Source organism: Arctopsyche grandis, chromosome 6, assembly GCF_051622035.1.
Source record: "Arctopsyche grandis isolate Sample6627 chromosome 6, ASM5162203v2, whole genome shotgun sequence".
In the NCBI taxonomy this organism is placed as follows: domain Eukaryota; kingdom Metazoa; phylum Arthropoda; class Insecta; order Trichoptera; family Hydropsychidae; genus Arctopsyche; species Arctopsyche grandis.
Window position 1 is genome coordinate 8,527,315 of NC_135360.1, and position 53,430 is coordinate 8,580,744.

The 53,430-nt window shown below is 35.2% G+C and overlaps 5 protein-coding genes and 1 long non-coding RNA gene across 16 annotated transcripts; 3 read left to right on the plus strand and 3 right to left on the minus strand.

Annotated features, from left to right (window-relative positions):
* Window positions 1-5,047: 5,047 nt before the first annotated feature.
* Window positions 5,048-22,834, minus strand: LOC143913087 (protein lingerer-like). 8 transcript variants are annotated; one of them, XM_077432674.1, is made up of 22 exons: window positions 22,128-22,834; window positions 19,609-19,749; window positions 19,335-19,520; window positions 17,194-17,410; window positions 16,876-17,106; window positions 16,573-16,784; window positions 16,205-16,472; window positions 15,940-16,031; window positions 15,681-15,854; window positions 15,349-15,507; window positions 15,041-15,176; window positions 14,779-14,948; window positions 13,741-13,857; window positions 12,983-13,093; window positions 11,857-11,941; window positions 11,610-11,782; window positions 11,255-11,530; window positions 10,963-11,170; window positions 10,750-10,880; window positions 9,797-9,952; window positions 8,837-8,869; window positions 5,048-8,303 (listed from the first exon to the last, which is right to left on the minus strand). In XM_077432674.1, the coding sequence occupies exons 2-22, from the start codon at window positions 19,711-19,713 to the stop codon at window positions 8,202-8,204; spliced, it is 3,342 nt and encodes a 1,113-aa protein (XP_077288800.1). In that variant the 5' UTR covers window positions 19,714-19,749; window positions 22,128-22,834; the 3' UTR covers window positions 5,048-8,201. The 8 variants fall into 8 exon arrangements, with proteins under 8 accessions (XP_077288800.1, XP_077288805.1, XP_077288802.1 ...); XM_077432676.1 differs by having other exon boundaries at window positions 6,662-8,303; window positions 10,756-10,880; XM_077432679.1 differs by lacking the exon at window positions 12,983-13,093.
* Window positions 21,373-22,358, minus strand: LOC143913111 (uncharacterized). Its single transcript, XM_077432716.1, has 2 exons — window positions 21,656-22,358; window positions 21,373-21,562 (listed from the first exon to the last, which is right to left on the minus strand). Exons 1-2 carry the CDS (start codon window positions 21,944-21,946, stop codon window positions 21,542-21,544), a joined length of 312 nt encoding a protein of 103 aa, XP_077288842.1. The 5' UTR covers window positions 21,947-22,358; the 3' UTR covers window positions 21,373-21,541.
* A 741-nt stretch (window positions 22,835-23,575) lies between the features above and the next one.
* Window positions 23,576-24,718, plus strand: LOC143913113 (uncharacterized). Of its 2 annotated transcripts, none has more exons than XR_013260688.1 (2): window positions 23,576-24,432; window positions 24,511-24,718. It is a non-coding gene; the product is annotated as an uncharacterized LOC143913113 (long non-coding RNA). The 2 variants fall into 2 exon arrangements; XR_013260689.1 differs by having other exon boundaries at window positions 23,584-24,477; window positions 24,557-24,674.
* A 693-nt stretch (window positions 24,719-25,411) lies between these two features.
* On the plus strand, window positions 25,412-33,151 carry glu (structural maintenance of chromosomes 4-like protein gluon). Of its 2 annotated transcripts, none has more exons than XM_077432629.1 (23): window positions 25,412-25,822; window positions 26,202-26,555; window positions 26,625-26,816; window positions 26,883-27,062; window positions 27,145-27,249; window positions 27,325-27,512; window positions 27,585-27,725; window positions 27,798-27,966; window positions 28,044-28,156; window positions 28,237-28,449; window positions 28,532-28,772; window positions 28,851-29,053; window positions 29,122-29,306; window positions 29,383-29,509; window positions 29,586-29,727; window positions 30,417-30,545; window positions 30,622-30,779; window positions 30,851-30,989; window positions 31,076-31,255; window positions 31,334-31,507; window positions 32,270-32,517; window positions 32,596-32,779; window positions 32,865-33,151. In XM_077432629.1, the coding sequence occupies exons 2-23, from the start codon at window positions 26,205-26,207 to the stop codon at window positions 33,033-33,035; spliced, it is 3,933 nt and encodes a 1,310-aa protein (XP_077288755.1). In that variant the 5' UTR covers window positions 25,412-25,822; window positions 26,202-26,204; the 3' UTR covers window positions 33,036-33,151. The 2 variants fall into 2 exon arrangements, 1 of the variants encoding a protein (XP_077288755.1); XR_013260686.1 differs by having other exon boundaries at window positions 25,659-25,822; window positions 31,334-31,577; window positions 31,904-32,517; window positions 32,865-32,998.
* Window positions 32,801-39,466, minus strand: Gint3 (GDI interacting protein 3). The gene is made up of 9 exons (XM_077432701.1): window positions 39,328-39,466; window positions 37,533-37,870; window positions 37,321-37,454; window positions 36,917-37,064; window positions 36,755-36,849; window positions 36,522-36,678; window positions 36,277-36,434; window positions 33,921-34,050; window positions 32,801-33,848 (listed from the first exon to the last, which is right to left on the minus strand). Exons 2-9 carry the CDS (start codon window positions 37,782-37,784, stop codon window positions 33,573-33,575), a joined length of 1,350 nt encoding a protein of 449 aa, XP_077288827.1. The 5' UTR covers window positions 37,785-37,870; window positions 39,328-39,466; the 3' UTR covers window positions 32,801-33,572.
* Window positions 39,467-42,136: 2,670 nt separating this feature from the next.
* Window positions 42,137-45,783, plus strand: Prosalpha5 (proteasome alpha5 subunit). Of its 2 annotated transcripts, XR_013260657.1 has the most exons (6): window positions 42,137-42,286; window positions 42,507-42,763; window positions 43,481-43,659; window positions 43,736-43,848; window positions 43,921-44,442; window positions 44,554-44,966. XR_013260657.1 is itself a non-coding variant. In XM_077432181.1 (5 exons), the coding sequence occupies exons 2-5, from the start codon at window positions 42,507-42,509 to the stop codon at window positions 44,101-44,103; spliced, it is 732 nt and encodes a 243-aa protein (XP_077288307.1). In that variant the 5' UTR covers window positions 42,137-42,286; the 3' UTR covers window positions 44,104-45,783. The 2 variants fall into 2 exon arrangements, 1 of the variants encoding a protein (XP_077288307.1); XM_077432181.1 differs by having other exon boundaries at window positions 43,921-45,783.
* The last annotated feature ends 7,647 nt before the right edge of the window (window positions 45,784-53,430 follow it).

Genomic DNA, 53,430 nt, shown 5'->3' on the forward strand with positions numbered 1-53,430 from the left:
AATTAGTTTATTAGATACGCCCAGCTGGAGTCGAGTAATTGTTATATTTATATACTTTGCTGACAAGATCTGGGTGGTTATTAGATCCATACCGACTCTCTTCTGTTAGACTTTGCCTTTTATCTAATTTAATTGTTGTGACGGATTCAATAATATGGGCACGCACCCCCCCCCCCCCCCCTTCTATTTCTCACAAATCCGAATTTGTTGATTTTTTTTAAATATACCTACATTGTACATATGTATGTATAATGTGATGAAATATTTATATACAAATTTGGCCATAGGTGTCCCTTTGGGGCAACCGGTAACTATGTGTGATAAAAATGAAATATATATAAAACATAAATAAATAATATTTTCTTATTCGTGTAATAACTATTTTATTTAAATATATACATGTATGTTTTCCTCGTCGATTCTATAATATGTAAAAATATTTATATGATTTTTCAACAAAAGAAAATGTACACGTATACAAAATTGAATTGTGTATGTGGTGGAACCAGGTTAGGTTAAAATTTACGCCGTTGACATGGAGGAGAATTTGTGTAAGCCATTTAAGCCGTTTTTCCCGATTTTCATTACCCTGGGAAATGCCTGACAAAAGTAAGCCTCCGTCCCAAGGGGAAAACTCGAACGAAAGCCTTTTGATTTTCCATCACAACGAGATTAGTTCGGCTCGACATAATTTCCTTTTCGTTCGCAATTTTTTTACACCCACCATTATACAGAGTGATTTTCCAAAATGTGAACCACTTCCAAATTTAAATCAATGAAAATTGTATCCCACATAAAAATGGATTGCTGATGGATATCTTATCACGGTCGTCGTTTTTATTGTTTTATACGGTAATGTTTGGTACATATGTACATATATTTATTTGTACGTGTGTTGTATTATTTATCATTTTATCCAGGTATTCCATTATTAAACTCCATTTTTAAAATACATTTTCACGTGAATAATGGTCTCGCACTGTATGGAGAGGGGTGAAAATTTTTCATCAGTCGTTCTGCGAACGAATATGGACGTTTTTTATTCATTCAAATGGATACAGAAGCTCTGAAAGGGTCAGATCGTGCTCGTTGCGATAATGGAATATAATCGAATTGAATTCCCCATAAAAGCTTCATGGAACTCCGCATCACTTCACACTCTTGCGGTATATTTTCCATCTCTTTCGCACGAATATTGAATAAAAATCTGCTATAAAGCCTTCAGCAGTGCTTAATGGAATATAATGAAAGTTATTTTTATATTTTACTCGAGGTAAATCTTTCAAAATTTAATAAAATTTCCCTTTTATAATATGATACATTAAATAATAATTTATGTATATGTTACAATTGAAGTGTATCTTCCAGTTGTAGTATATTTTGACTAGTTGGAATATATTCCGTCTAACCCACGTGAGTTGATTCATATGGCGAATTACATTCCAACTGATCAAAATATATTACAACTGAAAATACAGTTCAACTATAAGACCGGGTACCAGTAAAGGTGAAGAGGTTAGGTTTTCGTGAAAACATCACACGACTAGTAAATTGAGTTGGAATGTCACATTTTTGTTACATTTGTATTACTCATTACCTTTATTCGTAATACCTAGCAAATATGAACAAACTATTGAATTCTAAAACATTCGTAAAAACATCAGAGTTGTCAAAACTCGACTGTTATATTACAACTGATGCACATTGTTGAAAGTGTATTTGCGCTTGTAGAGATATAATTTACTAATTGCATTGTATATTTTTGATGAATTTTATAAACAGTTTACTAAATCTTAATACCAACTAATCTATAAATTATTTATTAAATGAACCGAATGCCAACGTATAGATATATACATACATATGTTTAAGCAATGATTGGTCATTTTTAAGTCATAGTGCCATTATGGGCAAGTAGGGTTCAGATTTATGTTATTTATATATATGTAACATTTACTGTAATCTCTTCTTATACCATTTTACATGCTTATTATAGTTAAATCGCCTGAGAAAATAAACATTTACATATTTAACTAATGAGATATTGTAGGAGAAACATCACAGTTGTTGACCATTCGTATTAAAATTATTTAGTCATACCAACTGATGTTTCTATCGGTCAGTAATGAACAGGAGCACCACCGAGAGCACAAAAAGTAATGCCACAGGGTTCTTATTTTTACACGCTTATTAGTAAAGAGCGGACCCAGAGCGCGCTGTTCATTGTTCACATATTGTAAATGCATTGTCAAAGGTTTGCCGAACCTTTTTTACAAAGCATTTACAATAATGGAACAATAGATGGGGCGCTTCCGGTCCTACCTCTACTTATTAGTTTCACTTTGACCGTATCCTTGTTTCCGATATATAATTTTCGCGAAAAGTTCATTTTTCCTCATAATAATCTAAAGAATATGATTTTTTATCCGAAATGATGTTATTAAAATGTTAAGCCATACGAATATACAATTGGGTGGGTTGGTATGTCTGTTGGCCAAAATTATAATTAATTAAAATTTAAATTAAAACACGTGATCTGTTATCGAAATGGCGGCCGCACAATTTTCATCGTATCTGTCAAACCGCAGCGTTTTGTTTTGGTGCAAATCCGCCGTCTGCGGTGCGGCCGCCCCCTGGGGACCCGCCCTGATCCGGGGGCGCAGCCCCACCCTCTCATTTTATACGTTTTTATCCGGCTGTGGCGGACACCAGCCCGACAAAAACCAATAACAATACTCGCTCATTTTTGCCAGGCGCCTCCATTGTGCGACAGATTTTCAATTTAGCCGCCACAATGGAGGCGTTTATCGATCTAAGGCGCATGCGATTTTCAACCCTATCGCCAGGCGACCGAACGCTTGATATTGTGTACAGCGATGATTGTGCGAGGGTTGTGGCAATAATATACCGAATGGACACTGTGCTGAAGTGCGCATTTTGCTTGCGCTGGTTTCTGAAGCGTTTCGCTATGAATTTAATATCTGAAATGGATCGAATGGTGCTTTATATCTGTAGGTACACATGTATGCATGTAAAATGAACAACAAAGCTATTCATGCTTTGCAAATAGAATAGGTAAATTCTTAAAGTTTCAACATTAACATATGAAATCTTATCTATGTACATGTTCATATAGGTGACACGACAACTCGTTCACAGATTTCCGTAAACTGAGGATGCGCTCCAGGCATTACGTATACGGCCATCTCTTTCTCACCCCGTCTGTTCACCAAGATCTCGTTTACTATGCCATTATGTATGCAGCCATCTCTTTCACAGACCGTCTGTGAAAGAGATGGCTGCATACGTAATGGCATAGTAAACGAGATCTCGGTGAACAGACGGGGTGAGAAAGAGATGGCCGTATACGTAATGCCTGGAGCGCATCCTCGGTTTACGGAAAATCTGTGAACGAGTTGTCAGGTAACCGTTCATATATCAGTGGCGTTGCTAGGGTGGTGTGACCTAAAAATATTTTTTATTAATTATTAATATTTGTTAATTGTTATGACTTAAGAGATAGAAGCGCCAACAGAGAAGGTTGTTTCTGGATTGCGTCTCCGTCTTACTGAATCAGTTTAACCCTCTTACCTTTAGGTACATACACTGATTTCTCAGGAATTCGAACAAAAGCCAATTATGGCTCATATTTGATGCTCCATCATATAACTGCACCAAACGGTTTTCGCGGTAGCTGTATAAATACAGAAAGCTGTATCTATACAGCCCTCGAGGACCACCATACAAGTAATATGTCGAATTAACGTTTTTCACTTTGTACAATTTGGTGACCGTACTCCCCTCACGGGCCTGGCGAAGCTACTGTATATATTACTAAGCTAAAATGTGAACCAGGCTTTAGTTTCCGCTTGGAGAAATGTTTCAGTTCAGTTTAATGGTGCTTCTTGAAGGGTGTATTAGATGAAATTGCGCACTAATATGTAGTATTTTAATATCTGAATCAGAGAAATATAATAATAGAAGTGGCTTTAGGCGTTATATTGTTGCCAAGTGACGATTGTCCACAGACATTCCTAAATAATTTTAGCATCAGTCGTATTTGATACATGGTGGTCGACGTATGTCCAATAAAAACTTCTCTGGGCAAGTGCATCGTTAAAAATTGCACGATGCATTCAAAAACACAATAAACATGGGATACATTTTTATAAGTAAATTGATCATAAATATGAAAGCGTCATGGCGACAGCTAGCATTCGGTAATAGCATGCGCATACGCTTACAATATTGCGTAGATATTATGGAAACGGTATGCGTGTTATTGAAACAAGAAATGTATTCGAAAGGGCGCTTCTATTATTGTAGCATTTTTCTAATCTGAATAGTTTCATGAATTACAAGCGGCACAATTCAAACTACATATGTACGTCATTTTTTTCATCAATAATTGGATCTGTTAGAACAGAAAGAATATAACGAAGATATGTAGATGTTAATATTTGTGATTTTTCATAATTTGATATACTAATTATTTACAATGTGTTGATAGAATGAAGTCCACAAATATATTTACACAATAGCTGTTGCTTCCCAGACTTTAAAAAAGCCTTTTGATAAATTTTCAGTTGACACTGTTTTAGTAAATAAGCAGTTAGCAAAATCCCAGACCTCTTCTCTCCATAATTGGCATACGTAGTAAAAATTTAACTTTAATGTCGTATTGATTACTTTTTAAAAAAACAATTTTGATTATTCTGCTTATTGTTGAAATTCAAACTCCAAATGATCTTTGATAACTTTATTATTGTGTGAATTAAATTAATAAAAACAAATACGGATTTGTTTTGTATATTATTCACACTGAAAACAAAACAAAAAAATTAATACCAGGACGTCAAATTTCTTTTGTTTTTACAAACCTCTTTTATTGTTTGTTATTCTTGTTTTAAATTGAAGATATAAAAATATCATACATTAATCGCTTTAATTAATTCAATCAAAGATAGATGATTTGTTAAAGGCAGCTTAGCTGAAAATATCCAATATTCATATAGGATTGAAACGATAATGAAATGAAAGATAAGATCCATTGCGAAATTATATATCAGAAGTTTATTAGTTTAATTTATACTATATAAATTGTTATAATTGTAGTTACAAAACCAAAACTAAATACAAAATACATATTGGTACAGTAACCACACTAATAAACGGTTCAGAGGTTTCTCCTTAATTTTTTTTATTAATTTTAATTATAGCACTACAATAAATTTAACTTGACAATCTCTGACATGCCTCCTTACATATATAAAACAAAGGAGTACCAATTATTTTTATTTTATACATTTATGAAAGGTACAGAAAATTACTCTTAGGTTAAATTCTAGCAGTAAATTAAGTATTTTTTTAATAATTAAATAATGGGATTTATTTAATTAATCGTTATTTTTTGTTTTGCAACACCTCTAGATACTGTTCACACGCACCACACTTTTGCTACACTCATCGGAAACGTAAATAACATCCCTTACTTACGAATCAGTCAATGTGTCCAAGATTTATGTATTGTAGTCAGTTAGTTCCCTTTTCCAATGTTATCAATGGATGAAACCTACTTTTTTTTCATTTATTGAGTACACATTTACATTAAAAAAAACACATACATAAAGATTAGATATTTTTTCAAATTTTACATACTATTGCATCTGCCCAAAATAATTTTCAATAATAGAGGCAATGAGCAAATTTTCATAAGTACAAAGTGAAAGAGCGATTAATAAAATATATTAATATTTATAAGCAACTTGCATTTTACTTAAAAAGACTTTTCAAGAAAATATTATTTAATACAACCATATTTTTAGTATTGTCTGAAGATTTTTCGCCAAAATATATTAAATTTAACCGAAAACATTCCATCGAATACTTTATCGCTTAAGGCAAATACAACTATGAATATTAATTGACACTACCGAAACGCACAATAGAGCTCACAAAACATGATCTATAAAAAAAAAGAAACTATAATTTGACGATGCATATTAAAATTTGCCAATAAATTCATTTAAATTTAATTGACGACCGACAGTCGGTATAATAAAGCGTTTGAAAACATTCACGGAAGGATTAAGTATATTTAAATTGATTATTTTTAAAATTTCATTCCAAAATACATGTAAAAAATACATTAAAAAATGAACTAAAAACAACTTTTTTATGTGTATTATAAATGTTTACTTTTCGCATGTACATAGTTAAATTTCATTAAAAAATATAACTGCGTATGTAACGAAAGTAGGAATGTGATTATGATGTGCAAAACCAACTGTACTATTTATTTGTACAACACTAGAACATTTATGATTTTCATTCTGATAGTGACTAAACTTTAAAGCCAAGATCTTCAAAATAAATCTAAGCAAACATCTAAGCGTATCATAAGAATGGTAATTTGAGCTATAATTTGAGATACCTTCTGTTGAAAATGTTCACTTAGCATTAATTTATTACAAACTCTTGACCCATCGTACATTACTTTAAGTAAAATATAGTTAGATTTTCCAAATTGATACACAATTCATTAATAAAATATATAGAATGAGTACAGTACGATTCGACAAACGATTGCAAAAAAAAAAAAAAAAACATATTTTTCGAAACACAAAAAAGTATATAAGGTGATTGATGGAAAGAAAAAGATAATTCAATTATACGTTTTATTTCAATTTGAACCATTTACTTAAAGATCATCATCAGATCATACATACTAAAAATATTAAATTGAGAGAATACAAATGATACACTCACTGGCACAACCTAAATTTTACATAATTAATTTTAAGTCTGGTAGAACAACAGTCCGTGAATGAAAACTAGCGATACAATTCTTTCTTTATATAATCGGTCGAGATGACGGCTTTCAACCTCAAACGGTACACAAAAGTTATATCAAGTGATCATTAAATTATTGTATATAACTGAAAATACATAGATCCTAAAAAGACTGAACAGTATTGAAAGTAAAAAGGAATAAATTTTACAAGCAGGACGAAGGGCGGGGAAAGATCTGAAAACGAAAACTTTTGTTCTGGTACATTTGTACAAAAATCTATATATTTACTAAATATATGCACGAAATGTATTTATAGATATAACTACAGAAAATATAACAAAAATGTACAAGTAACTATTTTATAGGAATTTCAAAGTAAAAAAAAATAAACAAATCAGTATAAAAAGAAAAAAAAACAGAAAATCTAAAAAATATCGAATCGATTTATAACTATACAGACTAATACTGATTTATATTATATAATCATTTATTGTTACAATTTTATTAACAAATTAATGTAAAAAAAAAAACCACCCTCTCATTTGTACGCAGTTTGAAAATGTCATACAAAAGTTTATCCAAAACACATTTTTAAAAGCAAAACAATAAGGAGATTTGACAAAATGAAAAAAAAAAACATTTAAGTATTTCACAATAAGCGTTAACTTTTATTTCAACTAATCTGATATAGAAAAATATATGTGATGAATGTTAAATGCAAATCATTTATAAATAGTCTAGTAGATCTATAATACGTACAATATATATAGTAACACATATATTTTGCAAGGGAGATCAACACATGACATTTTAGATATACATAGATATATATCATTTAAATACATATATATATTCATCGTATATAAAATTATATTTCACTTTCATTCTAAATAAACTTTATATAAACATTAAGGCAAAAAAAAAGTAAAAAGTTGGCAATTAGGACGACCACAAATGTGACTCAATATCGAAAAAGTGGAAACGTTTGGTCCATGCGATGAAAAAACGTTTTTACATAATGCAATGATTGACGCCAAGTGGATTAAAAAAAAATATATAATAATTAATCACAGATTCCAAAACTCCACCGCTGACCGCTTAACTTTTAATCACAAAATTGTCATTTACTTTTTTTTCATATATGCATAAAAATAACTCATCATCACTAAATAGATAAGGGGATAAATGGGGGGGGGGAAGGTGGGTACATTTTTTGTTTTTTAAACCATTTTCTTTCCATAGTGAAGCACCATCAAATCTTGAAACAGCCGACGCAGACGACATTAGATATGGACGTGTGTATGTATGTTTGTCGTGTGTGGTGGTACGGTGTGTGTGAATAGTAATATTTTGGTGCAGCTGTGTGTATGTTTGTTGTCTTGAAATGCTCTTAGTGGGGGGGTCTCTCCTAGTTGGGGGCCCAGTAGGATGCCGAGTAGCCCTGCTTTGCGCCTCCGCCCTGCTTGCTCTGGCTAGACGCGCCGCCCCTGGCATTGTTTGTGCCGTTATCCTGAAATCAATACGATCGCACATGAGCCGACAACATTCGCACAAATCTCAACGGAAACAAACAGTCCAGAATAGAAAAATGAAAACAAATAGAATAGCCCATATAGAAAAACAAAAATAATGAACGCTCAAATGCGAAGAAAGAAGTTGGAGTATACTCGTTACGAAACAACACATGCTATTATGTTACATTGAAATTTATATAGAATTTGAATTGTATTAAAAAAAAAATCTGATAAATTCATGCACTTCATTCTAACTATCATATGTATGTATTACTGAAAGTCAGATATAAAATAAATTCACATTATACACAATATATAATATCAATTATTATAAAATAATCCCAAATTTTGCCTCACATTTTATAATATACATATGTACTACCTGTTAAAACTGTTTCCATAGTAATAATATTATATACGAACACCAAAACGAAAACTTTACTAATGGACAGTGTATGTAGGTGGGGTGAATTATAATTATAATAATAATAAAATAAAAATGAAAAACACAAGTGAAGTTCACACTTACCCTTCTATGGTTATTGTTCACTCGTCCATCCATCTACAAAATACAATACAATACGGTTTAAGATAAAATCATGCAATGTGTAGAAAAATTTGATTTTAAAGAAAAATTAATAAAAGAAACATAATAAATTCCTAAAAGCATGCACACACGCAGCTACGCACTTGAACAGCCGACTGTCTACATAAGTGATTCTGTGCGTGAGTGTGCATTGAAATTAAAAAAAAAAATCGTTTTAGTTTAATAATACACGAGAAATTAATTGACATTCAATCATATGTATTTAAATATAAATGTAACCAGTTATATTTGTATCACTCTAAAAACGTTTCCATATATGTAGTCAACACGTATATGATTTACGGGGCACAAAAATGTCAATTGTCACACATGTGTGTGCATTGTCTGGATTCAATGCATAAAAAAAAAAAAAAGAAAAAACACTACAAAGCTTCAAAATAATGTGAAAGCAAATGATGGGATAATTAAATGTGATTCGTGCTATTTATAAAAACTTTAGTCAATTTAAATTACATACATACATGCTTGCTTTACTATAAATTCAAAATTTAAATCTGGAAAATGATTCAAGCATACCGTACGATGAACGATAACCATAAGTTAAAATAAAAACGAGCACTACACACTACAAAAAGGAAAAAAAAAAAAAAACTACAAACCTTAAAAATAATAAGAGTATGGAAGGAAGTAAAGACATAACAACTATGAATAGGAATAATATCTAAAAATAACAAAACTACCGTCGACGACGAATACAACGTTGGCCAGCTTCAATCCAACAGTTCCGACTACGAAACTGTCATACTCGAAGATGGAAATACGAAGCCGATGAAAATACAAAATACTATCACCATCTACGTGTGTATACATATGTATTTATCCGAAGGCAGAAATAATAAAGAGCGTCACGGCGGATCAATGTAGAGTGCGAATGTTGCAAACCTGATGTTGCTGCGGCGGCGGCGGCATAGCTCCATGCGGTATGTACAATTGAGGACCGGGATATCCACCGGCACCGACGCCTGCGACACCACCTGCTGCTGCGTTGAGTCCAAACGGAGGAGGAGGAGTGGCGCTGTGATACGCTTTCTCATAGCTCTGTAAACAGAATCACACAATTTTATTATTCGAACCGAGGCGAAAAACGAACAAGAAACATGACTGATTTTTAACTGAATTTTGAGTATAGCTGAAGCGGTACTTAAGGGCGAAAAGAGATACTAGATTTTAGATACTTTTAAACTAGCGAAAAAAACACATTCCCAAAAACACTCCCTGGAATATTTTATCCTTGCTTGACAGTGATCGATAACGGTGAATCCCATATTTGAAGGAATGTAGGAGATAAATTAGGTATGTCAAATACTAACTTGACTTAACCTGATCTAACCGAGCGTCACATTTACGACGGCTATTTTCGCCCCCCAATTCGGTTAAATGCCAAAGGGTTAAACCATCAAATGCCAAAGGGTTTATTTCAGATAAAAATACGCTGGTATGATATCTATGAATAGAAGTTTGAAACTAAACTCTTTCAAGTAATATATTTTTTTTGTATACAGTTTGAATGATTTAAAATCACAATGTGTTGACGGCCTTTAAATGAAAATTTATAAAAAAAAAAAATCATTTTCTAATAATTTTAAAAGATTGATAACTCTCTATGAGCAATTTTTTTACAGGCACTCCTCCAGATGGTCATAATTTTTTCGAAAGATATTTAAATTCTCTTCATACCAAATAAATAACAACAATTAAGCTCCTCCACTTAGCGACAATCATATGAACAGAAGTCAATCATTAAATAAATAGTGTCAGTGTTCTTTCTGTTCAAATTTAGAATCCAGCTAAACTATCCGAATTATCCTTATATCAATAATAGTAATAAAACTTACATTGACCTTGCTCAACGACACATGCCCCTTGCCTCCATACATCGTATTATTGAGATCATTTGCAGCAGTGTTCGAATTACTAACACCTTGTTTCACTCCGCTCGATTGCTGGCTAGATGTATAGCCTCCGCCTGACCACAAACAAAATTAAACATTAGACGACTGGCACCATACACCGTATGAGAATTCCGACACTCGTTTGCGCATTCTAACCTGACTTGTAGTCTTGGTGCGAGTTCAACTGCTGTGCAGGTTGCTGCTGTTGGACAGTTTCGTACACCTGAGGTGGAGGAGCCGCAGCCTGTGCTGGAGTACCATACGTGGCCACGCCTCCCGCTCCTCCCACATACGTACCAGCTCCACCGACTACGCCTTTTCCTCCGCCGTAACTAGACGAACCTGTGCTTCCCGCAGTCGCAATCTTAAAATAAAATCACACACCATCGTTTAAACACCGACAAATAGTTAAGCAAAGTTTTTTTTTTTGTTAATTCGAAACACTCACTGGATACAGTGGCTGCGTGCTGTACGGTTGAAACGAGCCCGGCAGCATGTTACTGCTGTAATAATACGCGTATGGTGCCATTCCGGCCTGCGGTGGCTGCGCCGCTCCTGCGCCAGCTCCTCCAGCTGCTACTGCTTGAGGTGACGGGGCTTCGGCTCGACCAAATCGAGCCTCGGCACCCGAACCCAACGATGCAAACGAGGCGAGTGGCGTGTCACGTGTACCAGCACCTGCACCGCCACCACCTCCGCCGTAACTGACATCATAATAGCCAGGCTACAAAACATCAACGCACAATCAACAACAATAATCCACATAAAAATATTCTTCAGCATCGATTCTGATGTATGCATACATTGACTAGATGATGCGGTAGCCTTTGCTGCATCAGTTGCAATTCCTCGTACGTGTACGCTGGTTGGAAGAAGGGCTGGCCAATCATATACTGGCCCATTACGGTGTTTACGTGGCCCGCTCCCGCTGATCCGCTGTTCATCACCGAAGTGGATGAAGACACACTCGACTTTCCTGGAATATTACAATGTATGCATTAGTAATGTTTCGTCGTCCAAATATGATCTCATCATAATCGACATGTTTACCTGAAGTCGTCGATATTTTAGACGACGATTGCGTTGATTGCGAATTTGCTAAGCTATTATTAGCCGACGTCACAGCGTTATCGTACTGCAAATATCAAAACAAAAACATTGGTTATAGAAATGCATGCAGAATCTAAATTTATTCTCGCTACGGAACGCACATATACACCAAATTTTGTTTATATTCCTCATGTATATTTAAAAATAAATAAAAAGAAACAGAACGATAATAAATCACCACCAGTTTACTTCTTCTTTCGTCATGGTTTATAAGTATTGTGAACATAGCGAACACTTTTATCCAGGATTATATCGCTTTATTTACAAGGAATGAAAGTAGATTGCACTTGCGATCTACCAGTTTTGAGTTTTTTTAAAAAACAAGTTGATAACACTGTTCGACAAATGACGACTTTTAAAATGTTTCAGAGACGAGATATGACTTTTCTTATAGATCAATGCCCAGTGAACACGAATCTGGTAATAAAAAGTGTTGATTGGCTCGAGATTCGGAGATATATGTGTTTTTTAAATCGCGCGATTTTTCTATATCTTGGTGTTCGGTCGATGAACGGTGTTTTTTAAATCGCGCGATTTAAAAAACACACATATCTCCGAATCTCGAGCCAATCAACACTTTTTATTACCAGATTCGTGTTCACTGGGCATAGATCTATAAGAAAAGTCATATCTCGTCTCTGAAACATTTTCCGTGTCGAACAGTGTAATTAGTACTGAATTTAGTCGCAAATTAGTACATTTAATTGATCAGTGAATCGAAAGTGTGCTGTATTTCTATATTATATTAGGGTGTTATAAATTCCATAAAACCATATATTATTGTATATGTAAGTATAGGAAATATTAAATAACAAAACACACTTAAAATATAAATAAAATGGATCTCTATAGCGTTCTATTCCCAATTTTCTTAAAAGATAACATTAAAAATGTTGAACATTTTAAGTAATACAAATATAAATCAATTGAAAAAAATATAAACAGACTTAAAACAGTTACAAATAAATAAAATACGAATTGTTCTACCTAAGAAAAGAAATTAACCAAAAAATAATACAACAAAAAAAGAAGGAATAACTATAGTTCTTATGAATTTTTACTATACCTGAGAATCTTTCACATTAGATGTGATTTTATTATTAGTCTGATAACTGTTATATGGAACACTAGACGCAGTGTAGAGGCTGTTTCCATAAACAGATACTGATGAAGAATTCTACAATGTTACATTAAAAAAACTTTAGCAATCCATCTATTATTCGTCACTTAAAAATATCTATTTACATACACAAGCAAATTTCTCGACATACGCGTAACATTTCCGTATAACTTATTTCTCTACGAACAGATATTAATTACTCAACAATTATGAGATTAATGTAGTTAGGGCAATGTTATAGGTCAAGTAAAAAAAAATTGTTAGCAATATTATTATTAAATAGCCATAGGAAATGCAGTGAGTAACATTATTAGCGAATTAAAACAAGTTGTAAAAAAAAAACTTTAAATCAAGCAATGCCAGCTAGCACAAATCGAAATGATTTTGCACAGAGATGAAAAGCAGGAAAATTAGTAAATTGGATGTGTATTTTTTGTTCTGTAGTGAAAGCAAACTGAAGTATCAGTTGAACGACACCTTCGGCAGACAACATCCAACATATTTTACACAAAGTCAGGCATCGACAGTATGCCAATATATATAAGGAATAAAAACCAAGAGAAAATTTGGATCCAAATCAAACAAAGCATTGAAATTTTTGAGATATCGAATCTTTAATTAAAACGCAGTATCATGATGCGAAAAATTAAATCCGAACATTTGCAATCCGATATTACTATTAATATAAAGTAAAGAATCATTACCTGATAAGTATTAAGCGGTTGAGTATGTTGATACTGATTTAACGTATTTGTGGGAGCATAAGCATTCGCCGAGGCTATACTTGAGGCAGCCGTAAACGAAGTACCACTAGAATTAACCTGAGAAACAAAAACAAATAAAATCAATCAAATAATACTCAACAACCTTAAAAAATTCAGATGTAACCAACCCATCACTTTATCTATGTATTTGAGGGATATAAGAAGTATAAAAAACAAAATTCGATAGTGAAACACGTTTACACATACCGAACCATGAGAGAAATTTTGATACAAATTTGAGCGCAAATGTAGGGAAACTTACACATGACAAAAGTTCTACTTTTGTTGGATTTTGTATAAATATTTTTTTTATTACTTCACATTACTATAAATATTATAAACAAAATATCAAGAAGATAAAAATAATTTAAAAGGTCAAAATAAAATAATGAAATATTGGTTTTAAAAAAATACTCAGTTAGTACATACAGAATACAAATATAAATTTTCAACTTGTTAGGTGCAATGGTGTGGAAAAAATCGTGTGGTCACAACATTTTTACTTTTCTAAGAGGAAAAAATCCCACATAATAAATCCAGTTAATTAAATTTAATGATTTTTTTTTCTTTTTATCAATGATTATACTTTAATTTTCTCGTGAAGAGCACACTTGTTTAAGGGGTCGAAAAGAATTGTGCAAAAAAATCGAATAAGAGTAAACTGCCACTTCCGGTTGAAGTGGCAGTTTACTCTTGATAATTGAACCCAAAAACTTGAAAAAAATTTACATTGCATCGATTCGCATTTCAGAAACCAATACAAGTTTCAGTTCAATAGGACTAACGATATTCAAAAAATCCCCAAAATACACAGACACATAAATTTGATCTAGATCATGAAAACGTGATCAGCGATCGATCCAGAGTTTGAATCAGCCAAAATCACATGTTCGAATTTTCACATGATCATACAACTTCATCTATTGTTACTACGTACATAAACAAAGTAAAAAAAGTCAATGATAATAGAAGTCATACTTGTGAGTACGGATTAGCCGGATAGCCATGATGCGTTGGATGGTACGTCTGCTTAGTGGGTTGAGAAACACCATATGGTGTCGCCTGTCCCGGATATGTTGAGTACGTCGACTGCTGACTGGATAAATCTGATACGCCAGAAGATTTTCCAGTCAATTGACTTTCCAATCCTGATTAAAAATAAAAAAAACTCATGTAGTAAATATCAAGTGTATGTGGACTTGTAATAAAAATCGGACTCGAGCGTTATATAAATTCGAACCGGCAACTGTTGTAAGTTGTTGAACATGCTGCGTCGAAACATTCGGGGTAGCGCGAGAAGCACCACTTCCATACTGAGCTCCGGCTCCGGCCGTGCTATGTTCTGATACGGCTGCAGATAGACTATCCGAAGTGAGCTGAAATGATATGTTTGCATTAAAAATAAAATCAACGACAACTATACAGTACAAGTTAGCATGATGCAAAAAATAATAATAATATGAAGAATTTAATTATAAAAGCAAAAAATTAAATCGGTTAAATGTTATTACAATTGAAATTGAGAGGATCGAAAGACTATGTTTATACCATTTGATTAGATCTGGGCGTGTTGTTCGAGTAAGCAGACACGTCGTTGGTGAGTGAAGACGACGTGTTTGATGACTGGTGCGAATCTAACGACACGTTTTGTTGTACGGAAACGCTACCGTTTCCGCTATCTGAAAGACTGTGATCCAGTGCACTAGGCTAAAAACAATACACGGTTCACTGTTACCACTCAAAAACAAAAAAAAAACCAATCAATCGTATTTACATTTGCAGAGTTAATCGGAAAGTTTTGTTACGATTAAAGAGATATGAAAACGAAAAATATGCGGCAAAACTAAAGAAAAAAGGAAAATGATGAGAGTGAAACTCACAACAGTGTTATATTTGTCGGCGTTTGACACCGAGTTCGACACCGTACTAGACACGTTATCTGTGAGGAAAGGTATTGTCTCTGAAGCGAGGTCCAAAGCACCAAACTGCACGTCGAGTATGCCTATTGACGAACTTCCCAAATCACCGGGCATCTCAACAGCACTCGAAGGTATCTAGAATATAAATTTATATGAAATATAATAATTTAATAAAAGAAGCATTTTAATAATCAAAAATTCACGAGTCGCCAAATTTTACCTTGGATGGTGGTGGAACTCTTGCTCTCTGTACAGGTTTCCGTTGATTGGTCAACTCAGACGCACCGTATACACCGTAGTTAGAATTGTACACTGCAAATAAACATTCACTTTAAATATTTACAAGACTAGAAAGAATATAAAAAAAATAAATAATAATTAAAAAAATTAAAAAAGCCAAATTGAAAAAAATCAAGGAGAAAATAAAAAAAAAGCACTCGTATTCCTAAGCGTAAATCAGTATTTTCTATTTGCAAATATTATACCTTGAGGGTTGAGCATTACTCTCTCTTGCTTCAAAGCTTCCGACTTTTGAGTTAATTGTGACAAATATTGAGACTGGGCAGCCGACAGAGTGCCGGTCACGTTAATCGCGACCGGACTCTGAGCCTTCGGCAAATGATGACTCGAATTTGTGTAAGCGTATATGGCAGGATCCTGAGGTATCGACGGAGGCAAGGATGGAGACGAACTAGCCGATGTTTCCGTCCCGAGTACAGCATTACTACTTTGTTTCGAATAGTCGGTCGTATCCTAGCAAAATGATAATAATATTGCGATGTTGCAATGAAACGAAATCGTATATGTTCGTACGTTCAATGAAAACATGTAGGTGACTATTATTTTATTTTACCTGTTGCAAGCTATTTAACGAAGAATTGTGAATGGTGGACTGATCGGAAACCGAGTTAATCTGCGTCGAAGAAAGTTCAGAAACGTTGGATACAGGGGCGACATCCGCACTCGTAGCAGACGAAGGCGTGAAAACCTTAGTGTCCGCCAACGAACCTGACCATTCTTCGTTGTCCCAGTCTTCGGGAGATGGAAAAGCGTCACCCCATCCATCTAATCATCAACAAATAGACGTTTGTGAGCAGATTGGACAGATACCGTTTTGCACGCAAGTCATGATTTAACAGAATCGATTTTTAATTACCCATTTGTGCGTCTTGCTGGCCGGTGTTGGGCGTGATGTCCCAACATTGATCGCCCTGTTGGGGATGACGTGGGGCCCTCGGTGGACGAGACCCTCTACCGCCTCGACTCGATCCTCTGCCGCCCCCTCGTCCTCCGCCACGTCCCATAGGTCCTCGACGAGGACCACCCCCGCGACCGACCATTTCGCCGTCTTCGCCTGTAACGTGTGATTCTCCGCCTCTTCCGCGATCTTAAAAAAAGAAGAGAAAACAAAAAATCAAAAGCTTGCATTATTTTAAAAAACAATTCCAACATCAATTCAATTACGAGTGCTTACATGGTCTGCCTGAAGAACGGCCTCTGGATGGCGGTCGGTGTTCCCGAGGAGCAGATTGGGTGCCTGTGCCGGGACCTCCGCTCTGTGTTGTGGTTCCGCTTTTGTCTCCAGGTGAATTCCAGTCTTCGACATCTCGATCGATACCGGCCACAATTGGCACCGCATTTCCAGTATTACTGCTCTTCTTTTTCTTCTTTTCATTTGTTTGCCATTGACCCTATTGAAAAAATAAGATGCATTTAAGATCAATTTCATAAGTTACTAACCTTATCAGTACACCTACATACAACAACCAAACTATAACTATAAGTAAATACCTAGTCTTGCCATAAGTTCTGTTAAAAAGGTTTGTGATCGTTATGCTCGTAAATATTAAATACCAAAACATAAATTTTTTCCACTTTTTGTTAAGGGTAAATATCTGGATTAGATTTATATTCATAATCAGTTAATCCTTTGGAGCGATTATGAAAACTGCATGGAAGAGTGCAGGTTAAATTTTCAACACGCTGAAAAGCGTGTTGAAAATTTAACCTGAAAATTGAAAGCTTAAGCTTTCGAGAATGATCGTGTATTGAACTATCAAAAGATTTACCATATCCAACTCATTATTCAAAACTGAAAGCAATGGCCAGCTAAGAACAGTTCGGCCGTCGAATCTAATTCATGTAGTCCAAGAGCGAATTTGAAGAAATCTCCTCCGAAAACGGAAAATCATGGCACAAAATTGGGATTGAACACTGAGATCAAGGTCTAGGATAGTTAAAATTGACCATAGGCTTAGTGCTTATAAAAGACGCACAAGTCGTCTGTTTACGACATCTGCAACGATAATTACTCATAAAATCAAAAGAGCATATTAGTCGACACGGTACTGGATACTACAAAATTTTTTTCAAGACAGAAGTTAAATACAATTAAAAAAAAATGATCGGGCATATGCAAGGAAGTTTCTCAGGTATTCGACCAAGAGCAGCGGGCATAGACCTCTCTTTGGTGCGGGGTGCCCTACGAAGGGATGAAAAAACTACATTTTTGCGAAAAAGGATTAAATTTTCGGTTTTAGTTTATTAAAATGTTTTGGAACGCGTGATGAAGCACCTCAACACAAGCCTATCTAATAATGAGCGTTGTATATTTCAACAGAATTAGGCACAAGCTAAAAAAAATGTTGCTGACGACTAACATTCGGGCGTTTATATCAGTATAGCAGAATGACCTTTTGGGAGACCCAACCTTAATAACCTGGATTATAAATTGTATTCAGATCTGGAGAATATAGCATGCTCTAAACGTCATAACTTTTTGGAGTCGTTTAAGATGTTTTTGAACAAAGCAGTTGACGAATTTCCAATGGGGATTTATACAAAATAGGGGGTGGACCATAGATATATAATACACATAGATCCGCCCTCACGCTTTATACTGGTCTCCTTTTTGGCGCATGCAAAATACATGGCGCATGCACAGTTTATCTCAGTAGGTAGGTAGGTACCGCTGCGTCGTAGGGAAAAAAAAACTTTTTTCCCCGCTAGTTAAACCCCCCCGCACCCCTCAGTTAGTGAAGACAAGATCTCCGACCAAAATCACACGTCAGGGCCTATCTAGTGTATTATACATCAATGGGGTGGACATTTCGAAAAATTTTAAGTCTTATATTATGTATATGTTTATGTTGTAAATAAAATTTGTTTTATGTCAATATGTCTTTTAGTATTTTTTCTGTTATAAAATATATTTGTAACAGAACTTATGGCCGGACTAGTTATATCTTTCAAGAACTTAAAATCGAACAAATTAAATCAAACGAGTATTGTGAACTACTGCAGGTATATTGCCAAAAGAGATAAGACATTATAGAGATAACAATCATTACTGGTAGTGTTAACACATTAGAAGCGAATTGATTTCTTATGCGACAAACTAAATGGATCCAATTCTGGAGAGAAAAATCCAAACATACGAATATCAAATTTGTGTGCAAGTCTCAGAATAAAAAGATAGGTTTTTCACTGAAAGGTCAAAACGATTGGATATGCATAAATTAAGGAGTGTCTTTTAAGAAATTTCTTATCAAATTTTTAATGAACCAAAAGACAAATAGATAAATTTTCTATAGCAAAACAGTATCAGAAACAAACCTGGATTTGGTCTTTGCCCTCTAAGAGCATTTCACACGCTTTATTTAAGTCATTATCACAGTCATGAAGGGCGGAACAAACTTCTTCCTCTGAGCGACATGTCATTTCTATCAGGACGCTGACGTAGTGTTGCATTCTCCCGCTCTCTTCCCCACCACCAGCGTCCGCAGCTGCACGTCCAGCACGCTACAAGAGAAAAAAAATATGAAATCAAGTTAATTTACAGATTAAAAATTACCTCCAAACAAAGGATTAAGGTAATACAAATACAAACCTGTGATTTTTCTGTGCTTTTATGAACATGGTTGTGCTTTGCCTGTGTCTGGTGACCACCACTCTTGGTGCCTCCCTTATTCGTAGTCTTCGCGCCTAAGCTCATCCTTACTATATTTACAGCAACTATTTACAGTGTGTGCTGAAAAAGAAATAAATTCAATATAAGAAACAAATATAACATAAGAGATTTCCTCTCTCTCTCTCACTAATCAAAGTTTTATCCCATTAATTATTGTTACAATTTTTTTTACCACACAAAATTCCATTCGATATATTATTATATACAAACTTGTCGCGAACGGACAAAGACAAAATTGAATATTATATCAAAGTTGTTAATTGGGTAAACATTGATAAGCGGAATACACGTATGGTGACGAATGACCCATCGTTATTAAAAAAAAAAAAAAAGTAAATAAGAAATACGATTGCTATCCTCACTGTATTCTGCAATGCAAATATCGAATATCAAAATTGACTCATCATTTATATCGAACGAATTTTGCAAGCAACATTTGTGTGTGTGTGTGTGTGTGTGTGAATATGCGTTATCAACCATGGAAGAAAAATAAAATGCCGTTGGACGAAAAACATTTGCATTCGCAAAAGGTCTTGGAAGTGCAACAATTCTTCGAAATGTTTAGTCGTAAAAATTTGTTGACCCAACGTACACGTGCGCAACTTACAATGCAATTAAATTCATAAGAGTTGACCTGTTGTAAAATTTGTATAAATAATTTCTAATCGTATTATCAGGAGATGCATCTCTCTCAAGTAGCTATTCTGTTAGTCTAATGAACTGGAATTCAATCAGTTTAAATTGTAAAAAAATTCTCATTAATACAAATTATTGCAGAATGTGAAACTTACTTCTAACCAAACAAACAACAATACTATGAATTAATTTTTCAAATAAAATAAAAACAAAGGAATATTTCATTTTTCTATACGAAAATAAATGAATGCAGGAGGGTGCATTTTGCACTAAGAAAATGAAAACTAACAAAATCTAAAAATAGTAAGCAACCATATGTTTGGTTTTCATCTATCGAAAAAAGACATTCATGAAGTTGTACTATGACGAAAAATATTTCATTTCAATATTTGTTGAATTTTTTTGTATTTTAGCATAGTGGTTCCAAAGCAGCATGGCTCTTACAGCAGTTAGTTTGACTTCCATACATTTATATACGGTAGAGTGTGTGTGTGTGTGTGTGTGTGTGTGTGACCTATATTTAACATTTTCATTCATCTGGTAAATGTGGGTTATCAGATGATAGTGGAAACACTGCTTAAGTTTTTTTTTATCAAGTAAGAATGAAAAGCGAAACATAACTAATTTGCAGTAAAGCCACAAATAAAAATCATGAGCTTTTGCAAATTAAAAATTTCACTAGATCTATGAAAACCAAAATACCAGATTATAGAACGAATTCTCATTTATTTATTGGAAGAAAAAAAACAAACATAATGCGTTATAACATTCATCCCCGATTCATTGTTTCGAATTCTTCATTTTACAGTATGGATATTAATGATATTTTTAAAGGCGTAAAAAAATGGATATAAGAGGCACCTTTAGAATTTTTTAGGAATCAAATGCAAGGTGACCTAAATTTTCGTTTTTAAAAGCTTCGATTTTTTTTTATGCCAACCATATCTCATAGTTGGATCAATACAGAAATTTATTATGATAGTTCGTCTCAATGAGACGTATGTGACTTTGCATACATATATTTAAGTATATGGATTATTTTCTCACAGTCGATACACATGTGACATGTTTTTCGACACACACTTCAAATACGGTATTTTTGTAACGAGTCATTTTTAAGAACATCAGTCATTTATGGTTTTTTTTTATTTTGTTCAAAGTCGCATTCCAAATTCAAAAGTAAGGTTATGTTTCACGAGGAAAAACATGTTTTTATTCATCGGCGAGATTTCGTGCGCTGAAAAAAATATGGCGTCTTTTTGAAAGAAAACGAAACAAAAGAAAATAAATAAAACATTCGAAGGTCGCGTAATTGAGGTTTTTGGGGTACGTCTGAATCGCGATAAAGTTGAGAGACGCAGTTGGCAGCCCTGCGGTGCATCACAATGCAAATACGCACGAGTCGAGTCGAGTCGAGTCGCGGCGCACGAGGCGGGGGCGCGGGGGGCGTCGACCCCGACAGGCGCGCCCCGCACTCGCACTCGCACTCGCACACGCGTACTCCAAATGCCAAATGCCAAACGCCACACGTATGCGCGCACACACTCGCGCGCAACTCAAGCCGCGTCGAGAACCGCGTATGAACCGCGTGCGAGTCGAAGGGCACGAACTGCCCCGCCATTGTCGGCTTGACAGATGCGCCGCTGCGGAGGGGGAGGGGGAGGGTGGGGCGGGCGGGCGGGGTACAGGGCGAGGCGAGTGCGAAAGCGAAGTGCGAGACAAGGGCGGCGCCAGTGTCGCCGAGTTAACCTTTGCAGGGCGGCGGGGCGGGGCGGGGCGGGGTGGGGAGGGGCGGCACGGACCTGTGGTCGCTCCGTAGAGCCGGTGACGTCCGCCTGGCGAGCGGAAGCGATCGGCGATCGGCTAGCGGCTAGCGGCTAGCAGCGAGCAGCGAGCGGCGAGCAGCGAAGGCGAGGATGAGGTGAAGGTGAAGGTGAGGGCAGCCCGGCCGCAGCACGCCGCCGACGACGGCCGCCCAGCTCGCACACACACACCGAACGCCGAGCACCGCACTTCACACACCACACCAGACTAAACACCCGTGCCTGCGGCCATGAGCGAGCGGACGCGGACGCCTACCCCCACTTTTCGCCCCTTTTGCGCGTCTTCGTCCCTCTCGTTTATCTATTTTCGATGACAATTCTAATAATGCGCGGCGTGGGCTCCCTCCGCTGTGGGCTCGTCGTTATGCGATATTTCAACTTAAACCGATTGCCAAATCGATTCATTGTCGAAATTTTTCACTTTCTCATCATCTCCGTAGGTGTGCTCGAGTTTTAGTCCGATTGTTGTAAATCACCGTTTTGTAAACCCGACGAGTGTTAAACCCTCCTTCTCGATGCTACTTTCCGATATTCTCATTGTTAAAAGGTACGTAAGTATATAGAAACGATTCTTGCATAGGAGAAACACGGTTCGGTGATTACTAGTCAAATGTGAATCGGTCACGGGACATCCGGTCGCTCTAGATCGGTCACACGTGATCACCCGTCACACTTAAACTGGTCACAAGTTTTCTCGTTGACCGATTTTAGGGTGTGACCAGTTTTCTCGTGACCAGTTTTAGTGTGACGGGTGATCACGTGTGACCGATCTAGAACGACCGGTTGTCCTGTGACTGATTTACATATGACTAGTGGTCCGTTTACCAGATACACGACGGTTTTCAACCCCAAAACTAAAACGATATACAACGCCAATCACTCGCGTTTATATTAGTTATTATTTATATTTGAGCGCTATTAAACATCGACAAGATTTCATTTAAAAATACGTAGCTTTTCGATGCAAGGATTTCATTTTTGAAAACCTTTTTCAAAAAAAAACATAGTGATGTGAGGGTTACAAATATCAATTTTCGATTTAAATTTGGTGCGTCTATTTCAATATTGAAGTTCTCAAATCATTTTGCAAATACATAAATATAATATTGCATAGGGGTGGGTTCAGATTCGAAACGAAAGATCAAAGTCACCTCACAGCATTTATTTAACGATTTGAGAGGTCCACACGGAACCACATCGAGATGGTTAGACAGCGTTTATATAAATTAAAGCGGCGCTTACAAACAAGCATCTCAATCTTCGTATGCGTTTGAGATTCCCAAAGAGCTACGTCTGGACACTGTTGCTACATGGATGTGAAACGTGGATTCTGAAGACCAGGATGATCAGCCGCATCGAAGATTTTGAGATGTGGGTATACAAGCGTATGCTGAAGATCCTATAGAGGATGAACGAATGAGACGACTGGCATGTTAATGCACGTGTTTATTATATGACAGCTGAAGACAGAGTGAGTAGCAGCTGTCCGAACCCAGCCGGGTTGGTCCCCACTCGCAGGAAGGCAACCAAACTCGACCATGTCGTATAAGCGAGCCGCCACATCACTCCCCCCCCCAGCATCAGCGATACCAAAATTACAAAGAAACAAATTTTACAAAAGAAAAAAATTATTGTTACACAAAGAGAAAAAATTATTACGTGGGGAGAAAAAAAATTGTTGACGTGGGTCATCCGCTGTGTACATAGGTGTACCGCCCTGAATGGTCGGTAGATTCGAGGGCGGTGACGTCGCGAGCAGGACGGTGGGTGGTCCGATGGTCGCGCGATGCGATGCTGCGGCGGCGCCGCTCTTCCGAGGCTGATGTCGGTTGGTGGGGCGGCGGGGGCGGCAGGGGCATCGATGTGGTTGATGATACTCCGAGCTCGACTGTGAGTCGTTGTGGCTCGTGGAGGTGTTGTAGCGCTACCGCCCGTCTCGGCGTGACGACGCTCGTGGGGACGGACGGGGCCTTGATGATGATGATGATGATGATGGTGCTGAGGTGGTGTATGTCTTGTGGTGCTGGATGACCGTTCTATGTGTAGTGGATCGCGCATGACTCCACATCCAGCTGTCAAGATCGTCGTCTCATTCGCTCCCCCATTTTTTAAAAGCACCTGTCGTCGACGTTGTGGCTGGACGTCGGTAGGTAGGTAGGTAGGTAGGTAGCCGTGTCTGCTCGTTTATTGTCACCCGCGGGCCGCGACGCGCTCTGTTGATGGCGATGGGGGCGCGGCGGGTAGCTTCTCCCGCCTGACTCGGCGAGGCAGGGATGAGCGGCATGTTGAAATTGATCGAGGCTGCGTGGCTCGATGTCGGGGGTCACCAGTATGGAGGATGAACGAATGAGACGACTGGCATGTTGAAATTGATCGAGGCTGCGTGGCTCGATGTCGGGGGTCACCAGTATGGAGGATGAACGAATGAGACGACTGGCATGTTAATGCACGTGTTTATTATATGACAGCTGAAGACAGAGTGAGTAGCAGCTGTCCGAACCCAGCCGGGTTGGTCCCCACTCGCAGGAAGGCAACCAAACTCGACCATGTCGTATAAGCGAGCCGCCACAATCCCATGGACCAAAAAAGTATGAAATGAAGATGTCTTTGGCATGAGAGGTATAGGGAGAGACAGGAACTCGTTTCTAGCGGAAAAAGATACCTCGGACATATGATATGAGGTCCAAAATTCGAATTTCTCCGTTTAATAACCATGGAAAAAATAGAAAAAAAAGCCTATTTATGATAATATTTAATGCAAAAATGTATTTAATTAAAGTTCATACATACAGCGAATAAGCAAATCTGTATATATTGAATAAACAAATTTGCAAGTACACACCCTATAAATAGTGGATGCAATGAAGCGATGGTATTGTTGTAAACACGGCTATTTAATATAACCGGTGTAAATAAAGGAAATAAAGTGGAATCCATCGACATACTCGACCAGTGCAAACTCGCAGGAGAGCAACACAGACTCAACCATGTCGTAGGGTCCCCACAACCCTAATTAAATTATTTTTTAATAAAATTTCTTTCTTTCACTACAAGACTTATTATTTAAATTCGAAAATAAAACTAGAGCTGAAAAATATAAGAAATAAAACAGAAAGTTCAGAGCTGCACACATAGCACTTTGAACTGCATAGTTAATTTTGTTAGAGATATAATAAGAGCACACACTATGAACCACGCGGTTTTTGGCAAGTGAGCAATAAGCAAGCGTGTCGATATTTTTATCAAATTGCGCGTTTTATAGAAGACTCGAGATAGTCACACCACCATTAGCCTACATATTCAACCGTTTTTTTTTTTTTGTGTAGTATCAACATACAGTGCAAAATAAAAAGATTCAAATTTTCGAGATCAAGCTGTGAAATCACAATCATAAAATATTAAGAGCGGTTGAATGGGCATCCCAATCCCATTCCAAAGTCGAAGTAACAAACCGCTCAGTGTGTACACAGCCAAAGCGTAATGTCGGTGCTGCGAGTGAAATGCGTTGGCAGCACTGATGGCGGCAGCCGTTGGCGCTACAACGGCCGTCACTCGTCGGCGTTTGCTTACGGGCTCATTTAATTGTTTACGTACACAAAATTGTATCTCCAAGCTCCACATTTGTTCAAATAAAACTTTCGTTCTCTAAACCATCTGACAGAAATGCTCTAGAGGTAACATGAACGTCACTATCATATTTGACATTTCTACTTGAAATATGCTGCTCGTACTATTGTCGGCCCTGATTAGAGCTTGTGCAAAAATATGTGATTGAAATTTATTCGAAATATGATATTATAATCTCATCAAAGACAATGCACAGTGTTAACTATTAAAATATTGCTGTATTCATATTTTGATATATAATATAATATATAATATTTATAATAAATTTAGTATTGTTTTAGATTAGAAATCTCTCATATCCTTAATTGTTTTTCTAAAATTCCCATTTAATAAAAAGATAATATTCCATATTAAAAATAGGGAATGCTACATTAATAAGACATTGATGAATAAATAGCAAATTTAAAATCTATTTTCAATTTCTAGGGCATGATGACGTCAAATAAGAAAACATCCGATGATGATGCGATGGAGGTAGACATTGAAACTGAGTTGGCTCAAGTTGCACATTCGACGCCGTCTGTATTGAAAGTTTCCCCTGTTAGTAGAAAGTCGAATGTAGCTCCGAGCAAAAGAAACGCTGCCAACGACGACGACGAGTTCGATCATTTGTCGGACGACGAAGAGGGAGGAATCAGAGTTGGCGATATTTATATACCTCCGGCGCCCAAACCCACACTCTCCACAGAAAATACAGGCCCTCGTCTTATCATAACGAAAATAGTCAATCACAATTTCAAAAGCTATGCCGGGACTCAAGTTCTTGGTCCCTTCCACAAAGTAATCGCCGTTTAATATAAGAACATTTTAATATGGTGTTTGTATTTACAATGCTTTCATTTATTTTAGAGTTTCACTGCAATTATCGGACCGAACGGTAGTGGGAAAAGCAATGTCATTGATTCTATGTTGTTTGTATTCGGATATAGAGCGTCTAAAATTCGATCGAAAAAGATATCTGTCTTACTACATTCTTCAAACAAGTTTCCTCATATAAATAGTGCAACTGTGGAAGTTCACTTTGTTCAAATTACTGATATGGTTTGAAATTTGTTTACACACGATTTGTTAATTGTGCGCAAACAGTTACAGCAATTTATGTTTCAGGAAGGTGAAAATGAATATGAAATTTTACCAAATACGGAATTGGTCGTCGCTCGTTCGGCGTTTAAAGATAATTCGTCTTTTTATATGTTGAACGGTAAGCGGGTTCATTTCAAAGAAGTGGCTAAAGTTCTTAAATCGCACGGAATCGATCTGGTTCACAATCGCTTCCTTATACTTCAAGTATGTTTTCAATTTTTACCGACGTGTGAATGTATTACTTTATTGATTTAACATTAACGTTTTTTTTTGTGTTTTTTTACAGGGCGAAGTTGAGCAAATTGCAATGATGAAAGCCAAAGCTCAAAACGAGCACGAAACTGGTATGTTAGAATATTTAGAAGACATAGTTGGTACTTCTAGGTTTAAGGTTTGTATATTTTTTGTTACATTTGTTATATGGTTGATAATTCTATTTAATGTTCCATTTTTTCCTTATATTTAGGAACCGATTGAAAAATTATCAGTTCACGTTGAAGATTTGTCTGAAGCTCGTAAAGAAAAATTGAACAGAGTTAGACTTGTCGAGGCAGAAAAACAAAAACTCGAAGGGCCGATGAAAGAAGCAATGGAGCAATTGAATATTTTAAACAATTTTACCAGAGCTAAAAATACACTGCTCCAAAAATATATGTAAGATTTTGTATAATATTTTGGTTTTCTTAAAAAAAAATGGCAAACAATTTATGTTGAATTCAATTTTAGACACTCTACGAATAAAAAGGTTCAATTGACTTTAGCAGACAAAGAAAAGTATCAAGATTCTTTGAAAGAACTCGATGATAATATGACTGAAGTAAGAAGTGAAAAAGACGAAAAAAACAAATTTCTCACTGAGAAAAATAAGTATGTGTATGCCTTTTCCTTTTAAGTGTGTAATTTAAACGAATGTGATTTTTATATTATTTTATTTTGCAGAAAATATGAAAATTTGGAAAAACGGAAAGAGGAGTTGAACGATACGTTCAGGAAGATGAAATCAAAAGATGTGACGTTACAAACAAATACAACAGAAATGTCCAAAAGGAAGAAAAATATTGAAGGAGTACTTGAACAGGAGAAAGGAAAATTGATCAATTTTGAACAGGTTTTTACATTTGTTGTAGACGATTTCTATTTATTGTAATCAATTGTTTTTGTTTTAAATTTGAATGTGTGTTTTAGATTCCAGAAAAAAGTAGGCGGGATATTGAAGAATGTAAACAGTTGATGGAAAAACTCAGCGAGGAAAAGGAAACCCAAGAAGAAGACCTCAAAGAATTCATGAAGACTATGAGGTTATTATATATTGAATTATTACATTAATTATACGCATATAATATAATATGTTGAAGAAAATTTATATTTAAATATACAGTTCGGAAACTAAAGGCCTCCAAGAGCACAAAGACAAGGAACAGTCCCGCCTAATTGAACTCACTAAAATTAGAGACGAAACTAAGAAGAATTTCAAATTAGCCGAGTCCGAATTGAAAATATACATGAGCACTGAAGAAAGCGAAAAAGAAAAGTTGGCAGATTATAAAAAGTCTTTGGAAGACGCCATATATGAAGTTCAAGATAACAAAACGTACATTATACATACATACATCATTATTCAAAATCGTTTTGTCTTTTCATGTAAAGAATAATCAACGTAACATTTTCCACAGCAAATTCAATGATATAACCAAAATTCTACCGAAGAAGGAAATCGCCTTGAAAGAGGCAAAAACCACTTACGCCACACTGAAAGAAGACGAGACAAAATTGAGCAACAAAATGCGAAATCTTAGAAATCAAGTTGAAGAGTCGAAGAATGCATTCAGCGCTAATAAACACTCGAACATGATGCTGGACGCTTTGATGAATCAAAAGCGGACCGGAGCGATTCCGGGAATATTTGGACGACTGGTACGCATTCATATATACATATGTATGTATTTGAAGCACTTCTGTACAAATAGATTTGACGTTTTATTTCAATTTTAGGGTGATCTCGGAGCTATAGATCAAAAGTACGACGTTGCGATATCGACGTGTTGTCCGACTTTGGATAATTTAGTCGTTGACACGGCGAGCACTGCTCAAAAATGCATCGAATTTTTGAAAGCGAACAATCTCGGAAGAGCTACGTTTATCGCTGCCGAAAAGCAGGAGCATTTACGGCAGTATTTCAACGCAAATACGAGTTTGTAAGTAGATTTACAAGTGTATTTGCCGATATCGCATCGTATTATATGCTAATTATGGTTTTTTTCAGTCCTGAAAATGCTCCGAGACTGTTTGATCTTGTTCGCGTGTCCGATGATAGGATTAAGCCGGTATTCTATTACGCCTTGCACGATACTTTGGTGGCGAACGATATTGACCAAGCTTCGAGGATTTCTTTTCATGGGAAGCGGCATAGAGTTGTCACTCTTGGTGGCGAAGTCTTCGAAGTCGTCGGTTAGTGTGAGGTTTATTATTTTAAACATCGTTTTGATTTGATTTTCTTTGGTTAAGGTTGTATGTTTTTTTTTAGGTACTATCAGCGGTGGTGGAAATACGGTGATACGTGGGAAAATTGGTTCAAAAGTACAAATTGATGATAGCGTTGATCCTGCCGTGCTTCAAGCGCAAGAGAGGGAACTTGTTAGCGTTGGAGAAAAGTGTGTTTTAGTTTTATGAATTTTTTTTTATATAATTTTCTATGTATGTATGTTTTAACTATGGAATTAATTTTAGATTGAATGATATGCGAGCTCAGATTCCTGAATTGGAGCAAAAGATTTCTTCACTCACTAGAGAGTGCTCTGAACTGAAGTTTCAAAAAGATAAACTTGCTATTGAGTGTAAAAGCTTAGAAGAGCGTATTCCATTATTGAAGGTGAGTGTTTCTTACAGAGTACAATACATATAAAGGAGACAGTTTGTTCCAGTTTTAACCCAAGCAGAGCTAGATACCTTCATTAGTTTGCCGGCGCAGTAAAACATGTATAGTTATTGAACTAATATGGCACCAAATAATTGTCAACAATGATTAAAACAGTGACCCCCACCAGTTTCACCGAACCCTTCTTAATTGGCACCCGAATTGCCATTGGTCTTGACCTCCGCCAAACCCCTGAGACTGACTCACCGAACCCCTGGGGTTCGATCGAACCCAGGTTAAGAACCACTGGATTAGAAGTATATCGTGGGTATACGTGAGATGAAGTCCGGACCTAATTTAATTCGTGCGTAGACAATAATTACGCCAGGTTAGCCTGATTGGCCTTATATATGTCCAGACAATGGACATGTTAGAGTAGTTTAAGGGATTGCGAAGGCTGTGCTCTGCATTTTGCCTTTTAAAAATAGGTACACACGGTAGATCAAGGACTCTTCAGCGAGCGGTTGTTCTATGTGGACCTCTCGAGTCAAAGAATAAATGCTGTGGAACGACTTTGGCTTTTAATTTTGATCCTGAACTCTCACCTCTACGTGTAACAGAAGCTACTTTTTAGATGCCCACAATTTTAGCAGTTTATTTTGTGTTATAAGATTGCTGTAGTACATATGTAACTGTTTTTTTAGACGCAAATTAAAGAACAGACAGATAAAGTAAAAAATTGTGCTGTCGATCTTAAACACAAGTCTTCCATGGAAAAGAAGACGAAGGATCTTGAGTTGTATTTTGAAAAAGCGAATTTGGATTGCGAAAAGGTGATTTTCAATTTTTTCTATTGTTATTTTTGAAGGAATTTAATTGTTTTAAGTGTTATAAATCCATTATTTTAAGGTTGAAAAAATTGTTAATGAAATACACGAGAAAATAGTGAGTGCCGGAAGTGGAAAATATAAGAAGCTACAGACCGGCATTGATGAGCTTGTGCAAAGAATTGATAAAGTTCAAAAAGAAATAACTAGGCTCAATGTTGCTATCAAAACTAGCGAACGGTAAGTTTTATTGTGTTATTTATATTGTTATTCTATTGTTTTCATTTATTTATTTATTATTTTTATATTAGGAATGGTAAAAAGTCTACAGAAAAGATCGATCAAATGGAAAAAGAAATAAGCGATCTTGAAGAAAAACTCAAAAAGATAAAAGAAGAGAAAAAGGAACTCACTCTAGATGGAGCCAAAATACAAAAATGCTTGGAAGAGGTATGTTTTTTTTAGTTTTATATTTATATTCATAAGTTCTGTTATGTATTTTACTTACTATAATATATATATATTCATTATATCAGATTGAAGAACAACTATCAGAACGAAATTCAGAATTTGGCGATTTGAAAGAGGAAATTACAAAACTGACTAAACAAGAGAATAAGCTGAAGAGTGATCGCTTGGAAATCACTAGCAATATAGCCAAAGTAGAAAAGGCTGCCGACGATTTGAAGTCCAAGATTCCGAGTTGGAAACGAGAGGTTAATTAGCATCTATATAATCAGTTTTGTTGTAAGTAAATGCTAAGGATGGGATTTCATTTTGAATCAATATTTTAGTTGGCTTCTTTGCTTCTCGAAACTGTGGATATACCGGGACAAGAACCGCCCTCTCCGCTATCCCAACACACTCCTGAAGAATTGGATTGTTTCAAAGTTGACGAACTGCAAAGCAAAGTTGCCATCCAAGAGGAGAGACTCGGCGATCAGAAGCCTAACTTGCAAGCTATATTGGTAATCATAATAATAGACAAACAAATTTAAATCATAAAATACTATTATATATTTGGATAACCACCGAGAGGTTGCGGTGACACGACAACTCGTTCACAGATTTTCCGTAAACTGATGATGCGCTCCAGGCATTACGTATACGGCCATCTCTTTCTCACCCCGTCTGTTCACCATGATCTCGTTTACTCCGCCATTACGTATGCAGTCATCTCTTTCACAGACCAATTTTTCACCGATAACAGACGGTCTGTGAAAGAGATGGCTGCATACGTAATGGCATAGTAAACAAGATCATGGTGAACAGACGGGGTGAGAAAGAGATGGCCGTATACGTAATGCCTGGAGCGCATCATCGGTTTACGGAAAATCTGTGAACGAGTTGTCAGGTAACCAGAGGTTGCCAGGTACGATCCCGTGGGTTGATCTCGATTGAAAAGAATATATTCCGAGTATTATCTGTAGAGCTGCTGGTCAGATCGTTTTCAATCAGAGTTTGCTAAGTTATCTAATTAATTGTTCAAACGCTTCCTTATCAAATTAGCAAAAACCATCCTACCCTCCACTATTTGAATATGATTCTGTCTCCATTATTTGAATATGATTTCAAAATTTACAATCCATAAATTTATATATGTACAAGTTTAATACCATAGATGTCGCTCAGGGGCAACTTGTATATGGCATCATGGAAAAATATAAAATTGGATCCGTCAGCTATGCTGACTTCTTGCTATAAAAAAAATATATTGTTAATTTTTTTAGGAATATAAAGCAAAAGAAGAATCATATCTACAACGAGCTAATGAATTAGAAGAGATCACAAATAAACGTAACGAAGCTCGCAATATTCACGACGAGCTTCGCAAGAAACGGCATAACGAATTCTTAGCCGGGTTTAATACGATAACGGCGAAGCTTAAAGAGATGTATCAGATGATTACATTAGGCGGTGATGCCGAGTTGGAGCTGGTCGATTCTTTGGATCCGTTCACAGAAGGAATCGTATTCAGGTAACGATTGTAATTAATAAATAGTTAACAACTACCATCTATTTTTGAATGTAATACAGTTTTATATTGAAATTTTAGCGTCCGTCCACCGAACAAGTCCTGGAAGACCATATCAAACCTTTCCGGTGGTGAAAAGACGCTCAGTTCCCTGGCTCTGGTCTTCGCCCTTCACTACTACAAGCCGACGCCGCTTTACGTCATGGACGAAATTGATGCAGCTCTCGATTTCAAGAACGTCTCTATAGTCGCCAACTATATCAAGGTTAGACTAATTAAAACTCGGTTTGTTTCATTGCATCAATAAATATATATTTATAAATGTACATGTGTTATGTATAATATTTCAGGAAAGGACAAAGAACGCTCAATTCATCATCATCTCTCTGCGGTACAACATGTTCGAGCTGGCCAACAGATTAGTCGGAATCTACAAGACCAATGATTGCACCAAATCCGTCACCATACAAAACAATCCTGGTCTAGCAGTGTCCAATGAAGCAAACGCTAGATCGACTTAAAAATTTATGCCATATACGTATTTTTAATTACATTGTAAATAATGGAAATAATGTAAAAAATAATTCCCTTTTTTTAATGTTTTATTTTTATTGAATGATAAAAATTACAATAGTCTAAAACATTTGAATTTTTTTTTTCACGTTTAATTTAAATGCATTTTTTAATCATATAAAAATTATATTTTCAAACAATACTTGAAAATATTCATACACATGTATGTATCTATGTATATTTTAAATGAAGGAACAATTTATGATGAAATCAATTCCTACGTATGTATGTATATATTTGGTTAAGTGATAACAATAAACATGGTGCTTTGAAAAGCAGCGATGGCGTACATTGACAGGAATGTAATGAAAACGTCAAGATTCGCGTGTAGATATGACAAAAATGTCGAGTGATGATGATTAGACGAGGCGTGCAAAATGTGTCTAGGCGCATGGTGAACGTTAACAGTCTGATGATGATAAATTAGAATGCGATTAACAGTGAATGTAAGCAACAATATAAAACGACAGTGGCGGTCGGCGCTATTACGCTTGAGGCATCAGTATCATGACCTCAGGCTTCAGATAGACGTCGCGCTGCTCCGACTTATCGATCTCTTCGGCGACGCTTGGATCCCAAGCGAAGATCAGCATGGTCGCTGGCACCAATCGCAAGTCGATCAGCGTCCTGTCCGAGTCGTCGTCTAGGGATAGTTTGTTGCCGCCTGGAGATATCAGAACAAACGGTAGACCTTCGTGCTCGAGATTTTCACTGACGAAGGAGTACACCTCGGCGAGCTTTTCGTACACGGAGAATGTTCCCTGAGAATAGTTTAAAATTTTAGTTCGTTTGATATTGTCTCTTGATTTTGTAGAATTGTGAGATTATTGTACCTGCAGGAGGATGCCGTCCGGAAACCGTATCCTCAGAACGGCGTATCTGTATTTTCTAAATTCGCGCAGTTCGTCTTTTTCTCTCATAGCTTTGGTGCGCAGCATGAGACTTTTTTCCATTGCTTCAGTCCTATAATTTCAATGTTTATGTAAGTACTTATAAGTAAATATAAAAGGACGGAAAAAAAAACGGTGTCACAACATATCACTCAACGACATATAGCTCTATTATATTATATTCACCGATAAAACGTTCACGAAATTATTATTAAATAATGTGAGCGTAAGCGTTTTATCTGTGAATATAATGTCCGTGAGTGTTATGTCTAGTCTTCGGGGGTAGAGTTTCGATTTCACAAGAAAAAGGGTTTACTATTGTCCTACAAAGCTAGGGCAAAAAAAAGTTGACAATAGTGAACCCTTTTGCGTGAGCGTTTTATCTGTGAGTAAAATGTCCATGGGCGTTTTGTCGCGGAACCGAAAAAAATGTATAGGACACGACATCATTAAATGAAGGGCGCAGACACAGTGATACGCAGCACGTGTTTTATTTTTAGATCGCCATAGCACGCCTGATCTATGCTATGGCGATCCAGGCTAAAGGTCACCCCCTGGCGTGTTTTCGGTAATATTTTATCTTTGTATTGACAGTGATCGATAATGGTGATTCCCATATTTGTAGGAATGTTGGAGAAACATGTCGAAATAATCGTACGAATTAATAATGATATAACACACGCCTATTCACAGTGGGAGTCTACCTAGGCATGCCGTGCCATAAGATTCATTGTGTCTTAAATTAAGTATAGTTAGGTACATTTGGAGTGGTGATTCCCAACCAGGGCCTGTGAGAATATGAAAAAGGTTGCTTAAGCTAATGATTTTTATTCAAGATTATGGATTAAGAGCCAAATAATGGTTAAATAGAAATATTTAAAGGGTTTCTCCAAACAAAATAAAAAAGATGGATGATTACCAGCCTATAAGACAAGAAACGAAAAAATGAGATTTTTGGACTATTCACATTCTGACTTGCCATTTCGCACCACTATGAAGTATGTCACTGAACGCTATTCTACGAATGACGTTTTTTTGAAACGGAGTTGTCCTAGAGACATTTTTCGAATCGCAATTCATCAAATGACACATTGTTTGAATGCGTATTATTGCCAAGTTTCAAGCCAGTGGTAATGTGTTTAATAATAAAGTTATTTTTCGACGCGATATCAACATTTTTTTTTTTTTTGTAGCTACATATTATATTTTATACTTACGTGTATTATATAGCAACCATTAATTGTACATATTTACATATAAAATTATTATATAAAAAAGCAATAAACCATGTAGCGTTAGGGAATTAATAAAGTTATACAAGGTTGTTTTAAATAAACATGAAATTATCAATACAAAAGTTCTATATATCTATCAACTTAATAATTAATATTCGAACAATTTGTCATTCGAAGATTTTGTTGATCGAAAAATGTGTCTATCGAACGACTTGTGCTTCGATAAATTGCCATTCGAGTAATTCACTTCGACCGATTGATTTCAAAGAATTAGCCTAGAATCCTATGAACTATATATTTGTATCAAAACAGATCAGCAAAAAAGGATCCAATGAAGTTAAGTAATATTTTCGGCTTTTTTTTTAAAATCTTAAATTAAGAGGGCTGTACACCCGAAACCTTAATTTTGTTACCGTTCCTTTCTTCGATATATATATATTGAGTGTATGTATATATTGAGTGAATGCGACAATATATATATATCAATATATATATTGAGTGAATGCGACAGTTGCGCTTCGACCAGATAAAACGTATTTTAAATTGACAAAATCGAGGTTTCGTATTCTCCTATTTTCTCCTCCAAAGCTGGACCAATTTTTAAAAAAATTTCATCTACGGTATGAGAAAGATACTTTCTGTGCATCTGTCGGCGTATTTTTTTAAAAATCGATCGTTAAATAAGCACGCTGGACTCGTTTCGTGGGTGTAAAAAAGAGGCGATTTTATAGATGTTTGGCGGCTCCTAGCTCCTATAAAAAATAATTAATCAAAAAAATAAAACGATAGATGCACCCCAATGGTGGATATCCATAGCATATTAAAAAATAATTTCTCTAGTGCCATAATTGAGGAAGGGAGAAGTATAGTACGTTTGTATGGACAAGGCGCTGCTGTCCAGCCCTCGAAGGCATTGAAAAATATCGCAGAAGATATAATATCGAGTGGGTTGGATCCTTATTGCAGAACGATATTCACAGATCTATCACCACATACATACATACAAGCACTCAATACAAATCTATATATAACTCAATACAAACAAATATAAAAATGAATTCAACCTTAATTGATGTTCCCGTTTAATTTCTTCAGGAGATATCGCATAGAAATCAGGCGGCAGATCCATCCTGCTAGCGGCTTGCGATGGAGACAATACTTGCAGATTCCTATCTAATTCTAAAGTGATCGGTTCCGTTGTTTGTAGTGCGTCCACTATCAACTGCAAAGAAGCAAATACATATGTACATACAAGCAAATATCAATAGATTACATTTAAAATATACAATATGAATGAATCATTTCATACAGTTAAAGTATCCATCGAATCGGTAATATCCTTATCGAACACTAAATATTTTTCTTCACTAGTATTATCCGCATTCGGAATCGTCTGCTCTTTAAAACCAGCTCCTCTGAGTAATTCCAAAGCTCCATCAACGCCTTGTACCTTCTCGCAGAATATTCTGTTGAAAAATATCGATACGTTCACGCAAAAGTGTAACGATTTAAATTTTCATCAAATGCAAACGAAAATATTACCTATTCGTCATGCGTATTTTGCGGTACTTCTCTTCGGTTGGATTTGAGATAATATTGTCTAAATATTTACACAGAATTTCTACACACGATTCGATCTAAAAACAAATCAACTTATTAGTCATCCTATTACACACGATGAATACACTATTTTTATCGTCGCACCTTTTCTCCGCCTTTATTACAAGACTTTATAATACAGCAAGCTATCAAATAATCAGCTATTTCGCCACTTTCAAGTTGCTCGTACAGTATCTTTCTGATTTTTTTCTTCCACTCATCTTTCGGTAATATCTCATTATCGTAGAAGCACCTGAAATATATAACATCACATTACAAATAAAACAGTACATCATTATCTTTCTTTTATCTATTAATTGTCTATTTACACATACAATATAAAAATAATAGATTTATCTATTTATTTATATTCTAGTGTTCAACCACAGTAGAAAATTTTGGTTAATAAATCAGTTAATTTATTATATGCATATGAATTTTAGCCGAAACAGAGCAATGTACATATGTAGGTACTTTCACTAGTATAGTAACAGTACATATTGACTTACTTGAAATACACTCCGGTGACGGCAAGATGAGGTGATGCTTCTAATGAAACTTCTCGATTCGGCTGAGGAGCATCTACCGGAACATTTTCGGCTTCATTCTTTCTTTCTATCTCAAGTTCTTTCTTCACTTGAGCCTGAATAATAAGAAGACATACATAAGTATATGTATAATGAACATTATATTATGTATCTAAATTGTTTAAAATTTTTACTTTGATCGCCGATATAGAAGTATTGAACGTTGGGTTGTCTCTTTTCTTCTCGTTGAGTCTCATCAGAGCTGCCTGTGCAGCGAGACGGCTTTCCTGCGAGAGATCTTTCCTCGGAAGTGGTTTGTATGCATTAGGGTTCGAAGCCGGTTTGGATGAAGACGATTCATCGTTGAGTTTGCGGCCGGGACCAGCTAGCTTAAATTTGGCGTCGGCTTTCTTTCTGGAGAAGAACTTTTTGATCTTTTCAGCCATTTTAAATTAGATTCGTGGCGTGTGCTCCTTCGGTAACTTCAATCTGGAAACGCTCTCTTTCAATTCTTGAATGGCTTTGGATGTCGCTGAAAAGAAAATCATACAAAAATACTAATTTCATCTCCTTTTATAAGAGAAAACGGTTTGAAGTTAATTATTATAAAGAAAGAACTTGCAGAAAGTGAATGTTATAAAATTTGATTGCATTCTAATCAGACTATCCTAATAAAGATGGGATTTGTAGGGAATTATAAATATCAAAGCTTACCGCAGATCAAGCGTAACTGGAAACCATTAAAACCAACCTTTTTCGAATCAAATATTTGAGCAACAAAAAATCAAGAACAAAGAACGACCTCAACACGTGGCACGTTACCCCTCTACACCAGATTATGAACGTTTTTGAATATTTAAATACCCGCACAGCAGACGTGCTTCTAAATTTTTACTCAACCAATCATCAGTATACTCTGCAGCTCGGTAGAGTTCAATTCAACCAGCCACGTCGAACTCACGACACATAATGCCACGCGTTTACAAAACTTACACTTGTACTAAAAAATAAATAGCTTCGCTAAAATTTTACCGACTTTTTATAGACACCAGAATCTCTCCAGTACACATACTTCCTCTACCAACAACCGGCAACCTGGTTTATTTTTATTTTATTTTATTAATTGAAAAATCAACAGACAGGATGTACATAGATATGTATAAAAAAAACAAATAGTAAATAAATAATATATGTAACATCCGAGTTCAATAATAGATTTTTACAAAAATGAAAAAGATAAATATAAGGAAAACAAATTAAAAAGTAAAGAATAAAGGCATGACAAAATATGTAGAACATTGCATAATTAAACTATAGTATTAAAATATTTGGAAAAGGTTATAAAATAGAATATAAGAAGAAATTGAAATTTACAAATATAAAACAAATGAAAAAGGTAAATACAAAATAAACAAATGAAAAGGAAAAGAATGAAAGCTATAATATGATTAAATAGCACATTACATAACTAAACTAAAGTATAAAAATATTGGAAATATTGAAAAAATAGAATAGGAGAAGAAATGAATCAATCGGTCAAGATTCTTTTGATGTTAGACCTGAATTGATGTAGGGAAATACCAAATAGATCAACCTCATTCAGCTCTCCGTTAAACATACGATAAACGCGCTGCAGATAAAAATATTTTTGGGAATTAGTATTGAAAGGATCAAGTGAAAAGAGTGCAACGCGTCTAGAGTACCGAACTGGGATTCTGAAATTAACCTTATTCAGTAAATCAGAACAATCAAGGAAACCATTTATGAGCTTAAAGAAGAATATAGCATCAGTATATAGTCTATAGAAAATATATTAGAGGAAATACTGACTCTTCAGCGGGTAAGTATCCGACATAAGCTAATTTTGAGTTATGCAACCTTACATATTTGATAAATTAGAAATAAATATTTAAAATAGAATTTTTTCTTGAAATTATGAAAATCAAAGGTAGAGAGGTTAAAGTAAGAGCGATGACGACTTTAACTTACGGGGTCTCATAAACCGCTCCGATATTTTCTTCCCGTAAAGTTTCCAAGAGAGGAATATGAGCAGGAGGGTGATGAAGAGTATGACAAGGAATGTCTTGAGGAGCAGCAGGTGGAAGTCGTCGAATTGAGGCAGCTGCAGCTGCAGGGAGAGGGGCAGATCGAGGCGGAGGGGAATTTCAGGCAGCAATTGCCGCAGCAAGGAGTCGAACGATTCTCCAGCTGCGGAGCCGCCGCCCTCGCGCGAATACCACCAGCTCATCAGCTGCTACTCGCAATGACAGATCTGCACCACCACTACAAACCACTTTGTACTACACCACCCGTCGCCATTTATGCACACTTTGTTACTACTTTTCGTGATTTGTTATCTTATCTGTAAACAATGTAAATAGTTGGAAGTAGATGTCCATCAAAGTGAAGCTGTTACAATATAATTATACTTCTCCCCCCCCCCCTCCACTTAACCGTATCATATGCTTGAAGTGGATTTAAATAATGAGTGTAGTAGTCAGTGGCGGCTCGTGAGAATTCATAAAGGGGAGGCTGCAGAGCTTAATCGGGCTGTAGTAGCTCGTTGACCATACCGATGATCAAATTCAGACAAAAATAGCATGCATATGTACTATACTGGGAGGTCTGCAGCCTGTAGCCCATATGGACGGCAAAAATAGCATGCATTTTTACTATTTTGGGAGGGCTGTAGCCCTGCAGCCCATATAGACGAGCCGCCACTGGTGGTAGTGTAGTAATTATCAGCGTATTGTAATAGTATGTAATGGTTCTCGGGAAAATGCATTACATTGCACTGAATAGTGGCGCAGTTTCGAGAAGTCCTAATTTTGAAAGTCGCATATTTGTATTGCTAAAAAAAGGTTCAATATCCATTTGCATATTATTGTGGCGGCTCGCTATACGACATGGTCGAGTTTGGTCACCTTCCTGCGAGTGGGGACCAACTCGGCTGTGTTCAGAGTAGCTACCTCACTCTGCCTTCAGCTATGAATAATAAAGCACGTGCATCAACATGCCAGGCGTCTCATTCGTTCATCCCCCATATTATTAAGGGTAATCGGATTATTTTGCATATTGTGATCGTGCACATGACAATCGTTGCTACAAAAATCACGAATATGGAATATCTGGCACTCAAACTCTCGTTAGTGGAAGGAATTTTCGGGTGCCAGTTGTTCCGTGATCGAGATTATAGTAACGTGTGCGAGATAACTTTGTGTGGAATATTCACTGAACCATTATTTTGTTCATCTATGCATGTGTTGCGGCTTGCTATATGACATGGTCGAGTTCGGTCATCTTCCTGCGAGTTGGGACCAACTCCGCCGCGTTCAGAGTTGTTACTATCATTTCGTCTTCGGCCGTCATAATAAACCAACGTGCATTAACAAGCCAGTCGTCTCGTTCGTTCCATCCCCATCCCCTATATATGTATATGAGGATTATTTAGTGTTTTTTTTTGTTCTTTGTATATATTATGAGGAGCGACAGACTAAAACAATGGAATAGTGAAATAAGAATGTTATGTGGGATCTATCAACATATTTGAACCTTTACTAACACGCAGGATGGCAATACAAGTCCAAGCATGTGAAGTCCCCACAACACCTTTAATTATTAACACAATTAAGGTCTGTTCATACTTAACAGCACTGCACGACTACGTTTCAAATATTTCATTTTATTACATTTCTATTCATATCTACCTACACGTCGCGGTCACGTCACGCTTACAGCAATTTGGCCGAGTGCAAGGCAAAATCGGCTTACTTATACATTACAGGCCATGACGATACGGCGCAATATTGCTTACGTTGTATTGACGAGTACTTGCAATATGAATGCATACACGTGCATTCGTAGCTACGCGTCAGAATACAAGTCAGCAAAAATGTTTCGACGTTTATTGAACGAAAAATTATGTATAATCGCGCTGTTGTTGGAAGAAGAAGCTCAAGAAGGCAACAAAAAAGCACGGAGGCGTTTTGATGTGCATCCCATTTTAAAAAATAGAAAAACCGAAGGAGAGTTTTGGACACTGTATAAGGAGCTTGTGGATGATGGACAAAATTTTTTTAAATATTTCCGTAAAAAAATTTTTTTTTTTTTAAATATTTGCGCCAAAACCATGTCGAAATATTAAACAGCTATCAACTGTCACTATCGATAATTGGTCCAAAACAGCAAAGCGGCAGACTCATGGCACGTAATTCGCGTGTATATTTCCACGATGGCCAAAAAAACGGATACGATGCGTTGACGGATGTTGCTGTAAGGTATGAACAGGAAATGTCGGGTACTGCTGTAAGCCTACCGTGGCGTAAACGTGACGGTTAGTATGAATGTACCCATACAAAATGTACTAAAGAATACTTTTCGTACGGCCGGATACCTGCTGAAGTCGGTACGTGCTGACTAGGTATGAACAGACCTTTATTCTAAATTTATTTATATTTAATGGTTCAAAAACAAATAAAAATAATTACCCCACCTATGCACTAGATCTTTTTGAAAAGAAAATGGAAAAAAGTAAGAAGGGAAAAGAAATATAATACATGATATAATACCCTTTTACAATTTTGCTTTTTAATTTTTTTTTCTCAAATTTGGAACATCTTCTTTGGCTGAATCAATCCAGAGCATTATAGTAAGGTTGACTAAGCTTTTAGAGTGCATATTTACTGAATACTGGAATTTTTAATTAATTATGCTAAATTTTCATGTTTGAATTCAAAATAAAATTAATTTAATCAGTTTTCAAGCAGTATTTTAATTTTCACTGCCTAATTCTGTTTAGAATGTAAAATAATTCCACCAGATTACATGCATAAATAAATGCAAGTAATATAGTGATTTAATATGGTCGACGAAATACAAACCTAAGGCCACAAGTGTCTTGACTGGACGCGGTGACTCGCAGGATCGTCTGAGCCGGCACTTTTCAAAGGTAAATATCCCAGTTAAAATCTCATACAGGGTAATTTGGAGGCTTAGTAGAGTCCCCAAATGGAGGCGGAGTCTCACTTAGCGCTTCTCCCCCCCTTTTTCCGATGTATTCCCCGTCAAAACATAACCTCAACCATTGCTTCTCATTTCGCCTGATACAACCACTGTTATGAAATCCATATCTCAGTATATAACTTTTTAAGGGTTTGTGTTCATTGTAGATGTTCTTGACACGTTCCGAGTATGACCGTGGCGTCAACACGTTCAGCCCAGAAGGACGTCTTTTCCAGATCGAATATGCCATCGAAGCTATCAAACTCGGATCAACAGCCATCGGTATATCTACATCTGAAGGTGTGGTGTTGGCCGTTGAGAAAAGAATCACATCACCGTTGATGGAGCCTACGACTATTGAAAAGATTGTGCAAGTTGATGCTCACATCGCTTGTGCCGTGTCAGGCTTGATGGCCGATTCCAGGTATGCTTTGTATAAGTATATATTTACCTTTAAATGCTTGTAGAACTTTTGTATCAATCGAATTCTGTATATGTTATAACATTATTATTTTGATGCACATATTTTGGATTGAATTGGTCTACTTTATATATGATACTTAGACTTAACATACGTCTATAATTTGTTACTCTAATCTTCGGTCAGTACTTGTAGTACTAGATTTAAATGTGACTTGGTCTGGAATTTAAATATACATACGTAGACTGGACAAAAATACTCAATAGCTTTCAGATAGATATTCTTCTTTCTGCTGAATTAATTGGAATGATATTAACATTCAAGAAAATAACGAGAAACTATTGAAAAAGTACCATTTTCAAAATACATCACTGTATAGGAGATAGTTTATACAAATGTCCAGTCATATTGAAGAATTTTATTATACTAAAAAGATTCGCAATGTTGCAAATATTAAAAAAGGCTTATTTTGATTGGTTTTTTAAGCCAGTTATAGTGTATACACTTGTATGGTATGCAAATATATGAATAAATCTCAGAATCAGCAATAATTGAATTACTACAAAACTTATCAAAATTGTTGAATTCACCTATATTTCAAACCGAATCTTGTATGTATTCCAACAATGTATTTATTTTTGTACCCGTATATTGAATATTATGCATATATTGCGAGTCATATGTTCAGCTAATATTCATGATATATCATTTGCTTTACAGAACGTTGTTAGACAGAGCCCGTATTGAATGTCAAAATCACTGGTTTGTATACGACGAAAGAATGACAGTAGAATCGTGCGCACAGGCTGTTAGTAATTTAGCTATACAGTTCGGAGACAGCGATGAGGATAGCGGTACGGCCATGTCCAGACCCTTCGGTGTAGCAATCTTATTCGCTGGTATGTTCACCTCTTATCATATCATCGTGTTTACTATTTGGAATTCAAATTGACTGAAAGTTTTCGATGATTCTAGGTATCGATGAAAAGGGTCCTCAATTGTTCCACATGGATCCCAGCGGCACTTTTGTGCAGTTTCACGCAAAGGCAATCGGCTCTGGTAGCGAAGGTGCTCAGCAAAGCTTACAGGTATAATATTGTTTCGTACGTTTTGAGTTTGTTGTTTATGGTGATTTTTTTTAAATATTACTCTTTTTATAGGAGGTTTATCACAAATCCATGACCCTCAACGAGGCGATCAAAAACGCCCTCACTATTCTAAAGCAAGTAATGGAAGAAAAACTATCAGAAAATAATGTGGAAGTTGTTACATTAACTCCGGACGGTCTTTTTCAATTATTCTCAAAGGAAGCTTTAACAAATGTCATAAAAGACATTCCTTAAGATTGTTTTTTTCTTTTTAATTTTACAAATACTGTCTTACTTTATAATGTCAAGTTTAATATTTCTGAATAAACTTATTATTTATAGGAGCATATTTTATGGCCGACTACATTTAACTTCTTTTTTACACGAAAATTGTTATGTGCTTAAGGTTTATGGAAATATTTTGATATCAGATAATGTCTACGACTTGTATGCGGTATTAATTAATAATTTTCAAATTACATTATTCTAATAAAGTTTATTATTTTTTGCAATTTTCAGACATTTATTCCTAACATCCATTATAACACATATATATTTGAAAAATTGGTACTTATTGGTTATACGGGCGCATCTGTATACACACATACAAACACACGACAGTTGCATGGATGTCCTCTAGGTGTTGCAAACAGTTTTAGTAAAGTGACAGTACCATAGAAGTAGAATGCATAGAATCGCTCTCAGCCTCCAAAAATGTTGCTACAAAAACTCTGCGTGGCAGAGTTTGTTCATTGTTTGCTAAACTTCGTCTCTCTCTCTCTCTTGTCTCTCTTCTGACTTTCCGTCTCTTTTCAATGGCTCGCTTTTAGACGATACTTTGGTTAACAATGACCATTCTATTCATTCTACTTCTATGGACAGTACGCAATTAGCGATTCACGTTTTATCGAACAATATCAAAACAAAAGTCGAAAAAGCGTTTCTCAAATAATTTAATTATATTAATTGTTTATACTCGATGCTCTGATGCGCCCGTATAACCAAGAAGTACCGAAAATTAAACCACACATGCATATGTATGTACTTTGAACGTAGTTTTGTCTAACAGATGTAATCCTTATCCCTATAAATCTCCAATTAAAAACAAACTGTATATCAACTGCTGTTTACTATATATCTATATGTTACAGACCAAGTGTACATTTCGTTTATTCATACACCAACCAATCCGGCTAGTTATAGTGTACACGGATGAACTTATTTGTTCTTGTACAAACTGTTTTCTGTATTCCAAGCTCAATATTTCTAATATTTTATAAATAAACGGAAACCGGAATTATAGCAACGTTGTAATATGGTTTTATAGGATTTCTCTTTTAAATACTTGGTGTTTTGAGATCTCAAAAATTTCATGCAACACCCGGTGAGTATTTTTGATGATAGCTTTTGACTGTTGACACTTATACCAGTAGTTTGTGTATGAATCAACTATTCATGAACGAACTGGAATGAACACTCGAACTGTAACATGTGTACGTATTTTGCTTTTATATTGTACAAAAAGATCATCAAATTTAAGAGGCTTAATTTCATTACGTAAATAAAACAATATGAGTGTAACATTTTACAAATTGCTTTGAACACATTTGTGTGTTCTTTCAGCGTAAATATTACAAAGCTATCAATAGAAAATTTTGTTTTGCATTAAAATGGATTTATAATAAACCTGACACAGCATTCGAGTCGGTATGACATTGCCTAATAATACAAACCAATTTTCCAAATGTTCCGACAACAAATTAAAAGCATTTCCGTCTGTCCGGTGGAATATTTTTACAAAGACAACTTTGTACCAATAATTGCGAGAAAATTGCTGCAATAATTGAGTGCATCTTTGAATATTGATGATGCGCCCATGTTCATTGTATTTTTGACTCGGTGATTTGAACTGATGGATAAATAATGTGTACTATTGAGTTTTTTTTGTCTGTATGTACCACATATTTCCGCTCATATTGAATTATCATGGCCATTTTTATAGCACTATTTTGCATAGAAGACCATTTTATATAAAAATAAGGACCCTCGAATAGGGTCTTGTCCTTCCTGTTGAAGAAAATGCAGGATGCCACTACCGAAAGGACATAATATAATACAAGCTGGGTATACAATTAGCATAATGTTATACAAGAGGAAGCGTTTCGTTTGGATTTGCGCTCTACTGCGCAAAAACCACTCAAACGAAAAGTGTCAATATAAATTAGTCAATGAACAGGTTTCTGTAAAACACTTGCCATTTTGTACTATTTTTGTCCTCGAGACGAGTTGACGGAATTCCACCGAATCAATCATACGCATTCCTATTCAGCCATACATGATTATTAGTTTATTGCCATAATTATTTCGGCTGATAGACGTAGACTGTCTATGTTTATACAACGATTGAATTACAATAGATCACAATGGATGTTGACATGCTAATTATTATATAGAACCAAATGGATCACATGTCTGATGTACATTTTATTTTATTTTACATAGATATATACCAGGAAGGTCTTACAGGTAGACCCCAATGCTCCTCTTAGACAATTAATTACAAACATTGCAGTTTTTTTATTACATAAATCGCTGTATTTCGAGAGGCTGAAGCACACGAAATTAACAATTAATTAATCCATTGCGACATATATGGATTATTGAATAGTAGTCTAACTACTGTTCAAATATTTGTGACATAGCGGGTAGGACGGAGAAATGTAATAATAATAGAAGGGCCCTTACGAATAAATAATTGTTAATATTATGCGGTACGTCTTTATAAATACGCACGTAATACAATCGGATCAATTTACTTATAAAAATGTATTCCATGCAGAGACATGTAATAATAATAGAGGGGCCCTTACGAATAAATAATTGTTGTTAATTTTACGCGGTACGTCTCTATAAATACGCTACATCGCACGGAATACAATCGGATCAATTTACTTATAAAAATGTATCCCATGTTGTTTATTGTGTGTTTTTGAATGTATTGTGCAATTTTTACCGATGCTTGCCCATCTGGCGAGTAATATAAACAAACAGAGAAGTTTTTATTGGACCTACGACGAGCACCAAGCGTCAAATACGACTGATGCTAAAATTATTTAGATCTGTCCGTGGACAGAATGTCACTTGACAACAAAAGAACACCTAAAGCCACTTCTATTAATATTACATTTCTCTGATTCCATGTTGTTTATTGTGTGTTTTTGAATGCATTGTGCAATTTTTACCGATGCTTTCCCATCTTATAAACAGAGTAGTTTTTATCGGACATATGTATGTCGAGCACCAAGCATCAAATACGACTGATGCTAAATATGACGCTTAAAGCCACTTCTATTAATAACATTTCTTTGGGGTAGGATGATTTTTATCAATTTGAGGAACCGTTTCAACAGTGAAATCAGATAAATTGGCAAATTCTGATAAGAAACGACCGATCGACTTGGAGTCACAAATATCCAAGTCTGGCCAGCAGTATTACAGATTAGCATGGGATCGAACCCGGAACCTCTCGGTGCTAAACATAAACACAATCACCGAGCCATACTGCTAGCATGTGTACATTTATTTTATCGCATTCATTAATGTGATTAGTATTAAATAAAATTGATCATCTATCATATATGAAACGATAAATGAGACTATAATTATAAATTATAACTTAGTTGATATGAAAAATATTTTTTTTGATTTTTGTATCTAACTTAATCTCATTTTTAAATGATGCTTATTTTTCAATTTAATTAAAAAAAAGTTTAATTCAATGTTTTTATTATAAAACATACTAAATGCTACCATCGTCAAATACCGAACGTTCGTTCATCGATATGCAAATATGCGTCGACACAGCAGGTATACAAATTCAACAGTGATAAACTGAATGAATAAATATTAGTTTATGTTGCGAATTTAGCAGTTATTATTAGGCAGGAGATGGAGGTGAAAATTGAATGACTGTAAGGGATGACGTCACGTTCCGGAGCGGGTAAGTCTTTTCTTTCCGCAGAACTGATTGTAATAAACCGTTCATGAATATTTATGAACTGCGACCACTGTACAATGGTACCATTATCTATTATTCTTCGCCGGTGGAATCCGTTTAAGGCAAGTAAGATGAATGAAGGCACATAAGGATTGTCGCAGTAGGAAAAACCAGTAGTTCAAATGCTCGACTGTTTTCATCATTGCTATTGAATTTAGCAAGATCTACATAGATACTTATATGGTACTACATTATAGACTTGTCATATTGTTTTTCATTTGAACTTATTTACACTTGTCTTACAGTGCTAAAATATAATTAGCCACTGTGCTGGACTCTAAGCATCCAGTTAAAAATGTTTTTTAACTGGATTAAGTTAAAATATGCGAGATTTATTATTGTAATTATTATTATTGTACGAAGGTAGGGTTGCCAACAGGTCTCTTTTAAAGAGAACATGTTCTCTTTTTACAAACCTCTTTTTAACAAGATATAACGTGAGAGGAGAGACGAGGCATCCTGGCAACACTGAGTATTTACTTTTACTAGAATATTTTCCATGATCAGCGGACAGTGGACTAAAGAAAAAAAAATAAGTTGAAAATTTCCATTGTCCGGGGTATTTTAAGCGTAGTATATAATTACAAAAATATTTCATATTAAGAATTTTATAAAGAAATAAAAGAAAATGAGAAATGTTTGCACCAAATTAGCGGTGTTAATAAATATAGCAACAGGGATGGTGAAATTGAGAGTGAGAATGAAGATGATTAAATTCAACAATTAATTTTAAAGGGCACTTTTCATGTGTTCCGATTATTATGAAAGTAAAATAGCCAGTGATGTTACCCTAATGGTTTCCATGGGTTTTCGGAAACCTGTTGTTAAAAATCAAAAGTTTCCGGAAACCCGTTATTTAATCTAAAAATTCATATAATTTTTGTCAAAATTTATACAAATCTTGAAAATTTAATGAACTTTCATGTAACGAAATAAAAATGTATATACATACATATATACATATAATATATTTTCAAAATATTTTGTATACGTATGTTCTCTTTTTTTGTCCATGACAATTGGTAACCCTATACGAAGAGCTTCCCGCTAAAGTAATTATTTCTGTTGATATTGATCAAAGTTGTTATTTCGTAATGGCATAATTGAAATCATAGAGGTTTTGTCGAAGAATACATAAAATATGAAGATCCTGTACTCAGTATATTTGGAAAAATAAAATAAAATCACAGTGCGGCAAGCAGAGAAATGTTATATTAATAGAAGTGGATTTAGGCGTCATATTGTTGTCAAGTAACGATTGTCTACAGACAATTCTAAATAATTTTAGCATCAGTCGTATTTGATGCTTGATGCTCGACGTACATATGTATGTCCGATAAAAACATCTCTGTTTGTTTATATTACTCGCAAGATGGACAAGCATCGGTAAAAATTGCACAATACATACATTCAAAAACACACAATAAACAACATTTGATACATTTTTATAGGTAAATTGACCCGATTGTATTCCGTGCGTTGTAGCGTATTTATAAAGACGTACCGCGTAATACTGACAACAATTATTTATTCGTAAGGGTCCTTCTATTATTATTACATTTCTCTGGCGGCAAGTGTTAAACTATACTACAATTTGTTCAAAGTGACAACTATAAATATTATTGTAGTTGTATGAAGACATACTAAATTGCTGAAATAAAATATGTTAAAAATACACACATATATGTATACAGAGAGCACTTGGATTTTATAATTAGAAGTAAATCAATATATTGTTACTGATAAGTAAAATAATTAAGAGTACCATTGTAGGCACGAAACACTTTCTTTATTGTTATTTTTTAAATCCAAAATTTAACCAGTCAATAAATCAATTTTATCTTTCTCTTCTATTAGTCTTTTCGTTGACATTTGAATTCTATATTACATAATTCCAAATTAGTTTGAATATCAGGAAATACACCAAGTTTATTATACAATACACATCAACATTAAAAGTATCTGTACCATGCATTTTAATTTTTTGTTTTATTATACGTTGCTTTTGTGAAATAGCGTCTTTAGTACAAAGGTATTGTAAAATACGTGCTGTAGGAAGTCACAGGAAATGGACGATTCAAGATTTCCTGTTTCTTGTCTGCGTTTTTATATAAAAGGGGAAGTACCCTAATTTAATACGTAGGCAAGACAAAACACCATCGAGTAATGTATTATTTATAATTATTAAATTTAAATAACATTTTTATGATACAATTTAATATTTTTATACAGTTTTTATTTCGTAGTACATATGTACATATTAAATATTATTTGATTAATTACACACTTAGAGAATGTGTAACACCTGTTCTATAATAAAACACTAGCTCCCTTTTCCTTTCTTTTACAGGTTTGAAACCCCTCTCGCTATCTCTCTCATTATTTGATATGCACCTGTCTCTTTTCGGCGCGTGTTCACAGCTTAGCAAAACGGTATAAATTTATAAAACGTACATGATAATAAATTCTATTCAAATCAAACATATGACATTGGTATGCACTCATTTTTCATATCAATATAGCTAAGGTAAATTTCTCTAAATTAAAAATTCATCAATCAGACGAGCGTAATCGCTAAAAATATTTGTATTATTGTTTCACACACGACAATGTCTTATAGAAAATGAAAAACAAAAACGCGTTCAATAAAAGTGAAAAAGTAATTGCATGTACATACGTTTTCAAAATTTTACTGTCAAAATAAATTGCTGAAATAATTTATTATGGTTTGCAAAGAGGTTAGTTTTTTTTTTATAAGGGGAGACAAATGTATTGAAGCTGTCAATCTGTGGGTCGGATCATTACAGGTGTCTCTAATTTGTATGTAGTTTTGTATGTTTTAATTAAATTTGATCAACTTTAAATAAAAAAACAAAAGCCGTTTTATATAAACGTTTAAAAAAATAAATGAAAATTCTTTTGTTTTATCTACATGGCACAAATGAAAATCTTTTCATTTGTGAAAATGCTGATCAATCTGAAAGCAAGTAAGATAAATGGTTCGTTTTATAGTTCTATTATGTAATGAATATTCACACTAGAATTATTTAAACTTGTTTTTGAGTAGCCTCAAATTAGAGACTTATTTTCACCTATCAATTTTCGAGCATCACGAATGTAGATAATTGGATACACTATTTAAGTGTAAATATTCGATAATTCGTACGAAAGCAACTGAAGATTTGAAGTGCTTTAATGATTTTAAAAACACTTTTAAACACGCACTTATATAGTAATACAATTTTCTATACAGCGTGTTTGTTTTATTATAGCCGCTAAATTTTAAAACTTTTGACACAATATTTTTATTCGTTGATTAGTATACATAACTTTGTTTTATTTTACTTTTTCTTTCTCCTTTATAAATTTTTATATACTATTTTAATTTTGTTCAGTGTAAACAAAGAATGGGATTTAAGGATTTTATTTTTGATTTTTACACTTTTGTTATTTTTTTTCTCTCTCCGAATGATGTATTATTTTCCTTTTGTTACTTTTTTTTTGTTATTATTTTATTTTACCATGTTTTCTGCTTTTGCTTTTTTCCTTTACTTACAGTTTACTTGTTTTTATATCATGTTTTTATATATTTTTCAAATGTAGGCCATTGTGGCGCATTAGGTTCTTCCTGTAATGCTACAATGGTCCAAAACTATTAAATAAACAAATAAATAACCAGTGCCGGTTTTAGGAGGGGGGGGGGGGGCTAGGTCGGGTGGCGCCCGAGTGCGCCAAATAAATTAGGGCGCCGCACGATACGCCAAAGGCACAAATTTAAAATTAGAGCGCCAAAAGCCATAAAAAATTTTAGATTAGAGCGCCAAAGGTGAAACATTTTTTCTAAGGGTGTTTTAAAAAAAATGCCCGAGGGTGCCATTGGGTGTGGGGCCGGCACTGTACATAAGTCACTTTTCAACAATTCTGTATTTACATACATACATACATTATAAGGCAGTAAGTGATAACTTTCCATAATTATAAATATTTTTCCTTGTAATAAGTACATATGTATGTACATAGATAATAAGGTTTTTCCAATTTAAAACCACGTTTTTCCTATTATGTTTCATAATTTTCATAGAAATTTAGATTGGAAATGTCTGTCTCAATAAATTTGCCACATTGTAACCGGGCTATTTGTCAAAAGATACCAAACGATGATGAAAAAATGTCAGTTTTATGTGGCTCATTATTGTCACAATGCGGCAAGTGAAATTTGTTATTTGTTTACTAGCGCTGTATGATTATTTCGGTTTATAATAAAACATTTCTCTGGGTTTAATTATATAAATTTTATGTACGCAGCACGGTTGCAACCAGAGGGGGGGGCTATGGGGGCGCTAGGTCCTTTATTTCCTAAATTAAAAAATATACATACTTAGATAAAAAAATATAAATGAAAAACACACTAAACTCAATTTTCCAAGAATTCTAGGAACGAAAATAAGCTTATAAAAAGTTATATTTATTTTTTGTTTAAAAAAAGGGTTGGGGGGAGGGGGGGGGTGTCCTAAAATCCTGGCTACGGCCGTGGCACGGAGTAACAATAGATGAACGTTTTGTAATCATGTGAAAATTTAACCTCGAGATTTGGATTGTTTGTCCTGTGGAGAAATCTTCAGTTTTTATACACAGGACCGTACCTAACTGAAATTAGTATAAAAATAATATTATAAAACACAGATGTACATACATATATGTACATTGTTTATAAATTATTTGGATATTTTGGGATTTTACTATTATTTCTGGTAAGGAGTAGTATAAATTGGCCTCCCTGTCGGCCAAATTTTTAGGCGCTGCCCTGGTTACACTTGTCTATATACATAATATACTAGTTGTTTTATCCGGCTTCGCTCAGCATTTGTTATATAAACAGAGTTAACATGGCGAATCTAATAGAAAATATTAATTTGTTTTTTTATTAAATTTATTTGAATTGAAAAAAAAAATCGACTCGTCATAGACTTGTTCGAAATTCCCAACCAAAGATATTCATACTTACATATGTACATACAAAGTCTCTTTCGAAATTATATATTAGATATATAAAAACAAAAGACACATATGTATGTTTTTTTAAAGTATGAGATTTCAAAAAAATAAATATTATAATATTATTTAAAGTTCTTAAGAACGCAGAAGGTCATGCATTGGATGGAATGACATGCACATACATATATATGCACATGAAGGCACATATGTATATGTGCTCATTTGTTCGTGGGCGGCCGGGCGAGAGTGCGGGGATGGAATAAGGGGACTTCGCGAGTGCGATGCAAATTAGCCGCAAGGGCTGTGCATGCTCGGGTGTGGTATATATATCAATTATTTTCCAAAATCACCCGTTGAAATATCAACGAGTACAACACTAGTATATGTATGTATATAGACGACTTATTTCGTCACACACGATTCCACTCACCCTGACAGCCAATACGCATGCGCTGACGTATTATTTTATATCTTTTGAACGCCAACATATTGGGAGTAGGTTCGTTGGTAGTTCGCGTTTGCGTTTATTT

What these genes read in the sequence shown, in the direction of transcription:
- Gint3 (XM_077432701.1), bottom strand. Translation starts at nt 37,784, where the DNA reads ATGGCTGAAAAGATCAAAAAGTTCTTCTCCAGAAAGAAAGCCGACGCC. An exon ending in AAAATACGCATGACGAATAG is followed by an intron (nt 36,679 to 36,754) that starts GTAATATTTTCG and finishes ATTTTTCAACAG; the next exon opens with AATATTCTGCGAGAAGGTAC. An exon ending in AAACGGGAACATCAATTAAG is followed by an intron (nt 34,051 to 36,276) that starts GTTGAATTCATT and finishes TTGAAATTATAG; the next exon opens with GACTGAAGCAATGGAAAAAA.
- LOC143913111 (XM_077432716.1), bottom strand. Translation starts at nt 21,946, where the DNA reads ATGGCGGGGCAGTTCGTGCCCTTCGACTCGCACGCGGTTCATACGCGG. An exon ending in AACTTTATCGCGATTCAGAC is followed by an intron (nt 21,563 to 21,655) that starts GTACCCCAAAAA and finishes TATTTTTTTCAG; the next exon opens with CGCACGAAATCTCGCCGATG.
- LOC143913087 (XM_077432674.1), bottom strand. Translation starts at nt 19,713, where the DNA reads ATGAGCTTAGGCGCGAAGACTACGAATAAGGGAGGCACCAAGAGTGGT. An exon ending in ACAACTTACAACAGTTGCCG is followed by an intron (nt 14,949 to 15,040) that starts GTTCGAATTTAT and finishes ATTTTTAATCAG; the next exon opens with GATTGGAAAGTCAATTGACT. An exon ending in CTAATGTGAAAGATTCTCAG is followed by an intron (nt 11,942 to 12,982) that starts GTATAGTAAAAA and finishes TGATATTTGCAG; the next exon opens with TACGATAACGCTGTGACGTC.
- glu (XM_077432629.1), top strand. Translation starts at nt 26,205, where the DNA reads ATGATGACGTCAAATAAGAAAACATCCGATGATGATGCGATGGAGGTA. An exon ending in TTCAACGCAAATACGAGTTT is followed by an intron (nt 29,054 to 29,121) that starts GTAAGTAGATTT and finishes GGTTTTTTTCAG; the next exon opens with TCCTGAAAATGCTCCGAGAC. An exon ending in TACAAAAATGCTTGGAAGAG is followed by an intron (nt 30,990 to 31,075) that starts GTATGTTTTTTT and finishes TCATTATATCAG; the next exon opens with ATTGAAGAACAACTATCAGA.
- Prosalpha5 (XM_077432181.1), top strand. Translation starts at nt 42,507, where the DNA reads ATGTTCTTGACACGTTCCGAGTATGACCGTGGCGTCAACACGTTCAGC. An exon ending in GGCTTGATGGCCGATTCCAG is followed by an intron (nt 42,764 to 43,480) that starts GTATGCTTTGTA and finishes TTTGCTTTACAG; the next exon opens with AACGTTGTTAGACAGAGCCC. An exon ending in GTGCTCAGCAAAGCTTACAG is followed by an intron (nt 43,849 to 43,920) that starts GTATAATATTGT and finishes CTCTTTTTATAG; the next exon opens with GAGGTTTATCACAAATCCAT.